This window comes from Culex pipiens, chromosome 2 (genome assembly GCF_016801865.2).
Source record: "Culex pipiens pallens isolate TS chromosome 2, TS_CPP_V2, whole genome shotgun sequence".
NCBI classification, from domain to species: domain Eukaryota; kingdom Metazoa; phylum Arthropoda; class Insecta; order Diptera; family Culicidae; genus Culex; species Culex pipiens.
This window is the reverse complement of record NC_068938.1, coordinates 124,930,705-125,002,793: the sequence shown is the minus strand read 5'-3', so window position 1 is coordinate 125,002,793 and position 72,089 is coordinate 124,930,705. Positions and strand designations below refer to the sequence as shown.

General features: G+C 37.5%; 1 protein-coding gene across 1 annotated transcript; it reads left to right on the top strand.

Annotated features, from left to right (window-relative positions):
• Nucleotides 1–13,515: 13,515 nt before the first annotated feature.
• On the top strand, nt 13,516–71,132 carry LOC120414986 (hormone receptor 4). Its single transcript, XM_039576339.2, has 8 exons — nt 13,516–13,659; nt 46,233–48,439; nt 51,445–51,624; nt 51,692–51,947; nt 55,540–56,306; nt 56,372–56,564; nt 56,643–56,758; nt 61,391–71,132. Exons 1-8 carry the CDS (start codon nt 13,611–13,613, stop codon nt 61,469–61,471), a joined length of 3,849 nt encoding a protein of 1,282 aa, XP_039432273.2. The 5' UTR covers nt 13,516–13,610; the 3' UTR covers nt 61,472–71,132.
• Nucleotides 71,133–72,089: the final 957 nt, after the last annotated feature.

Sequence of the window (72,089 nt, the reverse complement as noted above, 5' to 3'; positions counted from 1 at the left end):
ATTTCACAAAACATTTTTGTATTGTAGTTTTTGTCAGCTATATTTTTAAAACACCTGCAAAGATGAAATCTAAGGAAATAAATACTTTTGTATCTTATCAAAAAATACACATATATTCAAATATATTGTGAGCTTTTATTGTTCAAAAAAGTATATACAACCATTCCACGTATTTTTTTTTTGTTGGGCGATTAGGGTGTTCCTATCCAAAATAGGGTGGTCCAAAAAATTGCATTTTTCGTCGATTTTCGCAAAAAGCACATTTTTCAAAAAATCCGGACCGGCTGAACCAATTTTAAAGCGCCACGTTTCAAAAGAAAGTTGAATAATTGGGCCTTTTAAGGATTAATATGAGGAGATTCGAATAACCTAGCTGAATATTTGAAAAGGTCCTATGAAAATTTCATTTGCTAATTTGAAGGACTCGGCACCAAAGAGCTCATAAAATAATATTCCCTGATTCCTTGTAATGTTTAACATAACATATCCAAAAAATTTAAATATCCATTACCACGATTCAGAGATATGATTTTTTGAGCCTGGGTTTTTCAACGCGCCGCGCGCAGAAACGGGAAAATTTCGAAAACGAGTAAAAATCAACTTTTTTCACTAAAACTGCAATGACTTGAAAATTTTAGCGATGACCTATACATGTTAGGGTATCAAAAGTTGCATCTCTTAATTACGAAAAAAAAACCAACTAATAACCTTTCTTTTGAAACGTGGCGCTCTAAAATTGGTTCAGCCGTTCCGGATTTTTTGAAAAATCGACGAAAAATGCCAATTTTTGGACCAACCAATTTTTTATAGGAACAACCTAATCGCCTAACAGAAAAATACGGGTCAAATTATTTGGGTCAAAGAACTCACATTCCACATTTGAGCCAAATCGAAGCACTTTTGTTTTTGGAGACTTCCTGTTTGACGTGGAATGGCTGAATATAAATATTTATATTTTTAACAAACACGCATTGGATCTCTATTGCATCCCTTTATTGCATACGGCATACATGGACGAAGTTGCATTCACATAAAAATAAATTGCAACGAGAATTCGATTGGTGAAAACGTAGAGAATGTATTCTGAAGAGTTTACAATCGATTTAAAAGTTTATTCATAGAAATTTGAATTTTCTGTCAATATTTTTTTTGCTCCCACATTTTTGGGAAAATTTTAGAGGAGTGGGAAGGCGGGAGGGCAAACTTGATACAAAATTTGCAATTGTCTGTTTAAAAAAATCCACAATCTTTTTATTTCGTAATTTATGACTTCAAAAAAGACCTTCAACTTGCATGTTAAGATTTATTGCAAAATTTATCAACATGTTGAATACAGATGTCTAAAGTCTCATCAAAACTCTCAACTTTTTCCTCACACTCAATCCGGAAAAGTTTGTCTAACCTAGCACATAATAAACATCGCAAGTCTCAGCTTTCGACAGACCCATCTTCTTCATTCACACAACTCAGCGACTGCAACTTCATTTATTTATGCAATAAAGCAGATCAGTTTATGTTGTGTTCTACTTTTCCTCGGCTCTCCACTCTGCCCTTCTTCAACTTCTTCTTCTTCTGCTTCTACTTGTCATCTTTTTGACAATGATGGCGCTGCCGTTTGACGACGCGATGGTGGATTCCCGTCAAACGCCATTTCTATCTGTGGGCTGGGTGGGTGTCAACATGTGCGATGAAAGTGAGTGCGTGTGTGTGTGTGCATTTGTTATGCCGAGAATTTTTGTGTCGATATGTGTCGAGCTGCCAACATTTCTACTAGAAACGCAATATAAACGCACTCACTTGTGGAAAATGGCACTGTAAAAATATTTTTCTCAATTTGAAACATTTTTTTTTTTGGTTTCTAAACTATTTTATTATTTAACACAAAAGCTAACCACATTTTTATTTGAGTGATTTTATCAAAGTGTCAAACGCACCTAGATTAGGGGCGGGAGGAAACGGATACGGCAACTAGTGAGAAATGTTTTCGTTGCTCCTCTACGCTAGCAAGCACACACTCACTCGCGAGCAAAACGCACAAAAAAAAGTCAGTGTGTGTGGCAGAGCGTTTTCTGGGTCACACAACACGAACGAAACTGAAAACGAAAAACGCATCGCGGGCGTGTGTTCGTTTGTTGTTCGTCACACTCGCGAGGAGGAAGAAGCAGAGGAAGAATAAAAACAACAAAGCACCGTACACGCGAGTTAGACGGAATACGGAAAAAGAACATTTCTCTGCTAGTTAGAGTTAGCAAAACAACTGCTGGGGCAGGGAGAAAGAGAGACAATGATTTATTTTTTTCGCTCAGATTTTTTTGTCTGCACAAATTGTGTCTGGTGATAATAATAAATGTTGATACAATGTAGATCACGAGATTTTAGATAGAACACTTCCGTAATTTTGACAACTCATTTGATTTGAGGTTTTTTTGTGCAGTAAACTTATCCATCCTCACTTAACCTAAATTTCCTTTAAAATTACGTTTAGTTTGAAGTAAAACTTCAATAACGGCCCAACACCGAAAAGAATCTAATGCAAATAATGTTATGAAAAAAAAACTTATCCATCTTTTCGTAAGTTATATGTGATATTTTGATCACAATGATTTTACATGTTATTTTAGACACTATTTACGAAAAGTGTTTGCTCACATACTAAAGCGTAACAACAAATATTTTACTTATTGTTATGACGATTCTTTTTCTTCAATTTTTTCAAAAACGCTGCTCTTGTTCAATTTACAATCTAGATCAAATATCCTCAATCTTTCGATTTTTTTTCTAACAAAAGTTGATAAAAAAAATTGTGCATTAACAATTTTAAAGTAAGACCAATACAAATATTTTTCAAAGTTTTTGTCCCACGGCTCTGGGAAAAAATAAATAAAAAATGTATAAATATTGAAATTACAAGCTATAGTATCAATAAAGTTGTTTTAAAATACATTTTTTACAAAAAATATAAGATTTTACAAAAACAAAAAATTTAAGCGAAACACAACTTTTTGCGAAAACAAACATCGATAATTTTCAAAAATTGTTTTAAAAAGGAATGCATTTTAATTTGATTTCAGCTGATTGCATTTCGATTTTCATTGAAACCGGCTCCGTGGTTTAATGGTTGAGCAGTTCTCTACGGAATCGGTCTTTTTTCTTTAATTTTCATTTTTGTATTTTTTAATCCGGCTGAATTTTTTTGGTGCCTTCGGTATGCCCAAAGAAGCCACTTTGCATCATAAGTTTGTCCATATAATTTACCATACAAATTTAGCAGCTGTCCATACAAAAATGATGTATGAAAATTCAAAAATCTGTATCTTTTGATGGAATTTTCTGATCGATTTGGTGTCTTCGGCAAAGTTGTAGGTATGGATATAGACTACACTGAAAAAAATGATACACGGTAAAAAAATTTTTGGTGATTTTTAATTTCACTTTTTGTCACTAAAACTTGATTTGCAAAAAAAACAATATTTTTAATTTTTTTTATTTTTTGATATGTTTTAGAGGACATAAAATGCCAACTTTTCAGAAATTTCCAGAATGGGCAAAAAATCTTTGACCGAGTTATGATTTTTTGAATCAATACAGATTTTTTCAAAAAATCGAAATACTGGTCGTAAAAATTTTTCAACTTCATTTTTCGATGCAAAATGGAATTTGCAATCAAAAAGTATTTCAGTGAATTTTTGATAAAGTGCACCGTTTTCAAGTTATAGCCATTTTAAGGTAACTTTTTTGAAAATAGTCGCAGATTTTCATTTTTTTAAATTGGTGCCCATGTTTGCCCACCTTTGAAAAAAATATTTTTGAAAAGCTGAGAAATTTCTCTATATGTTGCTTTTCCGGACTTTGTTGATACGACCCATAGTTGCTGAGATATTGCTATGCAAAGGTTAACAAACAGGAAAATTGATGTTTTCTAAGTCTCGCCCAAACAACCCACCATTTTCTAATGTCGATATCTCAGCAACTAATGGTCCGATTTACAATGTTAAAACATGAAACATTCGTGAAATTTTCCGATCTTTTCGAAAAAAATATTTTCAATTTTTAAATCAAGACTAACATTTTAAACGAGCCAAACATTCAATATTACGCTTATTTGAAATGTTAGTCTTGATTTTAAATTTTTTAAAGTGATTTTTTCGAAAAGATCGGAAAATTTCACGAATGTTTCATATTTTAACATTGTAAATCGGATCTATAGTTGCTGAGATATCGACATTAGAAAATGGTGGGTTGTTTGGGTGAAACTTAGAAAACATCAATTTTCTTGTTTTTTAACCTTTGCATGGCAATATCTCAGCAACTATGGGTCGTATCAACAAAGTCCGGGAAAGCAAAATATAGAGAAATTTTCCAGCTTTTCAAAAATATTTTTTTCAAAGGTGGGCAAACATGGGCACCAATTTAAAAAAATGAAAAACTACGACTATTTTCAAAAAAGTCACCTAAAAATGGATTTAATTTCAAAACGATGCACTCTTCAAAATTTGCAAATTTGATTTTACCTCGAAAAATGAAGTGGAAACATTTTTGCGATCAATATTTCGATTTTTTGAAAAAATTCAGTATTGATTCAAAAATTCATAACTCGATCAAAGATTTTTTGCACAACCTGAAAATTTCGGAAAAGTTGGCATTTATTGTCCTCTAAAACGTATCAAATTATGATATTATAAAAAAAAATGAAAAACTGCGACTATTTTCAAAAAAGTCACCTAAAAATGAATTTAACTTAAAAACGGTGCACTATTTTGATTTTTTGAAACATCAATATTTATTTTAAAAAATCATAACTCGGTTAAAGATTTTTTGCACAACCTGGAAATTTTTGAAAAGTTGGCATTTAATGTCCTCTAAAACATATCAAAAAAATTGAAAAAAAGTGTTTTTTTGCAAATCAAGTTTTAGTGACAAAAAGTTAAATAAAAAATCGCCAATTTTTTACAGTGTTTCTTTTCTTTCAGTGTAGTCCATATCCATACCTACAATTTTGCCGAAGACACCAAATCGATCAAAAAATTCCTTCAAAAGATACAGATTTTTGAATTTTCATACATCATTTTTGTATGGACAGCTGCCAAATTTGTATGGAATATTATATGGACAGCCGGATTAAAAAATACAAAAAAAAACGAATGACCAAAATTTGAGAGAACTGCTCAAATAAGTTTGCAAACTTCGTAACAGCTCTTCAATGAAAAAAAAGTGCAGATGCACAATCCAAATATTTTTTTTAATTTTTAAATTCGTCAATTGATCGAGAACCAACATAAAAACAGCTATGTTAACAACCAGTGCTAAAGACCTTTTGGAAACTCACCAGAATTTTAATCTACACAGAAAAAAAGGTTACCGTCAGTGGGGGTGACTATGGGTCAAAAAACGATAAACCTCTCATATTTTCTTAATAACAAAAACAATTTAAATAACATCGAAAATCTTTCAACGTTGATTTGTTCTTAGATAGTTTACTAACATTTTCCCAAAATATGGTGGATTTTGATGAACACTACCTTAAATGCCAATTGTTTGAAAATTGACCCAATCTCACCCCTTAGTGGGGGTGACATTGGGTCAAATGAAACTAAAATGATGCTCAAATACAACGATATGGTAAAAACAAGTCATCCAACAGTGTTTCTTGTTCGAGGGAATCGTATTGACATGCTACAATGTTTGAAGTGGAGATTTTCAAACTGTCCAGTTTCGATTCGAGCGGACTGTAATTTCTCGAGCAAACACAACAATTCTTCCGGCGGACTGGGGGAACCGGGAATTTCACTGGGAGGGTCGGATGTATCACAAGCAAGCCACTAAAACACTCAAGTTTCTCTTAACTACATCTATTTATCGACTAATTAAACTTAAGGTTTCCTTCGAGTAGATTCGCGACGACGTAACTTCCGTCCGATCACTTCGGCTGCTTGCGGCGAACTTGCTTGGTCCTCGACTCGACGCTTCCACGAACGATCGCGCAACTCGTCCGTTTTCGCGCCAAAAAAACTCTCCACACACGGGTGCGTTCGTTGCGTCGTTCTCTCCTTCTCTCTCGTTCGCTCTTCGTCGCTAACGACGCCGTGTTGCCACCTTCGTCGTTATCGATCGCAGTAGTCGGGGGGTGCGACACTGCTCAAACGAAAAATCTTCTTCGGACTGACAGGTTTCAGCCCGAACATCCTCCCCACCGGAAGCGGCGTTGTACAGGATCGGCCGCTTCAAAACCTTGCGACGTGTCCGCTGGTCAACGACTCGGACTATGTTGCCCAGATCCAGGTTAGTGTGCGTTATTATCTCAAGTCTTCGGCTGGCCACCTTGGCGGCAAGCCTCCAGTGTTGCTCTGCCCGCCCTTTCTTGACCTTCTTCTTGCAGGTGAGGCCGAACCGTACGACGGAGGCGTAGATGCACCGCAGTTTTCGGGAAGACACCAAGACGTTCTTGACCAGCATGTGTGAAAAGCGCGCGGCTAGCAGCTCACTCCGTGCAATCGTGTTGACCGTCTTTGGCACCAGCTTCAAATTCAGTTCTGCTCCGTACGTGTGCTTTGACGCGTCAGCGTACTTGTGCAGCTCGTCAGCAGCTGCGTTCGTAGCCACTACCCTACGCGGCTCTCGGATCATCTTGAGGTCAAGGTTTGAATCCACAAAGGATGAAAAGCTCGCGCCGAGTGAGAACACTTGAGATGTCTTTGGCCGCCCAGCTCGCACAGATGGCAGCGGCGGGAAAGGTTGTTTGTCTGCGGTGGGGTTCCACAACAGATCCAGAGCCTTGATCACCTCGTTGACTTCAGTTCCTCCAACGCTGACCAGCTCCTCGCGTTCGGCTTCCGGACTATCCGACGACCCCTTGTGCAACTCGAATCCACCTGTCTTGCACAGTTGGATTAGCTGCGATTCCTTGAACGCTTGCGGGATGCCGTCGGAGGCGAACACCGCCTTGTCGACTTTCAAGTTCTCTGCGATGATCTTGGCTTCGCTTGCTTCCAGGTTCAAGTTTTCCAGTATGGCCATGTGCGAGTGAACCACTGCTGCTGTTTCTTCTTCTTCATCGCACACGCCACCGACGACCCAGCCTAACTGAGTCTCGCGTAGCATTGGCAGGTGCTCCGACAACTGGACCTCTCCGGGCAACAGCAGCTTCAGGAACAACTGATTACCCAGCAGTAGATCCACCTTTCCTGGCTGATGGAAAGACGGGTCCGCAAGTTGTACTCCAGGCGGCAGCTCCCAGTTGCGGACGTTCACTGCGGATGTGGGAAGGTCGGCCGTGACCCTCTCCGTTACCAAGCACTTGACGTTGGCGCTGAAGCTGGAGTACCTCGAACGTAGTTGGACCACGCTGCCAGTTGAAGCGTGGGTTTTCGTGTTGTCGATGCCTGCCACGGTGACGTTGGACGGAAACTGCTTCAAACCCAGCGACTCCACCATGGACTTCGAGATCAGGTTGGCTTGTGACGCACTGTCCAATAAAACTCTGCAGGGGTGGGCCTTGTTGTTTCTGTCCATTATGTCCACCACAGCCGTGAGAAGCAGCACTTGTTGGGTTGGCGTCACGTTGTGGCAACTGGCGGTTGTCAGTTGAGCTGCTTCTTCAGGTTGGACCTCCGGAGCTTGTTCCGGGGGCACTTGAGAAATTACCTTCCGTTCCGGCCTTGGACTTCCTTCCGAGTGGAGCAGACTGTGGTGGCGTAGTTTGCACTTCGAGCAGGTTCCAGGTGAAGTGCACTTCTTGCTGGGGTGTCCCCTCTTGAGACAGTTGAAGCACAGGTTGTGCTCCCGAACCTTGACCAGCTTCTGCGGCATCGGAAGTTCCTTGAACACTGGGCAAGCGTGGTTCTTGTGGCCGTTGCCACAGATGTCGCACCTGTCTTCCGACGTGATCTCGAACTCTGACGTTGACATGGCGTACGACTTCTGGGTCGACTTGACGACCGGCTTCGACTGGACCGTTGGCTGCTTCTGGTTCAGGTCTTCGCAGCGTTCCAAGACGAAGCATTGGGCCTTCAGGAACTGCAGCATCTTGTCGTACTTGGGCAGGTCACAGTTCTTGACTTCTGACTCCCAGAGTCTCCGAGTGTCCTTGTCCAGCGCTGCGCCGAGCAGATGGACCACGATCAGCTCCGATACTCCCGTGAACTCTTGTCCCAGGAACTTCAAACTCTCGACGTGCCTTGTGCACTCATCCACCAGGCCTCTCAGCTCGACGTGGTCCTCGTTGGTCATCTTCGACAGGTTTAGCAAACCGTGGATGTGCCGATCGATCGTGTGACGCTTGTTGCCGTACTTTTCCTCCAGAATCTCCCAGGCATGAGCGTAGTTGCCCTCGCTGATGGTCTTCGCGTCGATCGACCCAACTGCACCCCCCACCAGCGCGTGTTCCAGATGGTAGAGCTTCACCGCTGGCGGATCGGGTGCCTTGTCGACCACTTCCTTGAACAGAACCTTGAACTTCGGCCAACTCTCGTAGCGGCCGTCGAACGAGGGGATTGGCATTCTCAAGGGCTGGTGAACAATGACAGGGGGTTGAGGGGCTTGCGGGGGTGCAGTTGCGTTCAGCGTTCCGTTTGCCCTTGTGGCATTGAACCCGAGCAACTGCTCTTCGAGCATGAGGGCTACTTTGTCATGGAGGTCGTCAAATTCTTCGTAGTGCTTGTCAGCTTGCTTACGACCCTCCATGTCGACCATGGCCAGGATGCTTTCGTGGTTGGACATGTACTCCTTTTGAGCAGTTTCCAACTTCTTGAGGTAGACGTGGACTTGCGGCTCGCTTAGCTGGCGGACTTCCGCAGTCTCCGTAGGGCGAACAGCTTTCAAGATTTTTGTCACCTTACCTTTGGCCAGGCCTCGGCGGTGGACGAGCGTCTCGATCTCCATCTTGATCTTGTCCTGCAACTTCCGCTTCTTCTTCTCCTTCTTCACTACTGGCGTCGACGTTGTGGCTGAATCTCCAAATTCAGCGCTGCTTCCGGGGGATGTTGCAGGAGCTTTTGAAGCACTTTTCGGCATTAGAGGGAAACCAACAATCGAGCCTTGTGCCCGAACCAAACACGGAAATCGGCCAAGTCCGAAATCGCGATGCTTGGGGGAAAATTGTGTCCTCTAATCCGAATCGTCACTTCACTTGCGGTTCCGCTTCTGGAACCTTCCACTTTTTCTTCTTTCCGGAATCTTTTTCCGCATTAGATCATTTTGAGCGCATCCAAAATGGCGTCGCCTTTCACTTTACACTCGTTTTTTCGCCAAGATGGCGTCTTTTTCCACTTGTTCGCAGCGTTTTCTTGTTTTCCCACTGTTTGGGCACTTTTTCGCACTTTTGCGATTGTCACTTGCCGCGATACATGCGATCCTCCGCCTTGCACTGTCCCCACACTTCCGGTTCACCAGATCCGGCTCGTTTGGACCATGTCCAGTTTCGATTCGAGCGGACTGTAATTTCTCGAGCAAACACAACTGGGGACTGGACTGGGGGAACCGGGAATTTCACTGGGAGGGTCGGATGTATCACAAGCAAGCCACTAAAACACTCAAGTTTCTCTTAACTACATCTATTTATCGACTAATTAAACTTAAGGTTTCCTTCGAGTAGATTCGCGACGACGTAACTTCCGTCCGATCACTTCGGCTGCTTGCGGCGAACTTGCTTGGTCCTCGACTCGACGCTTCCACGAACGATCGCGCAACTCGTCCGTTTTCGCGCCAAAAAACTCTCCACACGCGGGTGCGTTCGTTGCGTCGTTCTCTCCTTCTCTCTCGTTCGCGCTTCGTCGCTAACGACGCCGTGTTGCCACCTTCGTCGTTATCGATCGCAGTAGTCGGGGGGTGCGACACTGCTCAAACGAAAAATCTTCTTCGGACTGACAGGTTTCAGCCCGAACACAAACATTTGGGTAGTTTTCGAGCAATTCTAACAAAAATATTAGAAAAATGTTTTTTCGAGAGGTCATTTTTGGCCAAAAACGTATCTCAACTTTAGACAGCTGCCAAAATAATAGAATTTGTTCTAGGAACGAGATTTTTTCAGCGAATTCATCTTAAAATGTCCCCTACACAACCCTTTTAACAGAATTCAGTTTCATTGAGAAGAACCTGAGAAATGGTAAAATCCGTAAAAAATCACTTTGACCCAATCTCACCCTCCAGACCCAATGTCACCCCCACTGACGGTACAAACAAATTTCATGGTTAACAATGAAAAAAAAATCTAGACCAACTTTCGAGAATGTTGAGCAAAAAGTATCACTAGCTGTTTTTTTACCTTATTACAACATCCATTATTTGTAAAAAAAATGAAAAATATTTGCTACGTCCTTATTTTTATCACCGAAATCACCCCAAATGAGCAAATTTAATCCTCTACAGTCTAATTTTTTTTCGAAAATTTTTATTTTTCCCATATTCAGAAGGTCATTTTGAGCAACTTTTGTTCTACGAAAAATTTTACTTTTCTTGTTTTATGTTTTTCTTGTTTAACGTTTAGTATTTTAATTTGTATTTATCTCGTTTATCTGGATTCTTTTTTTTTTTTTTTTTGAAAAGGTCCAATAAACCAAATTTTTAGTTATTGCTTTTTGGGTGTTTTTGAAACCGCCTTGATCAGGGGTATTTTGTTACACCCAAAAAGCAAAAACTAAAAATTTGGTTCATTGGACCTTTTAAAAAAAACTCTAGTTATGTTAGTTTTTGGTAGTATTTCATGTTTTTACAGTCACTTTTTTAATTGTTTGCTTGTTTTTTACATTTTCTGCTATAAAATGACACCATTATCATTTTAAAAAACGCGTAGAGGCATAGTCTGGGACACTAGAAAAATTACTGCATACTTCTTTTTACTTAAAATAGAGGAAATGTTAGTAAAAAACACAGCCAAAGTTGACCCCTACAAAAATTACATTTTTAAAAACATTGGCAAAGTCACATAAAACAAGTCAAACTTCCAACCCACAAATTATTTAAAATTTTTAGAGTACTTCTTTCCAATGCTTTTTAAAAATCAAAAGCAGCCAGCAATGGACGGCTGTTGCTGCGTTGAATTGTTGTACTACAGGTGGAGTTGGGTTTCTTCCATATTTATCAATTTCTAAGTAAACTGAACCTATTCTGACTGATGATATCCAATATGTAACCCGCTTAAATCACCGTCTTCAAGCAAATCGGAGAAAAATAAATATCTAAAGTTTTTTCAATAGATCCTATAAACATATGAAACACAATAGCTTATTGGACATTTTCAAAAAAAACTCTGGAAATATTAAGTACAGTGGACTCTCTCGTTGTCGATATTGAATGGAACGTCGAGAGCGGGAGGTATCAAATTATAAAACGAAAAATCAAAGCATGCTATTTGAAGGGACTGAACAATTTTTTGACAGATGGAGCAATATCGAGAAGATCGACAGCTGACTGTAATATTAATTAAACGACATACATTTAAGTGTAACGTAAAAAAAAATTAACAAAATTTATAAAATAACCAAAATTAAAGCTTTACTCGGAAAACCCACCTCTCCCCAGCAGTGCAGAACATTTTTTTCTCTCTCCTTCCTTCCCACCGCCATTCGCTTCCTGATTTTTCCTCACTCACGTTCACGAGAGCAGCATAACTCTCGCAGCAACAACCGGCATTTTCTCACTCTCTCTCGCTTACCATTTCCCGCGCACGCCACCACGCGAGGAAAAGCTCTCTCCCCAACAAAAGCAAAAAAAAAAGCTCTCCGTCACTCTCACCGCATGCAACCCCACGACCGCGTGCCGCTGCATGTGCAGCAGCAACCTCCACGACCGACGACGATGCAGTTAGGGGATGCTCTCTCACTCCCGAGCATAGCGCAAACATAGCAGGCGACGGTCGTCGCGAGAGAAAGAGCATTCCGTCGTCGGCGTCGGGGGGTTCGTTCGTGGCCGGCCTGCTGCGCTTCGTTCAGTTGGTAACCTACTTTGCTTCGATTCGTACACGTTTTTTTCCGACTCCGACGTCGCGTAGCGCGCCCCGCGTCGAAAGTGTTTTTTCGCACCGAGCGTCGTCGTCGCCGTCGTCGTGCACACATACAAGTTCTTCTACACACACACATACATACATAAACGCACGCACGTACAAAGTTCCGACGAAGGAGTTTTCCGGGGTGTTTTCCGGCTGGAGATGAAGATGAATCCACGGTGCTGGCGATTTTCGGAAAATTCGACAATTTCTCGATCTGTGCTTCCTTTGTATCTTACCTAGTGATTTTACTTCTGAGTTGGGAAAAGTGAGTGTTGAAGAGTCCTAAAAGTACTAAAAGTTGGGATAAGTGAGCTTGCGAGAGCGGATCCGGAAGTGGTCGGAAAACGAGAGTGCGAAGATCATCAGTTGAACGCGTAGCAGGCGAGGCCGTTATCCTTGAAGGATCGTCGCAGCATCTTCAGCGTCGTCGCAGACTACTTCGATCTCGGCATTGACCTTAAACCAACTCGGTGTGGTGAATAAATTGGGTTGCTTTCCTTACTGTTAAGTTGTTTGTTCTCGTTAGTGTGATGTGTTTGTTGTTTACAAGGTTGGGAGAGTGTTTTAAACAGCAAAAAGGAAAAAGCAACGACACTTATTTACGGCGAAAAGTGACAGCATCCTCGACCCGGCAGTGTAAGTGTCGAGAAGCGGAATATTTTCAAAATATGGATTAAAAAGTACGTTGGCGAAGAACTCGCCGATGTGTTCCGGCAGATCTGCAGCGCGCATTCTTCAGTAGCAGTTCAACCGACCAGGAGGTTTCCGGAAGATCTCACCGCAAAGACTGACCCCAAGTGTGATACTAAAAAGTGTGTGTTCGTGCGAAACAACCTGAGTTACTATCATCGCATCATCAGCACTGCCAGCAGCTTGTTTCATACAGAAAAATAGAAGAGTTATACCTATCAATGTTTACAAGAGCAAAAGTCTTTATACTAAATGTGTGTTCAAAGTGATCTAGTGCGAACCAACCAACACGTGTCTTGTGCTAACTAGATGAACCGTCCAGCCGTACTCAACAAACAGCACTGCCAGCATTTTTATCTCAACGTAGTAGGCGGGAGGCAAGTGGACCCTTAACCTTAAGGTACCACTGCAGCCACCAAGGATACCACAACAAGTGATTCAACTCTACCATTAAAAAAAATAAAAATAAATATACTTAGTGAGATCCCTCTCTCTCTCCCAAGGAGGAGAGAAATGTATTTTTATCAGTTGTTGAACCTTGAAGACCAGCAAGAAGTCCTGGTGCAGTGAAGCAATCGCGGCAGCAGAAAGTTTACAAGAACAAACTAGTAGTGCGTGTTTACTAGTGACCTTTCATCGTCTGTCATCGGGGAGAAGAGCGCGCGATAAGTGCGCCAGATTACAGTGTTTCAAGTTTATCAAAATATTTACAAAGTGAGCGCGCGGACCCAATGGCGAAGAAAGCTTCCTGATTCCCTGACGAGCGCAGTAGAAGAAGAAGAGGAAGAATCGGCGGGTTGACGTCGCAACAATGAAGACGCAAAGTGCGGTGCGAAAAGCCACAATTACGAGCGACACTGTACTGGGAAGTGAACGCGGAGTTGGCGTTGGAGCGTGGCACTGAAGAGTGTGAAACTTCTTCGTTATCTTTTTTATCTGTATGAACCTCGTGAGAAATCCAGAACTCCTTACGAAAATGACGTCATTAGGTAACCAAATTTCAAATTGTCCCCAATTTTCAACCCCCTTTTATCGTTCCCCTTATTTTTATGATTTCTGTACATATGAAAATTTCCCAAACCCACCCCCAACCCCCCCAAATTGGCTTCCAACGTTTCGGCAGTGCTTTTCCCCGGTTTTGTTTTCTGTTCCTAATCATTTCTGTTAAGTTGGTGCTTTTAAGTTGGTAATGGGTGTCTGGTTTTCTTACAACTGGTACGACGATCCTTTCTCTAGCTAAATATCGTTAAAATTGCGCACACACACACAATACAGCAAAAAAATAGCGTTGCCTAACCAGTGAGTTTTTGTTTTGGAAGTACAAGAGTATAACGTTGAGCACTAGCAATCCGCGGGCTAACATGTAAGTGGTGTTTACCTTTACTTTACACGTGGAAATTCGAAGCTGGTTTGTTATCGCTCAAATTGTTGCCAAACATTTTTGGAAATATGCTCAAAATTCAAAATTTGAACAAGTTAACTGTTGTGGTAACAAACTTGCTGCTTTAGGATTACTATTTACTAATTGTTAGCAAGTATTAATACTAATTAAAATTACTATGGGTACATAAGTAATAATTGTCATATTGAGAAACAAACGATATGAATGTAAACGTATCTAGAAAAAAAGGATGACAGTAAAATATAAATACAGTACACTCTCCACTAGGGTGCCTAGAAAAAGCGACCCCTTGCTCCACAAGCGAAAAACGGTTTATTGGGTTGTATTAGGCATCTGTGTCAATTTTGAAGGAAATTGGTTGAGATTAACTCATTGATACTCGAGCCTGAATTTATTGAAAATAATGTTTTTCATACAAAATGACTTTTTTAAATCGCTAATTGCTTTTCAGGATCAAGTTCTACAGCTTTGGTATGTTCTACAAAGTTGTAGAGCATTAAATTTCCAATGAGAATCTTACTTTCGGGAAACTTTGTATTGAAGTGGACATAAACTTTGAAAAATAATTACAACGGCCTTAGTCGATTCTGTTATTTTTGGTAGAGAAACTGTTTAGTCGTTCAAGAATGACAGGAAAAGTAAATAGTTAATAAAAGAATGGCATTTTTATATAGTTCCCTTGATAAGACGTTCTGTGAAGTAATACTTATCTTTCTCTTTTCGATCTCACATGTGAACAGTCCACTGCCATGAATTGTATCCTTGAATTGTTTGATTCATGTTGCTGAACTGTACCATTTGGTCATAGTCAAGCAGAGTAGGTAGGCATTGTTTTAATTCCAACATTGCTATTGATTGAAATTCAATTTTATTGATTTCTACACCATGGCAGTTGGCCAGGACACGAGTAAACCATTTTTGAAAGTTTATTGATAGTAGTTAGAGGGTGACAAGCGGGAATCGACCATTTTTGGACCTCTCGATTCTCGGGAAATTCGGTCGAGACTCCCGGGAATTTTTTTACATATAAACATCGAAGCTAAATCATATAAACTAATCAGAAAAAAAATGTAAAGTTCAAAATTGTTTAGAACATTGAATAATCAATCTTCGATGTTCAAGTTCGAATAAATCAATGCTTCTCTAATCTTCTTATTCAGAAAGTTTAAATTTTAACTTGTCAAAAATTCCAATAACTATTATTGTGAGAAGCCAAAAAAAATGTGTACCCCAAAATTTACCTTAAAAATATTAAGCAGTTCACGCAGCATGCAGAAATGAAATCAAATGTTTTATTTTCAAATGTTATTTTTTTAAATTATTTCTAAGAGGGAAAAGCTTTTTCAAGTTAAGTTCAATTTCCATATCATCTTTCGAGCATATCAATCCTCATAATCTATTTTTTAATGAAAATTTGGGGTTTCCTGATAACTGAAATATTTCTTCAACCTTAAAAATAAAACGCATGGAAGATTCAGTCAATATTTCTATCACAATATTTGAAATCCGGCCTCCAAAATGTGTATGAATAACACATAAGTGCTAATAACTTTTGATTTGGTTGTCAGATCTGCGATGTTTTAAACTCATTTGAAAGGTATTTCAATTATCTAACTAACAACGGGTTGCATAAGAGATCCGGACATCATTTTCAATGAAATATGTGAGATCCGGCTTCCAAAAAGTGTATAAATAAAACTTAAGTGCTGATAACTTTGGATAGGGTTGTCAGATCCACGATGTTTCATTGGAAAGGTCTTTTTAATACCTTTCTGAAAATGTATAACATGATAGGTTTTCTTTCAAAAACCACCCTTTTTACAATCTTCCGGACATACGCCAAAATGTTTTTTTTTTAGCATAACTTTTGAAGTACTTAACTAAACTTGCTGATTTTAAATAGAAACCTATGGGACGCCAAGACGAATCGAATGAGACTAATACGGTCAAAATCCGTTTATCCAATCCGAAGATAATCGAGTGACCCACTTACACACATCCACACAAACATTTGCTCAGGACATGATTCTGAGTCGATATGTATACGTGAAGGTGGGTCTACGAGGTCAAATTAATAAGTTCATTTTTCGAGTGATTTTATAGCCTTTCCTCAGTAAGGTGTTAAATTTATTGTTTTCAGTCGTTGTTTATCATATTGCCGAATTCTCGATACTGGGGTATCATATATAAGCTGTATTAGTTATTTTTTACAAAAATCTAATAACAAGCTTGTGCAAATTTTGAAAAACCACTAGGTGCGAATTAACATTCTAAAATATTTTAAACTTCAATTTCGAGCCTTAAAATGCTCAAGAAACGATTTTTCATTTGCAGATCCAGAAAAAAAAAATCAAAAGGTTTTGTATAGTTCCTCAACTTAACGATGCTACTTAAATTAACGTTTCATAGAATTAGTATGAATTAATTGTAACTGAATTCATTGAAAACAATCAAATTTATTACTTTTCATTTTAAATTTTGGGCACTATTGGCATAGTCAAAAAATAATCCCGGGAAATGTCCAAATTTGATTCCCGATTCTTCGATTCCCGGGAAATTGAAAATATTGAGAATCGTCACCCTCTAATAGTAGTTTATACAACAAGTTGCAAAAAGAAGCACAAGTCGTACATTTATCCAACGAGGGTGTTGGATAAATATGTCGAGAGCTGAAAAAATCAAGTTTTGCAAAGAGTTGCTTACAACATTTTTTGCAATTCCGAACGAAGTTTTATGTGAAACATCCATGAGTTGAGTAAATTCACCGTTTAAAACAAAAAAAAAGTGAAAATGTTACTTTTCGATACTAGTGCTGAAAAGTTCAAGTCACTGGAGTTTTTAATAACAAATTTCAAAGAAACGTTTTTAAAGCTTTATTTAGAGGAAATTCTTATATGTTTGGCAGGTTAAGGATTCGGTCCTATTACTGTCTTATTTGGTGATTTGCACTATTTAAACCAATCATATTGCAACAATTTTGATAGAAACTTGCTTGCTCACTTCTTTTTGAGCTATTTATTTATCTTACACTCATTCTCACATATTTTGTTTGAGAAACTGTAGCTCAGATAATCCAAATTGAAAGTCTTGTAATACTATTTCTGTCATTACTAAACATTATTCAAAACAAGATATTCAAACTACAAGTTTAAAAAGTTGAAAAACATAAACAATTGTGTACCCAGTAGCGAACAATCAACGAAAATCAACTTTTTTTTTATTTCTCTTTAAATGTTTCCTAAATTGATAACATTGTTCCCAACTCCCGGGATTACTCCATTCTATTTTTAGATTGGTTTTTGATTTTTTTTTTCAAGAATCCAACTTCAAACAATATCTAGATTCACTCAAACTCAGTTGAGTTTTGTTTTGTTTTAAAGAACAATACAATTCTAGCAAAACAATGTAATTAGCTCACTTCTAATCTAAACATCCTCTGACGTAACACCTTTTGTTTACAAACTCACATTGGACAATTTACATAGTTTTGCTAAAAATTTATGTAGGATTTCACGATGGCCTAAGTTTTTCTGAAAACTGAACTGAAATTTTAATAGTTAGGTTGAGATGTTCATATGGACTTCCTTGCCTTTTTTTTTATTTTTTTTTTTGTCATCATTTAACATGAGAAAGTTTAAACTATTTTGCTGGTTCTCATACTTAAGGTAACTTTTTCACAAAACTTAAGGTGTAAAACAATAGCTAGCCTCGCTACCTTTCAATAATGCGAATATTGTTAAATTTTTACCGGCTGTCTCGGAAGTTGCTAAATATTTCAAGCTGTCAAAAGTTCGATCCCAGAAGGTCCCGGTGGCATTTTTCGAGACGAGATTTGTCTGATAATGCCTTCCGTCGGACGGGGAAGTAAATGTTGGCCCCGGTCTAATCTAAAGATAAGGTCGTTAGCTCAGTCCAGGTGCAGGGGTCGTCTCACGGTGGAGTTGCTGGTGGACTAACAATCCAAAGGTCGTCATTTCGAATCCAGGGCACTATGCATGATTTTCAATATCGATCCGATCCGCCCTACTGAAAGGAAAATGAAAAAAAAAGGTAAACATTATGTCAATTTCAAAAATTCATTTTATGACCTTTCCAAAATCATGGTAAAATCAAAACAAACTTTGCCAATTACGGATATTTTCTAGAAAAATAACCCTTTTCACACTCATTTTTGACTTTGATATCGTGTATTGTAGTTGAAATGTTTACTATCAACTAACATCAATGAAAAAAATATTTAAAAATTTAACACTTTCTGTTTAGGCCACCTGCTATGGTGCTATGGTTTTAAAAGACGTTTGCAATTGCCTCAACGATCAAGCCTTCGAACACCTTGTTTCGAGTAGGAATCTATCAATCGAGAATGCCAAGGCAATGCTGTAGAGCTAATAATTTGATTTAGATTTTTAATCTATTCAGCTTCATTTTTTACTACCCAACTCATTGACCCTTCTTATTTCCGGAAACGCCACTCTCACCGGTGGAATCCCATTCACTTGCTGCTGGCGCAGCATCATCCCCCAGATGATCTCACAACTGTTGCAGCATCCAGCCCCGTTCGGCAATCCTCGTGCGGCATGGCATGCTTCGCGCCACGTTCGTAAACCCGAACATGCGAAAGCACGCGCAAAAAAGCTCCGATCCGAAGCCGAACAACTCTTTCACTCTCTCGCGCGATGCTCTCTCAAGCCGGCTTTTTCCCCGTTCGGATCCAAGTCGGCTGCGAACATCGCCATCAGCTGGCTTTTATGTTGTACACTTACACACACAACAACAACAACGCCAGCCGAACCACCCCCACCCCTAAAGCACGTGCACGAGCGAGAAAAACTTGACAGCATTAGAGTTCGTTGAACCCCGTCGTCGTCGTCGTCGCCAACTACGACTACGAGCGTTGGCGTTGCTCCATTCAAGCTTTTTTTTTGCTTGCTTCTCTATTGCGTTTGGCGTGGCGAGGGGTGGTTTACCAATACACGTTTAAATGAAACCAACACATTGATTGAGCGCTGAAGGGGGTTGAACGGGGAAAAACAAACTCAACTCTCGCTCCAATGACGAAATCTGGTCGCGTTTTTTTTTTTCTTCTGAGAGTGTATTTGTGCGGAAGACTTTAGTAGTTGAATTATGAGAAGGAAAGAGGAAAAAAAGAGTGAATGTACGAGGAATCGGTGATAAATGGATGAAGAAAAGTTGCTGGTAGTAGTAGTATTATGTACACTATACGAGGTGGATGATGTTGGAGCAGCCAGAAGAGGAGCGCAGATTGCATCGCGCCGAGCGCATGTTATCGATTGCGTAATTCTGGGGCTCTGCGCGGGGTCTGGGTTGGAGTGGCCTGGCCGCCGTCGCCGCTGGGCCGCCACACTGGGGCGAACTTGGTCGTTGCACCCGGGTTTTCGGTGTTATTTTTGGGGTGGGTTTTTCCTGGTGTGGAGTTTTACATATGTTTTTATGCTGGTTTTTATTTTTTGTTGTATATGTGCAGCAGCAATGTTCGTGTTGGACTTGAACGTCGATTTGGTTTAACACGGCGATCGATCGATTCGGATTTTGAAGTTTACAATGTGAAGTGCAGATTGTGGAAGCGATAGGAACATTTTATTACATTTAACATTCTGTTGCACTTAGCTCACAGATGTTTTTCGCATTCATTGTTTAAAGCTTTTCTGCATCTGTGTTTAAATAGGTTCAATTGAATATTATTTCTTCTTTCGTCTATTGAAATATCTAAGTTTAAGGAGTACGGTCTAGACATGAATATCCGTTCGGTTATCCAAAGGGTCTTCTTGGATAAACGAATCGTGTTTAATGTTTTCATATTTTTGATTTTGTTATTCTTCAAATCAAATTTTGAGTTCAACGAACCCAAATCAGTCCAGCAAAATTAAGATTTTTATTTCATTTTTAATGACATTCAGATTACTTTTGCGCATTTTAAGCTCATATTTGAGCTAATGACCCAACAGCAATTGGCAAAAAAAAAATTGTGATTCGTTTATACGAAGCGATTTTTTATTAAATATTTTTTAATGTAAGCTTTCCGTTTTGGAACATGGGAACGCACAATTCAAATTGTTTTATGTTAAGTTCAGGTTTAGTTAAATTAAGATTTGTCCAAAGATTCTGTAATTGTAAATCAAGCATAAAGCTTTTGGAAAATAAGAAGCTTTTTACCAGATTAAATTGAAGGCTTATAAACTTATTTGCGTTAAGTGTGATCGTTTCAGAGTATTCGATGCTTCGGGAATATTGTTGGGGTTTTATTACCTAAAAAAAGTTCACCAACATACTAATTCAAATAACATTTTTGCAGTTATCAAATCAAGCTTACCCACGAAAATTCGTTTACCTAATCGAGAATTCATGTTTGAAAGAAAAATAAAAATCTAAAAAAAGCCTTTTTTATTTTTTCAACATTTTGTCTGCCTGTGTGGATCAATCGGACCGCGCACTGGAATCACAATCCAGAGGTCGACGGTTCGAATCCCGAGGCAGACGCAAAAATTCTGAGTGTAAATATAGGTATTCGGTACCCTCTCCCCGTGCCATACCTTCACACTTAGGAGATCCGGGAGGCGGAGTCTTGTCACAAAAAGACTGATACACGCCTGTGGATCCGTTGACGAAACCGCAAGATTTAAGAGGGCCACATTATAAGGTGTTACGTCGTTTCCATTTTTTTCCGATCAACATTTTGAAAGATTTTCATGTTAAAAAATTGCAATACCTATTATTCCAATAAGTTTTATTCGGAAAAATAAAAAATCATGCAAATACAAAAAAGTGAGAGATGTTTTCTTTGAAGTAAGTTTGTTTGTTTTTTTTTTTCGATAAACCCAACCTTAGAAAAAGCCAAGAAATATTTTTGTGATATTGAAAGTTTGAAACGTCAATATTGCAAAAACAAAAAAAAAGAATATCTTTGACATTTTTTACAAAATCTCAATCTTAATGAATTAAAAAAAAATTCAATAAACAGTTTTCCAAGCACTTAAGGGGTTACATACATGTAGAAAATAACAAATTTCATATTACAATATTAAATCCACTAAAAATGATGATTTCAAACACTCCTGGAAGTTTCATGATGATATTTCATGATTAAACTGAGTAAGATCCGATTTAAGCTCAACATTTTGCCGTGCGCAAAGCGGACTGTCAAACCTTCTGATCGTTTTTCTCTAAACACCGAGTTGATTTACGGGTGCCACGATATCTCGAGATGGGATGGACCAAATTGGCTGAAATTTCGGGCGAAAACTCGCAAGACATACAGTATGTAAAAAAAGTATATACACCCCTTGGGCACTATGCACATTTTGTGATGAAACATGTAAAAAATTTAAAGTTTGACAGGAACCTAGTACTACGTTTTGTTCAGAAACTCATGCCAAACATTTTGCTACAAAAAGCTCATGAAAAGATGATTTCTATAAAAAGTTATATAACAAATACTATTACGAAAATAAAAAAGGTGCAAAAAAAGTGTGTACACCTTTCGAAAAATTAACATAAATAATGTTATTTGTTGACAAATCACCATAAATCCAGTCTCCCAACTCCAAATAGGCATCCTTGACTGATTAAAAAAATAATTTGGATTGAATATAAAGTTTACTAACTACTTAGTATAAAAGTTTATATAACTCTGGAAATTCTACATAAAACTTATCTAAACTTAATTTTGCAAACTTTTAATTCAACTAAATGTCAATATATTACCATAGAATTGCTAAATAAACATTTTGGAGTGGGTATAACACCGTTTTGAGGGTTTTTGTATCGATAGAATAGATTTTTCGTTGGAATTTCGTACCAACCCGGAATTACGTCGTAGGAAAATCCGCCGGCATCCGAACCGATCCACGATTCACAAGTCAACCTATGTGGAATCGGAAAGGGCATAAAATTTCCGATCTTTTGATACCCATACATCTAGGTTTTCTTTAAAACCTACGTTTTTAAATACCTGGGCAAAAAGTAAGTTTGATCCACGAGAACAAAAATTACGAAATTCCATACATTTTTGGCAGGTTGCTCAAACGAAACCATAACAACGTTTTTGCTTAGGTATTTAAAAACGTGGGTTTTATAGAAAACCTGGATGTATGGGTATCAAAAGATCGGAAATTTTATGCCCTTTCTGATGCCACATAGGTTGACTTGTGAATTGAGGACCGGTTCAGATGCTGGCGGATTTTCCGACGACGTAATTCCGGGTTGGTACGAAATTCCAACGAAAAATCTATTCTATCGACACAAATACCCCCAAAACGGTGTTATACCCACTCCAAAATGTTTATTTAGCAATTCTATGGTAATATATTGACATTTATTTGAATTAAATGTTTGCAAAATTAAGTTTAGATAAGTTTTATATAGAATTTCCAGAGTTATATAAACTTTTATACTAAGTAGTTAGTAAACTTTAAATTCAATCCAAATTCTTTTTTTAATCAGTCAAGGATGCCTATTTGGAGTTGGGAGACTGGATTTATGGTGATTTGTCAACAAATAACATTATTTATGTTAATTTTTCGAAAGGTGTACACACTTTTTTTGCACCTTTTTTATTTTCGTAATAGTATTTGTTATATAACTTTTTATAGAAATCATCTTTTCATGAGCTTTTTGTAGCAAAATGTTTGGCATGAGTTTCTGAACAAAACGTAGTACTAGGTTCCTGTCAAACTTTAAATTTTTTACATGTTTCATCACAAAATGTGCATAGTGCCCAAGGGGTGTAAATACTTTTTTTACATACTGTATCCCGTGTGCATGACGAAGCCCGATTTTGAAATTTTGCTAATTTTGCGATACGATTTTTTATATGAAAACCATAAAAATATTTTTATCTTTTTTGAAAATAAACTTTTTGAAAATCGGCCTACGTCATGCACACGGAACCAGTTTAACAAGTCTTCACCTTAATTTTGAGCCGATTTGGTCAAAGCAGTGTTGAGATATCGTGGCACCCCTTTCTTTAAAGTGCAAATTTCAAATAGTTATGTCTCGGCGAAGACACAGCCAAATGTGTTCAAATTAATTTCATTAATAGATGAAAATGTATATTTAAATGCCCTGAAAACAGATTTGAACAAAAGTGTAAGCGTGTGCTCAATCCAACCTCTGAAATGTATGCCGATTAACATGTAGGTAACCCCTTAAAGTTCATGTCGAATGCAATGAAAAGAGTTAAGTAATAAATATTTAGAAAAACTGTCTTGTTAAAGATTTTTTTTTAAATATAGGCCTCATAGGTAGCGGCAAAAATTTAAAAAAAATGTTGCATTATACACTAGTACGTTTGAGTTGCAATCATCAGTTTAAAAAAAAAATTGGCGAAAACATATTTTTTGCGAAAAAAACTTTTTTTTGCGGTTATCGTAAACGCAGAAAAATGTATTTTTTTATCGTTTTCAGTTGATTACATTGAATTCATAAGTATTCTGAAATAATATGCCCCTACTTTTTGGGTGTAGACAAAAACTTTGAAAAATATTTGCAATAGCAACACTAACATAATAAAAAACATTTAAAATCAAACCTAACTCTGTTAAAAAATTTTATATAGTATACAAAAGCTTGACTTTTAGACAATAAATCTAACCAAAATGAGTAACAATTGAGGGTAGGTAATGTTCCAACAATTATGACGAAAATTTAGTAAAAAATTGAAATTAAATTAAATTTAATTCAAAAAAATCAGAACCCATTATCAGCTAAATAAAAGGAGCTTTTTCAATTGCTATTCAAAACCGGAAATTTTTATATTTTGAATTGGCACCACTTTTTTGGGGGCCTTCCTTATGACCAAAGAAGACATTGGTTCACCCATACAAGGCTCCATACAATATTTGCAGCACAATCATTAGTATTCAAAAATGTAAGATTTGATGAAAACAAAAATTAAAGCGTAACAAACTTTTGCGGTACTGTGCATTGGAAATTTTCCAAAATTCAAAAGATTTTTGAATACAGTCCAGGCTCGATTGTCCAAAACTTCGATTATACGAAGGTTTTATGGGACTTCGGATCATCGAATCACATACTCAAAAATATTTTTTTCCTTTTTTTTTGTTTTTAACATCAAATTCGAGTTCTGCGACCCCATTTTAGTCAAATTTGAATACTAAAATACATTTTTCCAATATTTCATCGCCACATATTGGCCGCCATCTTGGATTTAAATCACTATAGCGCAGTTTGGGGGTCATATCAATCAAAATCTACAATCAAAAATTAAACAACGTTTTTTTACCTGATTAGTTTATCCAAAGTTTCTATTATCTTAAGAGAAATTTCCCAAGGCCTTCGGTAAAGTGAGTCTAGACTGTACACCCAAACATACTTGAAATGATTCTAAACGCATGAAAATGCATTTTATATTGTAAATCTTGCTGATTGTACTTCAATTTCCTGAAATTTTGAAGTGAATTGATTTATTTTTATCTTTTGATATTTTTTTTTATTTTGGGTGGGGGAAGGTGACAAACTTTTAAAAATATTTCTACCAGCCTTATGATGTTATGAAAAAAAAGTTTTTTTTGCAAAACGAAGATTTAAGTCGAAAAATTATGTTGATTTCAGTTTTGGCTTCCTCTCCGAGGTATGCCATATAAAATCACTTTTTTTTATGTAAAATCAAATTTGCAATCGAATCGAAAGTTATGATTGTTTAATGAAATGCACCGTTTTAACCACTTAACGTTAAATTTTCACGGAAACATTACTGTTTTTTTTTCTTCAAATAGTGTCCATAATTGTCCATTCCTGAACAAATATTTTTTTGAAAAATAGAAAAAATACCAATTAAATTGCCTAAGAGACATTCAATATTGGGCTTGAGGGATATTCAATCACTATGCGACGCCATACAATTTGTTTTATGCAAACCAAAAAGTCCTGAAATCAGTAGTATTTTAAATAAGCTCAACCCCGTTTCTTAGAACATCCTTATCGTTCCGCAAAAGCACACCATCACACTCAACCGACCATCACCACATCTGAACTTCACTTTGAACTACACCGCGAAACAAGCTGGCAAGCAAAACTAGGTTAAGCAGCTCAGCACTCTCGCTTCAAGCCCACGTCATCGTCAGCGAAAAAAAAAACCCACCCCTCGGAAAGTCAACGACCCCAGCCTGATCGTGTGGCGCGCACGTTCAGCTCGATGTTTTGATGTAAGAGCCTTCATCATCAAACCAACAAACCAACCCCAAACCCACCACCATGCTGGAAAAGCTCTCCGCCGGTCATTGACCGTTGCTGTGCCGGGGTGTGCAAATTGGTTACATCACCCAGCTTGTGGAGCTTAAATTCAGCCATAAACTTCGCACAACTTCAACTTCAGCAAAACCAGCAGCAGCGATGTGGCCGCGATTTCACCTTTTTTTTACTTTTCGGTTACATAATGCTTACATTCACCTCACGCCAGCCAGCGCGCTAAACTGGTGGCGGCAGGCCAGCATCGACAACACACAGCATAAGCTGAGCTGGGAGGAGAGCCACGTGGCCAGAAGGGGTGTGCAGATTCACACGTTTTACCCGTTCAACCATCAAATTGAACTTTTCCAGCAAAAAGCTCGATTCGATTAAAAACGTCACTTTTGCGATGACTTTTACCAACAAGCTGGTGAAGAGTCTGTGGAAATCCCAGCAGGCGGGGGGTTCGAACGAGGAAGTGAGTGTGAAACGTAATTGCTTCACCCCTCTTTACCAGCCCACCACCACCCCTTTTTGAAAACGCGTGGTGCATGCGAATGTTCAATCACTTCCTGATTGGCTCTCTGAACGTCGGTACAAATCGTTGCAATTGCACTACTGTGTGCCGAGGGGCTTTGGAAAGAAGGTGCAACTTTGTTTGCTTTCGCCATTCCGTTGCACGGACACGGACACACGCACGCACACAAACGCTTGTGGGGAGGCATGAACAGGTGAATGGAATTGAAGAACATTAGGGCAAGTCAACTAGCTTTTTGAAGATTTGGAAAATTGAATTATTATAATAATGTTACTCGATGGAGACGCATGGTGGATCAAGTTACGGGCACATAATATGGATAACGTTGTTTGGTTTGAATTCTTATGAATTGAAGTATCATTTATCTTTTTTTCAAATCTTAATCAATTCTAATTAGTCTGTTATGATTTTCATAAACGTTACACATTTTCCGCGATGTAATCAAAATATGAGTTTTTCAGCTGCAATAAATCGCTTTAGCCATAGCCTAATTTTATTAAAAAATGTGCTAAGTGTAATGTCACATCGATAAAAAAAAATGTTAACGCATAAAAAACAAGATTTACAATTAATTATTTGGTGAAAATTTTGTACTGATGATTTTGTTTATTTAGTTATATTAATGTAGTGCTCAATCCAGCAACCACTACCAACCTGGGAAATTCTTGAAAGATCTTATAAATGGCAGCATTTTTCCCGAAAGATTGAAAACATTTGCGTCTTTATACCTACTTACTATGATTTTTTTAAATCTCAGTAATAGAGCGTCCAACTTCCCGGGGTTACAAAATTCCCGGGAAACGGAAAAATTTTCAACAAATTTCCCGGGAATTCCTGGAAAATTTGACATTTAACGAAAATTATTCTATTCCCGTTTCTGATTAATCTTTTGCAACGAAATTGTATAGAACAGCAACAACCGTGACCGTGGTGTAGGGGTAAGCGTGATTGCCTCTCACCCAGTCAGCCTGGGTTCGATCCCAGACGGTCCCGGTGGCATTTTTCGAGACGAGATTTATCTGATCACGCCTTCCGTCGGACGGGAAGTAAATGTTGGCCCCGGACTAACCTAAAGGGTTAGGTCGTTAGCTCAGTCCAGGTGTAGGAATCGTCTCCCTGGGTCCTGCCTCGATGGAGTCGCTGGTAGGCAGTTGAACTAACAATCCAAAGGTCGTCAGTTCGAATCCCGGGGTAGATGGAAGCTTAGGTGTAAAAAGAGGTTTGCAATTACCTCAACAATCAAGCCTTCGAACAGCTAGTTTCGAGTAGGAATCTCGCAATCGAGAACGCCAAGGCAATGCTGTACAGCGAAAAATTTGATTTGATTTTTTGAGCAACAATAATGGTCAAAATAAGTGTGAGGATCAATTAATGGCTTAGCTGTTTGTAAAAAATCATGCAACTTTGAGAAAATATGTAACCTTTCTAATTTCTAAATCTATCAAATCGTCCCAAATGAAAAAATATTATTAGTATTTTTGTTGAGTAGGATTTTTAAATCAAAGTGTTTGGATAGTGAAAATCTATGCTCCACAACCATAAAATTGCTTTTAAATTTGTCTCAGTGACCATAAAGTTAAAATAAAAAAACCAAAAAAAATCAACTTGTGAACAAATGAATAATTAATGAATGAATAATGAATATTGGCCAAAACTGTGCAAAAACTTCAAAATTTTGAAGTTTTTTGCTCTTAATGCGAAGTGAACACACTATAGCATGAAACAATCCATACAAACTAAAAAAATGTTGGTCCCAGCATGTTTGTAGGTGTTTAATTGAAAAGGTGGCCATTGAGAACCGGTTCCGGTCAATCCGGATCCGGAAACTCCGGAAAAAATTAAGAAATATTTTCACAATTCCAATGTGTCAGACAGATATAAATAAAAGTGTTGTTGAAGCATTCTTTGCTACTTCATATTCATATTACCACAAAAACATGGCCAAGTGGCCAACGGGAACCTGCTCTGAATGTTCCGGATCAGGGAACCTGTGGAAATTATATTTTTTTTAAATTAATTTTATGAAGCAGTTTTTATTAAGACATTTTCAATGTATCATTCAAATGTATCAAAATCAGAAATGTGGCCAAGTGGCCAACGGTAACCTGTTCTGATTGTTCCGGATCATGGAACCAGTGGACACTTGACATTTTTTTTTAATTTTAAAGGCGGTTTATTATCAAGAAATTTTCAAGGTTTCTGGAAAAAATATGAATTAATTCGAAATCAGCATCAGAAATGTGGCCAAGTGGCCAACGGGAACCCATTCTGAATTTTTGGGTCAGGGAACCAGTGGTCACTTGAAATGTTTATTAATTTAAAATAGCATAATTTAATAAGGAAATTTTCTACTTTTCTAGAAAAATCAGAATTAATTAAAATCAGAATCAGAAATGTGGCCAGGTAACCAAAATGAACCCGTTTTAAATGTTCTGGATTAGGGAACCAGTGAACATTTGAAGTTTTTATCAAGCTTAAAAAAAATATTTTGATTAATGAAATTAAAAATTCCTGTAAAAATTCAGAACACATTCGAAATTAGAATTAGAAATATTGCCAAGTTGCCTTCGTGAACTCGTTCTGAATGTTTCGGATCATGTTACCAGAGGACACTTGAATCTTTTAATTAATTTTAAAAATGCATATTTTAATTAATGATTTTTTTAAATTCCTGGAAAAATCTGAATGTATTTAAAACAAGAAACAAAAATATTGCCAAGTGGCCGACAGTTCCGGATCAGGGAGCCAGTGTTCACTTGACTTTTTTTTGTTTATTTTAGGCCGATGCAAATATTTAAAAAAGTTTTTGTCCCTCGGCCCTAGCCGAGGTCAAGGGAGGGGGCAAAAAAATAAAAAAATATAAAAATTTAAATAACAAGCCATAGTCTACACATTTAAATGAAAAATGTGTTTTAAAATGCATTTTACACTTGTTCAGTTGTTTTGCAATCATTAGTTTTCAAAAAATCTAAGATCTGACAAAAACAAAAATTGTATCGAAAAAAAAGATTTTGCATCGAAAATTTTCAAAAAATCTTAAGATTTTTTAATAAACCCAAACATGCTAAAAATGATTTAAAACGCAGAAGAATGTATTTTAATTTGATTTCAGCTGGTTGCACTTGAATTTTCATTGAAATTTTGAAGTTTATTGTAAAAATATTTTTTTTGCCCCCTGATTTTTCGGGCCAATTTTGAAGGGGGGGGGGGGGGTGACAAAAACTTTTAAAAATATTTGTACCAGCCTTATAAAACATATTTTAATTAAGAAATTTTCTAGATTTCTAGAAAAATCTAAATTTATTTGAAATCAGCATTAGAAATGTTGCCAATTACACAAGGTTAATTGTGTGAGGTTACCTTGGCAGCATGCTTCGATCGGGTTGGTATGCGAACATTTTGTTGGACTATGCAGGAAATGTTCACGACGAAAACGAAGTTGACTTTAAAGCTGTCGGCCACCATTGCTAGTACCAACCACTAGTGTCTTCCTTTTATCTACAAGGACATCGCCGCCCTGGGCTCTGTTCAAATCAGAAGCGAAAAATCGAGGCAACTATCGATACAAACTTATCAGAAGCATAAAGGATTGATTGAATTTACAGTACAGTGGTTGTATATTTGAAAATCATCATAAATTATTTTTCAAACTTTGAAGCTCTTTTTCTCAACTTGCTCAAAATGCATATGGGACATTTATGCGAACATGGGCAGTGCACCGTTTTCAAATATAGCCAATCAAAGTTTAATTTTTCCGATAAATTCCGGTTTTTTGACTTTTTAAAATAGTGTTCATGATGTCCATTCCATGACTTAAAAAACAATTTTCCAGTTTCTTTTTCTTTAATCCATTGTATCTCAGCAACCAGTGGTCCAATCTTCAATATTCTTCCCGGGCAGACGGTAATAACAAAATTCATGGCATTTCAATAACAAATAATGTTTAAATAACAGAAAGTGTTATGGAATCTTCTTGAAAAATACAGCCAATACAACTTTGGAATAACACTTTTAGTTATGGAAAAATAACTGATAGGATTAGTTGTTAAAATAACAAAAAATAATAACAAAGATTTGTTCGAAGAATAACCAAAAATATTATTAGTCTGTTATTATAATTACAATCCAATAACAAAAAAATCATAACGACAAATAACAAATCTTGTTATAAATTACATAAAATGTTATTGGCCTAGTATTTTCAATTATCAAAAAATGTTATTCCGAAGTTATTTCCGTCTTTTCGGGTTAGATGAAATTGTAGGAAATTTTCTAAATATTTTCAGCAGTTGAAAATAAATCTTGTTCATACATTTACACCTCATTTTTTATGTAAAATAGAATTTGCAAATAAAGCCATTCAAAGATAAATTTGTTCAAGAAATTCGGGTTTCTTGATTTTTGAAGAAACTGGAATTTTTGGACAAAATTTATTTTTGAATGGCTTTATTTGCAAATTGCAAATTAGATTTTACATAAAATAGAGGTAAAAATGTATGAACAAGATTTATTTTTTTATAAAAATCACTATTTTGACAAAAAAAACATAACTCGTCGGCAAAAATGTTGGTCCATACTTCTGAATGGTTTCAAAGATGTGGGGTTTTGTCCCCTAAAACAAAGAAAACAAATTAAAAAATTCATACTTTTGGAAATTATTTTTTTTTTTCTCCCCTATTTTTTCCCTGTACCTATTTTTTCTGAATAGCCCTCATCAATAGCTAAAACTTTGCCGATCACGCCAAATCAATCAAAATATTCGAATATTTACGTACCATTTTTGTATAAACAGCTGCCAAAATTATATGGAGATTTCCATGGTTGGTTTGAGTCAAATAAAAAAATACAGAAATAAAAAAGGGTCGAAATCGGCCGATTTCGTAGCAATTTTCAATTCATAAGCGAAGCCTATTCTGATATAAATAAAATTGCTAAATATCCAAATTCGAATTTTCTGACCAAACAAGGCTTTTTTTGACAAAATATAAAAATTCTATGAGTCCGAAGTTTTTGGAAAAATCACGGGAAGTTGCACTATTCCGAGAAATGGTAAGAATTGGATAACTATACCGCCCTCCACAGGTGAAAACTGAGATATGCTATGTCGCATTACTCCATACATTTTGATGATTTTTCCATACAAACTTCACCAGTTTTAAGGGAGGGATTCTTGTGGTAAAAATTAACCTTAATATTAAATTTATATTTCTTAAAAGATCATTTTTTGGACCACAGATTAGCTAAAACGTTGAGCTTAAAAGATTTTTTTTATATTTTGCAAGCTTCTGACAGTTGCATAGCTATTATCTTGCCTTAATCATTTAGTGATACCTTTCCCCGAAAAAAAAAATTGAAAAAGTTTCATTGTCAATAGAGAAGGTCGTTTACATAAATATTTTTAAAAAATACTAAAATTAGAGTTGCATTTTAATGCAATCCTTTTGGTCAAAATGGCTGCCATTCTGAAACCTAGAAGACTACTTTTACCAAGTATTTTCTAGCCGACGAGAATTGTTGTCTTGCTTAGTTCATCACCATCGTCTGGCAGTGCAGTGCAGTTGAGCAGTGTTTGTCAGTGATGGTGATGGTGAAGCACAGCACAGTCAGTCGGTGTGTTATAATAGTAATAGAAAAATTTAAACCCACTTAACTATTTCAAGGCAACGCGTCGGTCGTTCGGTCGTCGGTCGCCCGTCGATTGAGCAATAAACGTGTGTACGAGAATGTGCAGTTTGGTGAGCGACGGACTGCATGTGTGTGAATAAAATTCACCCCGCCAAACCAGCTTTTTGAATGAGGAGCGAGACAGAGAGGGAGAGGAGCAGTTATGGGGGGATGCACTGACTGCAGTCGGGTGTTAGATTCGATGCACTTTGCACTGCACATTCACACACAACTTTATGCAAATATGACGGCACGACAGCGGCGATGATGATGAGGGCAGTTTTTGAAGTTGTGTGCGTATTCCTGATTATTTTTAGTTTGCTGCTGGTGAGCTAGACGTGGTAGCATTGTATAATAGTGTGAATTTAAAAATTACAGTGGTTTCTAAAAACTGGTGCGCGAAGTCAGTAGAATAAAACATTACGAATCCTAGGTTACTATAAAATGTTTTGCATAGAAAAAGTACAGCATAGATAATAAGCATATTTGGCAATTGTATACTAAGAAATTGGCACCACATTCATTTGACAAAAATAAATAATAATTATTTGACAATTGTTGACACCACAACTATCAGACTGACACACCAGCCAGTTAGTTTCAATGTGACTATGACAGCAAAAATGCCAACGTTCTAACGGTTAATACGTCTTATCTGATGCATCCTAATGGCTCATTCCGGTCGGCTAATTAACAATGTGTCTGGGAAAGTTCACGGCGGTCGCGCGAAACGCGGAAAAACAACGTTTCCAAAGGGGGTTGGTGAGCTCGGCTGTTGTTGTTGTTTGGGAGGAGACGCAAGGTATTTTGTAAAAAATGTCCATCCCACAACGTTCAGCTGACTGAAATTGCTTGCTGTTTACATTCAACTAGTAATTTCATTCACAAATCAACCCCCCGTAGAGAGTCACGCCACACCCTTCACCGGCGAGAGAGGTGACACGATGTCACTCAACAACGATGCAAATCACCCTAGGGAGGGGGGGGGGGGAGTTCTGTAGCTTTTCGCAGATTTAATCTTTTTATTTTTATTGATCATTTTGAAACATGACGGGTTTCGCTCTAATGTATCTATTTAAAAAAAATATATTTTTAATGGATTTTCTTATTGGTTATGTGTCTGTGGTCCTTGGTTGTGAACAAGATCATACAAAAATTACAATCTTTAAAAAATACCTATTTTGACTCATTAGGTGTTTTCAGCAAAACAAAGAATTGAAATTAAGAAATCAATTTTTTTTCTTATTTTTTTGTTTTCTATAAGGCCGATGCAGATATTTTTCAAAGTTTTTGTCCCTCGGCTCTGGCTGAGGAAAAAACAAGCCATTGTTTCAACATTTCCTTGGAAAAAGTGTTTCAAAATGCATTTTACACTAGTAAAGTTGTTTTGCAATTATTATATTTCAAAAATTTTAGCGAAAAAAAACATTTTGCGATAATTAACAACGAAAATTTTCAAAAATTGAAAAAAATGATTCTAAACGCATTGTAATGTATTTTAAATTGATTTCAGCTGATTGCAGTTCAAATTTCATAGAAATTTTGAAGTTTTTGAAAAAAAAAATATTATTTTTGCCCCCTGATTTCTCGAACAATTTGGGAGGTGGGGTAAAAATTTTATCTTTCATATTTTAAATGATTAAAATTGATGACAATAACAATTTTTATGCATGTTTCTATTGTGAAATTGTCTCAGGAACACGATTATGATAGAAATATCACCAGAAAATGGGATCTAAGGGGTCTCCCGAGCAAAAATTTACAACCGAAAATTTTACTAAAGGTAAAAGTATCTATTTAATATGTTAAACTGCCTTACCCAAAGCGTTCTCAGTCTCACATGGCAGTCCCAGATGTCCTCTACAAGCTGCAGGTCGAAGCGAGTTGATATCTGGATGGAACACTTTTTTATTTGAGTTTAAAAATTATGCTATTTTTTCCCTAAAATGCCAATAACTCCCTTTAGATTAAACCAATTGGAATGCTTCTCCCTGCATTTTGTTGCATTTTTAAGCCCTTTCAGATGCATTTTGAATTTTGAAATTAAATTGAATTTTGCGTAAGTTATTTAAGATTTTTGACGTTTTTGAACCTTCAAATTTTCTGTCCCGATTTGCCCCACTTCTCGTTGACCTACAGTGCTCATATTTTGGTCAGATGTTAGTTTTCTATGTACAAACAACCCCTGAAAATTTCAGGCAGATTGGTGAGGTCCAAACGACGTCCCATACAAAGGGGTATGCCCTGTTCGTGGACTCGCTCTTAAACAAAATTTGTACATAAGCCTACTTATAAAAAAAAGTAAAAAAAAAACTTATTTTCAAAATAGCAAGATTTAGCCCAGCATTTCAGATGGGCCAATTTGATTTGGTTTTCCTGATTTAGAAATTTGTAAAAAAAGAGAAATTAAAAAAATCCATTTTAACATTCAAAATTGTATTGAGCTGTCGTGAGTTGAAATATGATGGCTTGTTGAAATCCAATTCAATTGAATTTTAGAGAATTCAAAATCCTGAAAAGAAAAAGAAATATATGGACACTATTTAAAATACGTTACACAACAAAATCGCATTAAAAAGCATGCACATCGCCTTCGTCAAAAAAACACTTAATATTCAACACTGCATGTACAAATTTTGTAAACACAAAGAAAAGTTGCAGGTGCGGGAATCGAATCCCGCACCAACCGTGAGGACTAGTGCCTTAGCTCGCTCGGCCATCAGTCCGGTTAAGTATGGGCATTATTAACGCCTATATGAGCTTGACATTTCGGTCTAGTCAAAATCAAATTATTCGCTCTACAGCATTGCCTTGGCGTTCTCGATTGCAAGATTCCTACTCGAAACTAAGTGTCCGAAGGCTTGATTGTTGAGGCAATTGCAAACCTCTTTTTACACCTTAGCTTCCATCCACCCCGGGATTCGAACTGACGACCTTTGGAAGGCGTGGTCAGACAAATCTCGTCTCGAAAAATGCCACCGGGACCGTCTGGGATCGAACCCAAGCCGACTGGGTGAGAGGCAACCACGCTAACCCCTACACCACGGTTCCCATTCGAAAACAATATTTTTCCATTTTTTTAAATCAAGATTAACATTTCAAAAGGGCTAAAAATTCAATATTACGTCCTTTTGAAATGTTAGGCTTGATTTAATTTTTTTGAAAATATTGTTGAAAATAAAGTTTCAGCCGGATTAAAAAATACAAAAATTAAAATTAATAAAAAAAAAGACCGATTTCGTAGAGAACTGCTCAGCTGCCTTTTTAGTGGTGGTAGTAGTGACAACCGAGACATACAACTCATCGCTCTATAGTAGCATCTCGGTGATAGATCTAGGCTCTGTCAATCAGCAATCGTCTGATGTGGCGAGACACTTCCGCAATCAGTCATTGTTAAAGTGCGTTTTTTTTCTAGAAAAATTGCACTAGTGTAGATTTTAAAACATACACTATTACAAAGTAATATCATAAAACGACCAAGGATTCCAAATTTAAAACCATTTGGGGAGGAGAAGGTTCCCAGAACTAATTGAAAAATAAAGTGCACGTGATATAGGGTTTGCATCAGCTCTAAATCTTTTAGCATCTCAAACATTCAATATGGAATTGCTTTACTTTCTTAGGAATGTTACAATAATTACCATCAGCTCGATGTGTCCAATTTTAGCTTATTTTTTTGTTTGCAATGCAATCTCATGGTCAAACCAATTGCGATGGCCCATAAAAATTGCCCACTCAGTCCTAGTTGTATTATTACGTTTACTTCCTCGTTTTTTTCGCCGAACCAACCAAGTTTCACAATCATGGCAAATTTTCCATGCCAACCAACACACACAAACAAATTTGCATGTAAAGGTATGAATTTCATACTGCACAGTTTAAAAACAAGCAAAAAGTAAAACAAAAATATTTTCGTCGCAAAAACATCACCACTCCTCGGACTCACAGAGGTGGAAATGTTTTAAGCTGGTGAAATATGCAGGAAGGAGAGTCGAGCCGAGCCGTCGAGACGCGATCAAATTTCAACCTTCCGGTAATGACCAACCTCAATTTAGTACGTCGTCGTCGTCGTCGCTGGGCGGTGGCGGCTCAAGTTTGTACATAAACGTGCACCACAAACATCAACAAAAGTTACCTCGGCGGTGGAGCAGTCTATGTGGCGGGCCACCCCACTTTGCCTCACCCCTTTCGGTACAGGATTTTTCACCACTTGCGAAGCAGCAGTTTTGTGCAATTTTGTAACCATCATCACCGTCATCATCAACGTGGTTGTCGTCATTTTGGGCAGGTTTTGTACAGCTGGGAGTTGATTTTTTTTCACTTGTAAGACAAATTTATTTTGTATTTGAGATGAATTTTATAACATTAAATGACAATTGAACAAAAACAAATGAGCTAGAATAACATCAAACTCAATTTTACCTTTTAAGTATAAAACTCAGGCTAAGACTTTGTATCATGTTTTCAAAATCATCCTTTTTGAAAAGATGACATATAAATATTGTAAAACTTTAGTCAAGTGCACCAGTTTCAATTGTAAATATCTCACATTTTTCAATTATTTGGTCAAATCTTCCCACGGAGAATTTTTGCTCGAGCCTCGACTCGATTCAGGCTCGATCTCGAGCCAGATCGACTCTAGGCTCGAGCCAAAATTCTTACTAAGATTTTTTTTCTTTAAGTCACTCTAGTTGACTTTATTTATCTTTGGCGAATATCAAATACATTTTTAAATCAATAATATTTTTTTTTTTTTTGAAAATCATGCCCTACATTTATATATAATTAAAATTTTCATATCTTCAAACCTCAGGTTGATTCAAGCTTAAGAAAAAATAATACGATAAGAAGATTAATTAATTTAACAAAAAATATTTTATTTTAAATTGTGAATCGGATCAACAATTGCTAAGAAATTGTTTGTTAATAAATAAGGGGAACGTTATGATGTTCGAAAATCATTCTCATTTTTTCATGTTTTTCAAAACACAATCATAGCAGATCAACACAGTCTTAAAATTAAATTTGTAGCATTGTTACTTGGATTCTCTTTATTAATTATTTTAGAGAAAAAATGACTGAAACAAAAATAAATAAATCAGAATCATTTAAATCACTCAAGTTTTTGAAAAAAATAGTTCAAACCAATATCAACAAATTAGCTAAAGACTTGGTGTCTTGATCATAAACTCGATTTAAGCGACGTTTGTTGAAGTGAACGAATTACATGATCTCTTCAATTTTCAATCTTTCCATCTTCAATCTTTTGAACATATTTAATCGTTAAAAATATTGTTGGATTCAATTTGAAAAGGGATTTTTGAACACTGTAATTTGAAAGAATTTTCCAATTTTGCAAAGAAAATTTATTCCTATGACATTTTTCAGAATCTAATTCTTTACAAAACCTGATTTTGAATTACATTTTATTTTATCTTCTCTTAGTGAAAAAATGTCTAAAGAATCCGAAAATGCATTCCGTTTTCTGATTTGCAATAATGTTCATTGAAAAAAACCATGAGAGTATTTAAAAAGCTATTCATATTTTTTTAATTTAGGTTAAATAAATCATTAAACTTTTCAAACTTTTATGAAAACTTTTTCTAGAAGTGCTTTGAACACTTCTTTGCCACGGTCAGTATGATTCCATATTAACCAGAGCTTTTGCGCCCAGATTTTTGTTACAGACAGAGATACTAAAATCTTCAAAATTTGTACTCTTCATCACCCCGTTTTACGGTATCTGAATTCAAAACGTGTTGATCATATTGATTTTAATGTAAAAATAATAAAAATAATAAAACAAAAGTAAAGTTATCTTATCTTTCGAATTAAGAGTATTTCCGTTTTTTTATTTAAAGAAATTTTTCAAAATTGGGTTTGCTTGAATTGGCAAACAATAACTTTCAGGTTGATAAAAGTTAAAACGAAAATGAAGTTCTTGTTGGTTTTAAATTAGAAACTTCTTCTGATAATTTTGCAAAAAAAAACTATGTTTGCAATTAGCAAAAAAAAAAGATCGTAGCATTGTTTTTTTTACGATCTCGTATTACAACTCAAAATATGACATTCTCATGATCAAAAACATTTTTAACATTCCATTTCCGTGTCGTAAAAAAATACAAAACGGAATTCTTTTCATGCTTTAACTTTTTTTTCTAGAATTCCCCTAAATTTTGCCGAAGGAACAAAATCGAGTAGAAAAAACCTTTTCTGTGTACATGTCAGAAAAAATGTGTAATTTTACCTCTGGAAATGTGTAATTTTATCTCTTGCCGGTGTAATGTCACTTTTTCAGTCTAAATTGAGGTAAATTTACAACATAAAAGAGGTAATATTCAACCAAAATTAAAGCTTCAAAATTTCCATTAATTCTGCTTCACAGGTATAATCTAAATTATTTTTAAAACCAAACAAGGTATTAATGATTTTGCGTTTGGAAAATATTAAGGGCATTATTCCGGGTCAAAAAAAAATAAAAATGCTCAAATCATAAATTATATGAGATTACCCAAAAGAGTACTCAAAATGGGGCCTCCAGCCCAAATTTCAGCCCATTTGGTTGAAAACTGGCTTGCCTTGAGCAGGAACAAGTTTAAATGGGAATTAACCCGTAAAACTTGAGCATTTAGGTAAATTGCTCTGTACAAGTCAGCCGCTAATAAATGACGATTTTTGCATACCATGGGCAAGACGATCCAAGGCCTCTGGTCTTGCCGTGATGGAGTTCAGGCAGTGTTAAAAGTATTTTGATAATCAGGTAATATTCAAAAACATTGTTATTTCATGTAAAAAACTTTCCCGAAAAAAACCTGTTGATTTCGGAAGAAAATCTGAAAAAACGAGAATTTCATAACCAATATCGATTGGCCACACTGCTGTAAATCCAATTTTTCTTAAAAACTTTTAATTATCCCGCTTGAAAATTGTAAAATTGTTTTCAATAATTTATGTTTTGTATTCTGCTGCCTACATATTTTTGGAGAAAATTTTGTTAGGGGAAGGAGGAGAAAAATTCTTCATGCAAGACTTGAATAAACCTTACAAAAAAGAGAGAATAAATAAAAAAAACCTGTTTAATGTTTGTTGTTTTTTATAAAATTCTTGGAAAAATAATAACCAATCTTAAAATTGTTTTCAAACCCGTCTGAATTAATGATCCAAATATCAAATTATTGCTTAACCTAATTCTGTCTACAATATTAGTACATGTCAAACCTAGTCGGAAGACACTTAATCCAAACATTTCTTCCTCCTTCCCCCGTCATCATTTTTCTTTTGTCATATTTGCATCAAACAACCAAACAAACAAACACTGGCTGTGCAAAAAAAAACGAATTTAAAAATAAACAAACCACTCTTTCGGCCCTTCTCGACTCCAACCAGTCAATCCTTTTTTGCTTTCAACCGACAGAGACAACCGAGCAAAATCATCGTGTCTCGTCATAGCCTACTACTACAAAACATACTCTCACACATGTATAAATTCTGAGTGGAGCTCCTCACATGAAAAGCAATAAACAAACAACCCCCTTCTGTGCGCTGTTCTACTTCTTCTTTCTCCTCTTCCTTTTTCTTCTTCTACTTGTGTTGTGAGTATTATTGCCGCTTTATATAGGGCAAACGTTGTGGTAGGTTAGTTGCATTTTTCGCACAAATAGCTCGGTCGCCGGGTTCGGGTTCTATTATCGCCTCAACCGACCGACACCAGCACCACCACCGACCGTGTGTCGAGACTTGTTGGTGTAGTAAACACCGGGAATAATAATAATAATAACTGGTAGAATATATGGCAAAAATAAAGTAGCAAATCAGCACACGACTAAAGGAGGAAGGAACTTGGAGTGGAACCAACACCAACAATAGCATCAGACACTAGAATAAACACATACTTTTACTGAAGTCGCAATATTTTTATCACTTTTTTCAAGCTAATGTTTGATAAAAGTACGTTAAAAATTAAATGGATTCAAACTATATTTTTCAAATTATTATTAAAACAGTACAAAATTAAGGATCACTGTACTCAAACAAGTACAATTTACAACCCATGTCAAGTAAAGTCAACTCAACTCAACTTGGTAGCACCGCGGTGAGCAATATTTGCATTGAGTACTTACTGCTCGCACTACATGTGTTTGTGTGCGAACATTTAATCCCGACTTTTTTTCCACACACATGACCTTCCCCGTGTTAAACAGGGAAAATTCTTGTTGAGGTAGGATGGCCCGGTCTGGTACTTACATGCATTGTACGGAAGGTGTTATCAGTCTTTGCAAAGTTTGCTGTACTCTGCTTTTATTGCGCCCCTTGTTGCGATTATTTTTTTTTTTTACTTTACGAGAAATGGTTCACAGACGATTGCATCCGAGTTCATGGTTGGTAATTCACTGAAATATGAGATTGAATACCTATTTTTATTGCAGTTTATGTTGTTTTATTTCTATTTCTTGTGATATCTTATTTGGTTCCAGATGGTTTTTCAAAAAATAGTGTTTTTTAAAGACAAAATTGCGGACAAAAAATAAAACATTTCTAATACACAAATTTAATTTGCAATCGAAAAATATTGTGTTCTTCAAATTTAAGCGGACTGTATTTTTTTCGGTTCGGCGACAACTTGGCAGCTCTATTTCAAGAAAGTGTATACATGTAGGTAAAAACAAATCAGAAAATCAAGGCAATTTACATTAGAGGTGAAAACAATCCCGCCGAACAAATATATTGTTTTTTTTTTTTTTGAAATATTGATAAAGTGTGTACCGTTCTTAAGAGCGAGTCCACGAACAGGGCATACCCCTTTGTATGGGACGACGTTTGGACCTCACCAATCAGCCTGAAATTTTCAGGGGTTGTTTGTACATAGAAAACAAGCATCTGGCCAAAATATGAGCACTCTAGGTCAACGGGAAGTGGGGCAAATCGGGACACAAAGTTTAAAGGTTCAAAAACGTCAAAAATCTTAAAAAGGCTATAACTTCGGCAAAATTCAATTTAATTTCAAAATTTAAAATGCATCTGAAAGTTCTTAAGAAATGCAACAAAATGCAGGGTAGAGCATCCCAATTGGTTAAATCTAAAGGGAGTTATTGGCATTTTAGTGAAAAAATAGCATAATTTTCAAACTCAAATAAAAAAGTGTTCCATCCAGATATCAACTGTGTTTGACCTGCAGCTTATAGAGGACATCTGGGACTACCATCTGAGACTGATAACAGTTTGGGTAAGGCAGTTTAACATATTAATTAAACACTTTTACTTTTAGTAAGTTTTTCAGTTGTAAATTTTTGCCGGGGGACCCCTTAGATCCCATTTTCTGGTGATAATTTTATCATATTCATGTTCCTGAGACAATTTCACAATAGAAACATGCATAAAAGTTGTTATTTTCATCAATTTCAATCATTTAAAAAATTAAAGTTAGAAAAAAATCTTCGATTCACATTTATTGAAAATCAAGTTCGTTTCCAAAGATACTAGATGACACCAGAAAAAGCAGCTTCTTAATTTTTTTTATCTTCCTTTTTTAAAGGGTTAAAATTGATGAAAATAACAACTTTTATGCATGTTTCTTATGTGAAATTGTCTCAGGAACATGAATATGATAAAATTATCACCAGAAAATGGGATCCAAAGGGTCCCCCGAGCAAAAATTTACAACTGAAAAACTTACTAAAAGTAAAAGTGTTTATTTAATATGTTAAACTGCCTTACCCAAAGCGTTATCAGTCTCAGATGGTATTCCTAGATGTCCTCTACAAGCTGCAAAATTTCAATGGAAATTTAAGTGTTATCAGCTTAAATTGATTTAAGATGCATTCCCCTGCATTTTAAATCAGTTCTAGTTAGTTTGAATTGATTTAAATATCTCTTGAATTTTTGAAAATTTTCGATGTTTAGTATCGCAAAAAGTTCTTTTTTTCGCTATTTTTTTGTTTTCGTCAAATGAGCAACTATTTTTTTCAAAAAACTGTATCTTTTGAAGGAATTTTTTGATCGATTTGGTGTCTTCGGCAAAGTTGTAGGTATGGATATGGACTACACTGAAAAAAATGATACACGGTAAAAAAATTTGGTGATTTTTAATTTCACTTTTTGTCACTATAACTTGATTTGCAAAAAAACACTATTTTTATTTTTTTATATTTTTTTATTTGTTTTAGAGGACATCAAATGCCAATTTTCAGAAATTTCCAGAATGGGCGAAAAAACTTTGACCGATTTATGATTTTTTAAATCAAAACTTTTTTTCAAAAAATCGAAATATTGGTCGCATTTTTTTTCAATTTTATTTTTCGATGTAAAATTGAATTTGCAATCAAAAAGTACTTCAGTGAAATTTTGATAAAGTGCACCGTTTTCAAGTTATAGCCATTTTTATGTATTTTGTTTTCAAAATAGTCGCAGTTATTGATTTTTTAAAAATAGTGCCCATGTTTGCCCACTTTAAAAAAATATATTTTTGAAAAGCTGAGAACATTCTCTATATTTTGCTTATTCGGACATTATTGATACGACCCTTAGTTGCTGAGATATTGCCATGCAAATGGTTAAAAACAACAAAATTGATGTTTTCAAGCCTCACCCAAACAACCCACCATTTTCTAATGTCGATATCTCAGCAACTTATGGTCCGATTTACAATGTCAAAATATAAAACATTCGGCCAATTCTTCAATATTACGCCCTTTTCATATGCTAGTCTTGATTTAAAAATTTTGAAAATATTTTTTTCGAAAGGATCGGAAAATTTCACGAATGTTTTATGTTTTGACATTGTAAATCGGACCATAAGTTGCTGAGATATCGACATTAGAAAATGGTGGGTTGTTTGGTTGAGACTTAGAAAACATCAATTTTCTTGTTTTTAATCCTTTGCGTAGCAATATCTCAGCAACTAAGGGTCATATCAACAAAGTCCAATTAAGCAAAATATAGAGAATTTTCTCAGCTTTTCAAAAATATTTTTTTCAAAAGTGAGTAAACATGGGCACTACTTTTTAAAAATCAATAACTGCGACTATCGAAAAAAGTTACATATAAATGGCTATAACTTGAAAACGATGAACTATATCTAAATTTCACTTAAGTACTTTTTGATTGCAAATTCAATTTTACATCGAAAAATTAAGTTGAAAAATTTTTACGACCGATATTTCGATTTTTTGAAAAAAAAATATTGATTAAAAAAATCATAACTCGGTCAAAGATTTTTTGCTCATTCTGGAAATTTCTGAAAAGTTGGCTTTTGATGTCCTCTAAATCATATCAAACAATAAAAAAATAGTGTTTTTTTTGCAAATCAAGTTTTAGTGAATAAAAATCACCAATTTATTTACCGTGTATTATTTTTTTCCAGTGTAGTCCATATACATTAGGGTGGGTACGTTTTTCAAAAAGTTCTCCGATCAAGTTTTAGTATGGTTCCCCTTGTAGGGCATGCCCATAAGAAATCTCATGCCAAATATCAGCTCATTTGGTTGAAAACTGGCTGCGCGCATCAGGGTTAAAGTTTATATGGGAATTACTATGGGAAATTTGGACTTTTTGTTCAAACGCTCCTACAGGTCTGGGAAAATCACGTGTCAACTTCTGGTATGGTCAGGCCTAAGGAGAACGGTCTGGCGAACACTTTTCCCGAAGAGAGCATATGGATTCGTTGTCCCTAAACCTGGCGCATTGGAAAACAATCCGATGTCTCCGGTATCAACGGTTTTCCCTGAAATAGCATCAAATTTTCCTTAGCATGCTATGAAAGCTTGATGAACACCGCGACGCCATATGTCAGGTAGCTACCTCGTGGGTGAGAAACTGCTGGAATATTCAATTTCAACCCTCTTTTAAACTACAAAATGATCATTTTGAGCAATCCTGATATTATTTAGTCGAATTCAGAATCTTTGCATACCAAATTTGAGTTATGTTGCTGATATTTCAACCATTTGGTAGCTATGGCGTTTAAATCCTTGGATGGCCCACCTCTTACCCATACACAGTTTTTGTAGCATGGAAGGATTACGAGCAGATATCTTTCGATAATTCTATCGTCTATTATTGAGAGTGTCCTTTAATCTAACTCTACTTCCGTGTATGCCCATCCGTTCCTCTCTTACTTCATCTCAAGGCGCTCTTACAAAATCCTGTGTAGAGTCCTTTTGTCTTTCACTCAGATTGCAGCTTCCATTTAGGGTATTGAGATCATTTGCTATCCCACACACATATGAGCACATAGGGTTAAAACCGCGCCCAGATTCGCGTTACTTTTGATCAAGCTTACATCATATGAGGCCCAAAGTGATCCCATGCGACATGTACCGATAATGAAGATGGCCGGCCGTCATAACATGCTCTTCCTCACAGTACAGTCGTGGTTCACTTTTACTCCATCGGTCGTTGACGCACGAAATTCTTACACAAGTTTTTGAACTCGTTGATGTTCCTTGTGTTCTTTGCTGCTTCCGGTAGCTGGTTGTACATGCTGTATCCTTTGTAGAACAGTGAATTCTGCGTACACGCCTTCCTGCACATCTGCAATCTGAGATTGTCAGCTCCTCTGGTGTCGTGCTGATGGATATCCCTCCCGTATACCACCGTACCTGTCAAGTATTTGGGCGCCATCCCTTTAGTTACACGAAACACAAAAATTAACGTATTGTACTCGATCCTTTGACGAACAGACATCCATTGTAAACAATCCAGCATGTTTTGCCTTGGTGTTAAACGATCACATTGTAAAATTAGTCGCATCACTTTGCTCTGCAGGACCTGCATTCTTTTCAGTTGTTGACGAGTTGCTAAAAACAGGATAGAGGCACAGTAGTCGAAGTGAGGAGCAATCAGGGATTTGTACACGTCTATTTTGGCTTCAGTCGTCAGGTAACGGTTAATTCTGCAGAGTACTCCAAATTTTCGGGCTGCTTTCCGTATTGTGTAGTCAATGTGGTCATTAAAGTTCAATTTTTCGTCCAGCATCACTCCGAGGTATTTGATCGTCTCGTGGCGTTGCGGTGTTCATCAAGCTTTCATAGCATGCTTAGGAAAATTTGATGCTATTTCAGGGAAAACCGTTGATTCCGGAGACATCGGATTGTTTTCCAATGCGCCAGGTCTAGGGACAACGAATCCATATGCTCTCTTCGGGAAAAGTGTTCTCCAAACCATTCTCCTTAGGCCTGACCATACCAGAAGTTGGCGCGTGATTTTTCCAGACCTGTAGGAGCGTTTGAACAAAAAGTCCAAATTTCCCATAGTAATTCCCATATAAACTTTAACCCTGATGCGCGCAGCCAGTTTTCAACCAAATGAGCTGATATTTGGCATGAGAGTCCCTATGGGCATGCCCTACAAGGGGAACCATACTAAAACTTGAAGTGAGCACTAAGATTTAGTTGGCATGACCTCGAATTAAAAAAAAATGACAAGAAATCAATTTACAATGGATCAACTATGGTTTCCTTGAAACAAACTTTCTGTCAAGAAGGGTTAAAGTACTTTGGGTCATTGCACTCAGAAAATTAAGCTTTATCGTTGTGCACAGTAAAATCACCAATTTAAACCTAACTTTTGGATCCAATTAAGTGAATGAACAAAAATTTAAAAAAATGGGAGTTTCGGGAATGCTTCGAAATATTGTGAGCCATGTTTTGTTGTAACCAGCAAAAGAATAATTCTTAAACCAATTTCATTACACACATGCGGAAGTTCAACATAAAGCCAACTTGGCCGTACAGCTCGATTTGTCGATTTGTGCTCTCATGTCTGACGGCCGGCGGCTACCCTCTATCTCTATTTAACATTTGATAAGACATGCACGATTAATCTCAATGCCAAGTGGTGTGGATGCATATTATAACGTCTGTCACAACACAATGCACTCTGCCTGCCCTGCACCGGTTAGGGTACAAGCCTCAGCTTAGTTTCATGCCACTAAACCCCTTGCGGCAGATGCATTGATTGCCGCCGTTGTCGGAAGTGAACTTAAGCTGATCAACTTGTGCAGAGTCCCAGGGCTAATTGTAACAATCAGGAATTTTCCAGAGTTAAAATTTAAGATTTAAAAAATCATTCACGTGACGACTCAAACAGAGCAAGGATCCCTTGACTCGTACTCTGCACAGGTCAGTCAGCCGATGCGAATGTAATTCACCTCAAAAGTGACTTGAACTTGAATAAGTTCAAAAGCGTTGAAGTTGCTGTTGTTGTTGCCAGACGCCGAACGGTTTATTGTTATTGCACGTCGTGCACTTTTCCTTGACTGAGCGCGCGAGTTATAATAATTGCCACTGCTGCTCGGCGGTCGTTGGCGGTTTTCTTCCGTGCGATATTGCTCTGCGAGATGAAACGACCGATCTTGTTGGGGGAAAGTTATATTTGATAGGGACAATTAAAATGAGATTATTGGGCTTCTGAGTCATTTCTGAATATTTAAATTTACTTATATTAGCATCAGCTTTAAGTTTTTATTTACAAATTGTCAAAAAAGGATGAAGTTTTATCAGCATAAGCCAAGTCAGATGCAAATTATACTTTCTCATAATTTCGCTGCCAGCCAATTGGTACACAAGCTAGCGTTTATATTAAAATAATTTATTAAATCAAGCTGTACAAAATAGACAATGATTAAAGAACACAGTAATATAATTATTTTAAGGTTATAGTTACTAATGAAAGAATTCATAGTTGATAAAGATTCCTAACATCTCACCACATCTTCATGTCTAACCCGCTGTCTTTTCTCTCTCCTTCTTCAACAGGAATTATGACACTGAGCCGTGGACCCTACAGCGAGCTCGATAAGATGAGCCTCTTCCAGGATTTGAAGCTGAAACGAAGAAAAGTCGACTCACGATGTAGCAGCGATGGCGAGTCTATAGCGGACACCAGCACTTCGTCTCCGGATCTACTGCAACCGTTGTCGCCCAAGATGTGTGACGGTCCGACCGGGCAGCAGCAGCAGAACCAGCAGAATCAGCAGCAACAGCAGCTGGAGGAGCAGTACTCGGAGCAGGAGGATGGTGGTGGCGGTGGAGGGTCTTCGGGACAGTACGGCCACCAACATCATGTCGAGAACAACAACAACAACAACTGCTTGAGCGCGTCGTCCAAATTGCACGAAAATGGCGCGTTGAAGGACGACGGAGGGGAAGACGAGGACGAGGAGGAGGACGGGGTGAGTGATCGGGCATCGCCGGATTCACCGGGGTTGTTGATCGACGAGCGGCCACCGTCGAGGAAGGCGCAGGAGGGTGGTGCGCCGGGAACCAGTGTGATACGATCCGTTGGGCGGGATGAACGGCCCAGGTCGCCGGGTTGTTCGCCGCCGCCGAGCGGGTTGGCGTTGATGAACTCGATACAGCTGCTGCAGCAGCACTACAACAACGGGAATGGGACGAGGAACGGGACGACGGTGGAGCAGAATGGTGGGACGCCGCAGCAGCAGCACGTGACCGTACTAGTCACGCCGTCCCGGGCCAAGCTGGACCAGCAGCAGCATCCGGCGACGACGTTGGTCACGCTCGGGATGCGCAAGCAAGCACCGCCGTCAATTAACAACAGCAGCAGCAGTAGTAGTAGTAGTAACTGTAACGGTAGTAATAATAACGAAGAGCCCAACAGACTTACATCAACACCGCAGAGTTCAACGTCATCATCTTCATCAAACTCGTCGTCGTCGACGTCATCTGGCGGTGGCGGAGGCGTTCAGATCCAAATGTTTCAGCAGCCTCCGCTGGGAGGAGTGTCCAAATTTTCATCTAGTCAAATTCAGCAGCAGCAGCAGCATCTCGCCCAGCAGCAAATGCTGCAAGCCATGCAGCAGCAGATCCGCATCAAGAAGGAACGCGGCCTGCCGCCGCAGCAACAGCATCAGCAGTACGCGATCATCAACCAAGGTGGTCACCTGCTGGCGTCCCGCGGTCCCGGCGGCCAACCAAACCAGATCCAGATGATCCCGAACCCGCAGCAGCAGCTGTACGTGAAGCGGGAACGATCCGGCGGTGCCGGCGCGACGCAGACCTTCGTGAACCATCACCACCACAACCCGCGGCAATCGCCGACGAGTCCGCAGCACTGCAACAGCACCTCGCCCATGCAACCACCGATGTCACCGAGTCAGCAGCAACAGCATCAGCAAAACGCCCGCCAGCAGAGTCCGGTCCACCTGGTCGGTTCCACCAACCCCCCGCCCCATGTCATCATCAAACGGGAACGCCAGCAGCAACCCCCGACCAGCCAAGCCCTGATCAACCAGGCCATGCAACAGCTGTCCCCAAACAACCAGCGACTACCCAGTCCAAGCCCCTCAACCTCACCCGCCCTCCAACTCCGCAACCCGATGCGGGACGCCGCCATACTGTTCCGCGTCAAAAACGAAGCCCAAATACCAAATCTCATGGCCCACCAGCAGCAACAGCAGCAGCAGGGACCGCCCCACCGGATGGTGTGGCCACCGCTCGTGAATCAGCACCAACAGCAGCAGCAGCAGCGCATCAACGGCGTCAAGCCGGAAGTGATCGGCGGCCCGCTACCACCGCTACGAAACCAAATATCCCCCAACCAGCAGCAATCCCCGCAACACCACCCCGGCGGCACTCCGCAAACACCCCCGCGCAACACCCCGACCGTCATCATGGGGGAATCGTGCGGCGTGCGGACCATGGTGTGGAGTTACGATTCGCCACCGCAAGTACAAACGCCAACGCCGCCGATGAGGGCCGAAGGCCCTGCAGGACCCGGCGGAGGAATCCCACAATCCCCCGGAGGAGGCGGAGGGAACCACCATCAGCACCACCACCAAAACAGCAACAGCAGTAGCAGTAGCAGTAGTACGAACAGTGCGAGCAACGCCAGTGCTAACGCTAGCGCTAATGCCAACGCGGGCGGTAACAACACCCCGAGCAACAACGAGGAAGCGGCGCATCTGCTGCTCAGCCTCGGACAGACGGTGGTGCGGCAGAATGAGGTAAAAAGGGGGGTTTTCAAGGGTGGGCGACTTGGAGAGAGAGGATGGAGGGATCATCGACTTGGGTGGGAAGACGGATTATGGAGACGGTTGTACTTTATTATTTCTGGAAAGTACTAAGATTATGGAGACGGTGGTACTTTGTTTCTTAGGGAGCGTTTTTCTTATTACGTTACGCAGTAGGGTGGAGGGAGGTATGTATGGAGATTTTGTTACGAGGGGAGAGGGGGTCCAAAAATCCATTTTTTTTTTCGCTGCGTAATAAAAGAACTCTCCCTTACAGAAACGATTGAACAGTACCTCTCGTCTCGTCTATTGGTATTTAGAGTCAAATTAGAAAAATCCATGCAATGGAATCAGATCTTCTACAATACTTAATTACGTAAATACGTAAACATTTAAGATGTGTAAGACATGTGTAAAGTTTAAATTATTTTGAAATATACGCAAAGTTAAAGTAAAGTAAACCCACAAAAACATGGCGCACATAAATTTTAAAGCATTGATCGAAAACAATGGTATTTAAAAAAAATTCTTTGAGTTTTTTCCTTCTTTTAAACATGAGCTGTTCTTTGAATTATTTATTTTTGAGTATTTTTGCATTCTTTTGAGCATTAGTTGTTCCTTAAAAAATAGCAGTTTACAAAACATGCTTGAAATATATTTTTTTAGTTTTTGCATTCTTCTAAACATGAGCAGTTCTTGAAAACAATCCATTACCGTCATCAGGGGTGACATTGGGTTTGGGGGTGAGATTGGGTCATACAAATTTCATCATTCCCATTTTCTGAATAGTCTTCATCCATACCTACAACTTTTCCAAAAATACCAAATCAATCAGAAAATTCCTTCAAAAGATACTGATTTTTAAATATTTACGTACAATTTTTTTAAGTGGGTAGCTGCCAAAATTGTACGCAGACTTGTACGAAAGATGGCTTTTTTTGGTCACAAGGAAGACCACCATAAAGATTGGCCAAATAAAAAAAATACAAACAAAATCCATTTCTGAAATTCGGGGGAACTGCTCACAAAAACAATATTTTTGATAGTGATATTCACTTTTTTGTTTTGTCTTGAACATGGCAGTTTCTACCTCTTTTAAGTGTTATTTTCATTTAATTCTGTGAGCTTTTGATTGATTCAAACATGATCAGTTCCTTGAAATCAAAGTTAAAGAGCTTTCAGAAATAAATAGTGCGTTCTTCTTGAAATTTTGAAGTTTATTGTAAAAATATTTTTTTTACCCCCTGATTTTTCGGGCCAATTTTGAAGGGGGGGGGGGGGTGACAAAAACTTTTAAAAATATTTGTACCAGCCTAAGTCTTGACAAAAAAAATTGTAAATAAAAAGTACTATGCCACCAATAAAAAATACCCCATATTTTTTCTATTGTTTCGAGATAAATTAGATCCCATCTCTTGAAAATGTTAATCTTGACGAGGGAATATTTAATATCATTCAAAAATAGATATTTTTAGTGATAAAGTTTTAGGATACATTTTTCAACCAGATTCCCTTTTGAATAAAAAGTGGCACTTTTAAGCATTTTGAATGTATTGACTTAGATGCCAAAGATAAAAAAATAAGAAATATAAATTTTAATGATAATGCTCCTTTCAAAACAAATTCTAAATATCTTTGTATACAGCAATTCCATTTGAAAAGAGCCTAAACCGAAAAAAAAGTTCTCCGATCAGGCTCAAAATTTTTCTGGGAGTTCCTTGGCCAAAATAATTGGACCCGTATTTTTTTGTTTGGCCATAAGGGTGACCTACATCGTGCTAGGGTGGTTCAAAAATTGGCAATTTTCGTAATTTTTCGAAAAAAAAAAACACTTTTTTCAAAAACTCATATTTTCGTAATTAAAAGACGCAACTTTTGGTACCATAACATCTATAGGTCATCGCTGAAATTTTTAAGTTATCGCAGTTTTAGAGAAAAAAGTTGATTTTTTGCCGATTTCGTCATTTTAAAATCATATCTCGGGAACGTACAGTTCGACATCGCCAATTTTGTAATATGTTATGTGAAATTTTCCAAGGAATACGATAAAAATATTTTCAGACATAGGCTCTTTGGTCCAGACACGGTCAAATTGCCATTTTAAGTTTTCATACGACTTTTTCAAATATTAAGCTAGATTTTTGAAACTTCTTACTATGGTTCCCAAATAGCCAAACTCATCACCTTTCTTTTGCGTCTAAGACAGCTAAAATCGGGGGAAATTACGCGGAGATATGATTTTTTGAAAAAAGTAGTTTTTGAGAAAAATTACGCAAATTGGCATTTTTTGAACCACCCTAGCACGATATAGGTCACCCTTATGGCCAAACAAAAAAATACGGGTCTTATTATTTTGGCCAAGGAACTTTTTCTGTTCCACGGAAAATTCTAAACCCGAGAAAATTGAACGCCCTAGAAATAAATAATTCAGCGAGTTTTTGCATTTTTCGATCCCAGAAGGACCCGGTGGCAAATTTTGACACGAGATTTGTCTGATCACGCCTTCCGTCGGACCAGGTGTAGGAGTCGTCTCCCGGGGTCCTGTCTCGGTAGAGTCGCTGGTAGGCAGTTGGACTTAAAATCCAAAGGTCGTCGGTGCGAATCCCGGGGTGGATGGAAGCTAAGGTGTAAAAAGAGGTTTGCAATTGCCTCAACAATCAAGCCTTCGGACACCTAGTTTCGAGTAGGAATCTCGTAATCGAGAACGCCAATGCTGTAGAGCAAATAATTTAGATTTTTTTTATGCTTTTAATTTGAAAATTTATGTACTAATGTTGTTTTTCTGTACCTGTTTGAATCGAAACTAATCTAAAATATCAAGAAGAGGCAAAAACAGCTGTACCAATTCGCCCCACGTGTCTAGATTCGCCCCAGATGACGGTACACTCTAAAAACAGCGTCTTCAACTCACCGTTAATCCCCTCGAACAGCTTTTAGTGATTAATTTTTTTCTCTATTTTCATTCCCACCCATCCCAACACTTTACGCTCATCCCCGAGGCTCAACCATGGACTCCGAGTCGGACGGGACTGCCGCTGAACATGGAGCGGCTATGGGCGGGCGATTACAGCCAGTTCCCGCAGACGACGACGCCGACCGGCCAGCAAATGCACGCCCTTAATCTCACCGCGCAGCAGCAGGCCGCCGCCGCGTGGAACATGGCACCGGGGCCAAAGAAGGTAATTTTTGTGTCCTTGAAGAGAGGAATGGGATGGGACTATAGGTTTAAATTTTATTCTTCCAAAGGAGTTGCTGGACGACATGCCCCCGGACGAGGACGAGCAGCCGCTGGTCTGTATGATCTGCGAGGACAAGGCAACTGGGCTGCACTACGGCATCATCACGTGCGAGGGCTGCAAGGGCTTCTTCAAGCGGACCGTGCAGAACCGGAGGGTTTACACGTGCGTCGCGGACGGTACCTGCGAAATCACCAAGGCCCAACGCAATCGCTGCCAGTATTGTAGGTTTAAGAAGTGCATCGAGCAGGGAATGGTGCTCCAAGGTGGGTGAATTTTTGAATCTTAATTGAATGATTGACAAATCTCTGAATTCAACTGTTCCTAGAATATTTTACACTTTTCTATACGAGATTTACTAAACAGCATCCGACCGAAAACTCTAATATTGAAAGATTGTAGAATTGTAAAAAAAATTGAATTCATCTGATTATTTTTTAAGTTTAAGCAGTCTCGTTGCTAGCAAATTTTTTTTCAAGACCTTATACAACTCACGAAAAATCGGAAAAAGTTGCCTCCAAGGTCCATTTTCCGGTATCTCGTGACAGTGGTGCGGTACAACCCCTTTCATTTTTCTGGATTTTTACCAAGACTCGTTTTACAATTATGTGTCCGATTAGATGGCGCACTCAAAATTACGAAAATAACGTATTTTGCTAAAAAGAAACCTAACTGTCAAATATCGAGAACCATATCATTTTATGGGAAATTTAATGTATTAAACGAATCTGCAATAACTTAATGATGTCATTTATTTCTTAGATTTTTTTCGTATTAAAATTAAAGTGAAATAGTGACAATGTTTTGAATTTTTGACCTCTTTTTCAATGTTTTATCCCCTAAATCTCGGGCATGTTCTTTTGAAAGATTTTTTTTGAAAATTTCAACAAATTTTGCACAAAAATGACTTATTGGACGTTTGTTGTGGCTTGTGCATGGCTAGAATGAGATGATTTTTTCGGTAGAAAAAAACACATGAGACATTTGGCGGTCGATTATGCATGCAAAAATAGGCCGAACCCATCAGCCTATGCGTTTTAAGTTTTAGATATTTTGGAGACTAGAGACAGTGGGCAAAAACTTGTGAAAAACGGAACTTTTGATGCCGTCAGTTTCTGCCTATCAAAAGTATTGTTTGAGATGTAAAAAATTACGAGGAATCAATTGGTAATACTCTCATTAGCAGAAAATGGCGGGAATTGGTCCATTTTACACCATTTAGCCTTTTTTAGGATGTTTTTCACGAATATCTTCAACTGCCGTAGTTTGCCGCACTTTTAAAGTATCTTATTTTATATAAAAAAAAATCACGAGAAATCGAAATCTACTGCTTTTTTATGTGTTTTTAATTAATAACTTGAAATGCCGTAGTTTCATACAGTTTTAAAGTATGTAATTTTGTGTAGAAAATCACGAGGAATCAATTTTTGACGACAAGGGCACATTTTGCCCCATTAACCCCTTCTTTATTTGTTTTCTTCAATATCATGAATTGCCGTGGTTTCCTAAAATAAAAAAATATAAAAATATATATTTTAAATATAAAAATTTATATTTTTTATTCCTTCTTTAGGTTTTTTTTTCGTCAATATCTTGTCTTTTATGCCTTCCTCACCTTACTGAGGAAAAGCTATAAAATCACTCGAAAAATTAACTTATTAATTTGACCTCGTAGACCCACCTTCACGTATACATATCGTGGTGGGTGGACATAAAAATTGTCACTCGATTATCTCCAGACTTGATGAACGGATTTTGACCGTATTAGTCTCATTCGATTTGTCTTGGGGTCCCATAGGTCTCTATTTAAAATCAGCAAGTTTAGTTAAGTACTTCAAAAGTTATGCAAAAAAACAATTTTGGCGTATGTCCGGAAGATTGTAAAAAGGGTGGTTTTTGCAAGAAACCTGCAAGACCTTTCCAATGAGCCCAAAACATCGAGGATCTGACAACCCTATCAAAAGTTGTTAGCACTTAAGTGTTATTTATACACTTTTCGAGGTCGGATCTCAGATATTCCAATGAAAATGATGTCCGGGTTCATCATGCGACCTGTCGTTTGTTAGATAATCGGAAGACCTTTCAAATGAGCCTAATACAAAAAGCTTTTTTTATTTGGGGAAACCGCGGCAATTCATGATATTGAAGAAAACACATAAAGATGGGGTAAATGGAGCCCTTGACGTCATTTGCCGTTTATGAGAACGCCACCAATCGATTCCTTATGATTTTTTACATAAAATAATATACTTTTAAATTGTAGAAAGTTATGGCATTTTAAGATATTGACGAAAACACATTAAATGGGTTGACTGGGGCAAAATAGGCCCTTGATGTAATTTGCCGCCATTGAGAGTGTCACCAATCGATTTCTCGTGATTTTTTACATAAAATAAGATACTTTAAAAGTGCCCCAAACGCATTTTTTACATTTAAAATGATACTTTTGACAGTCAAAAACTGACAGCATCCGTTTTTTCACCCGTTTTTGTCCACTGTGAATGGTATGAAAATCGACAAAAAAAATCTTGGTGTCTTGTGTAAGACATCTTTGGGGGTCGTAACTTAGTCCTGGTGGATTTTTTTGCATTTTTTTTTTTTTTTTTTTTGCAAAAAGAATCACGCTCCAATGACAGCCGTTCTTTGCCGGCCGCTCCCATCTTCATCGCACACCAGGAGACAACGTAGGATAGTTGGAAGACGGAAAATGGCGAGGCTCCACTTTTTTAAGGGGATAAGGGAAATTCTCCACGATATCCCCAAGTAATTTGCGCGGTTTTTGGGAAGGAAAATGGTTTAAGGTTTTGTTTTTTCATCACGCAGTCCGTCGCTGTTACATACAAGTAAAAATTACATGCAATATGTGGGACCGCGCACTGGACTCACAATCCAGAGGTCGCCGGTTCGAATCCCGGGGCGGACGCAAAAAATTCTAAGTGTAAATATAGGTATTCGGTGCCCTCTCCCCGTGCCCATACCTTCACACTTAGGAGACCCGGGAGGCGGAGTCTTGTCGCAAAAAGAACGATACACGCCTGTGGATCCGTTGACGAAACCGCAAGGTTTAAGAGGGCCACATTATAAGGTGTTACGTCGATTCCGTTTTTGTGGGAGTAGTGAACAGCACTAATTCTCCATGCAAACTTTGGAGAAAAACCATTCGGCTCTGCCTAAATATTTTTGAAAAATTTAAAGTACACGTTTTTCTGGGGACCCCAAATTTTATGCTTCCCCTCGAGTTGAGTCTGCACATATAAAAATTCATGATTGTATTACATCTGGGAAGGGGTACTTCTTTTATGTCAGAAAAAATGTGCAATTTCACCTCTGAAAATGTGTAATTTTACCTGGTGTAATGTCGCTTTTCATTCTAAATAGAGGTAAAATTATATCATAAATAAGGTAATATTCACTCTTCTAACATTACACCTTCCAAATTTACACATTTTTTTGCTGTGTGCGCAGAAATTTTGTTGGTCGGTGTTATAGATTATAAACACTTAAACTACAACCCGCGCGGAAAACTAGTGTGGTTCCATATTTAAAAAAAAAACGAGTTGTTTACGCGCTTGTTAGTTAAAGGTGAAGCCGTTGATTTTTTTTTTTTCAAAAAATCAAGGCAATGATGGAAGTGAAGACTTAAGTGAAGACTTAAGTGTAAATGTATATATGGCCTAACGACCTAGACATAGACCCTAGGGAACAATATTCATGCTCTGTACACACAAAAAAAAACATATTTCCTTTTGCTGAACATTTATTTTACTTTGTGGCAGGAGTTCTGAGATTTATTTGGTAAATTGTTACTTTTTATGATTGCTTTCACTGAAATATCTTGCTTGTGTTTTCTTCCCCCAGCTGTTCGAGAGGACCGCATGCCGGGTGGGCGGAACAGCGGTGCGGTCTACAATCTGTACAAAGTAAAGTATAAGAAACACAAGAAGAACAACCAGAAGCCAAACAGCAACAACCACCACAACAACCACCACCACCACCACCAAAAACTGGGCGGCCTGTCCGGGAGCAACGGCGGAATCCTCGGCAGTGCCCTCAGCGGTGGCCTCGAGGCTTCGAACCCCAAGTCGGCGCTGTATCTGACCTCGTCGACGACGCCGCCGATCAAGTCGGAAAGTATTAGCCTGCCATCGCATCTGGTCAACGGGACGATCCTGAAGACGGCCCTCACGAACCCGAGCGAAATCGTGCATTTACGCCATAGACTGGACAACGCCGTCAGCTCGTCCAAGGATCGGTCGATCTCGTACGAGCAAGCCTTGAACATGATACATACCCTTATAGACTGTGATGCTATGGAGGACATAGCGACCCTGCCGCATTTTAGTGAGTTCCTCGCCGACAAGTCGGAGATCGGGGACAAGCTCTGCAACATCGGTGATTCCATCGTGCACAAGCTGGTCTCGTGGACGCGCAAGTTGCCCTTCTACATGGACATCCCGGTGGAGATCCACACGAAGCTCCTCACGGACAAGTGGCACGAGATTCTGGTGCTGACGACGGCCGCCTACCAGGCGATGCACGGCAAGAAGAACATTAGCAACTCGATGCAGTCGCACGACGGCAACGTGTACTCGCCCGACAAGCAGGATCCGGAGTTTATCGAGGAGGTAAGATCACTACCCATCAGTAACCTAAAACAGCCTTCCTTAACCTAATTTCTTCCACTCTTCAGATAACGGCCCACTTGCACACGCTCCAGTCCTGCCTGACGACGCTGATGGGCCATCCGATCTCGATCGAGCAGCTCAAGATCGACGTCGGCCAGATGGTGGAGAAGATGACCCAGATTACGATCATGTTCCGGCGGAGTAAGCTCCGGATGGAGGAGTACGTCTGCCTGAAGGTTTACATCCTGCTGAACAAAGGTAAGTATCGCACGTCCAGTTCAGATGATAAATGAGAATGTTAACTAAACCAAACCATTTTTTTTCTTCTTTCCGCAGAAGTCGAGTTGGAGAGCATACAGGAACGGTACATCCAAGTACTTAGGACCTATCTACAGCATACCGTGCCGCACAGTCCCAACCGATTGGCCGACCTCCTGTCGCATATACCAGAGGTAGGTGGAATTTTAATCATGAATCAAGGTTGCAAAAATCACTTCCAGCGAATAACGTTTGCCTGAAGGAAGACCCTCTGAGTATGCTTTGATCTCTTCTTTCCTAACTGCCTCTTGATCACTGCGTGTGGCAGAGACGAATACAAATTTGAATGATTGGGTTTAGTCGTCAACTTGCTGCGATCTGATTGTAATTTTCCCCATTTAACACCAGCAGTCATGGGTTGTTATAATCAACAATTGTGCACTTGACGAATGGCAGCTAGTCGTGGCAATTTGAAAATAAAGATAATTCTCAGCGGTCTCATTCGTGAGATGTAACAGGCAGCGTTTAATCGCAAAATTAATCATTGTCGTCAGATTTTCAACACTGATCATGATCATTATTAGAGCAATTCTCTACGATTTTTTCTTTAATTTTAATTTTTGTATTTTTGAATCCGTCTGAAACTTTTCTTGGTGCATTCGGTATCCCAAGCAGGGGTAAATTACACGGGAATACAAAATTTTGGTATTACTTGGGCAAATAACAGCGACCAAAATGTGCCCTTGGTTGCCCAGTAATAGATGGTAAAATACCATGAAATCATACCAAAATCTTGTATGTGGAAGGGCACAACAATACCAAACCATGTTATTCCAAAGGTAAAATAATACCTCAAAATAAAACCATTTCAATACCAAGTTGAGGTCTTCTGGATTTTTGAACAATGCTTGAATAGCAAAACTTGGTATTGCCATGGTTTTATATTTAGGTATTCCCGCGCCCTTTTAAAATCAGATTATGGTATTCCTGTGGTCTTCCACATACATGATTTTGGTATGATTTGATGGTATTTTACCATCTATTACTGGGCAACCAAGAGCACATTTTGGTCGCTGGTATTTGCACAAGTAATACCAAAATTTGGTATTTTCTTACCATTTTTAGTGCAGCTGTTGCAGTTAGTGAAAAAACGAAAATGATCCATATGCAACAGCCAAATCTACTCACCTGATGATTCCAACGATATTCTTCACCACATCGAATGCATTTGTCATTGATAAATGGCCTGTGCTTGAAGTTCTTGAAGATTCTGAAAAATAACAAGATTGAAAAATAAGTGTTATTAAAATGAAACTGGATTGAAATTCACCAAAATTCAATAATCTGTCGATTAACTCGTTTTTCGAAGTATTTGGTTATCCCGACTTAGAGAAATTTCAACATTTAAAAAAAAATGTTAGTGGGTATATAAAAAAAAATTAAAAATCAGCTTTAACATTTTTGGGTTTCAAGTCATTTTAGCGCAAAATTAATTATCTCGTCAAAATTTATTTTTAAAAAATCCCATAGTTTCAGAGGAATTTTAAGAAAACCTTTCAATACCAACATGTGGCATTCCACAATTTCAAGTAATTTCTTTAGGGGGTATATCAAAAATGTTTAAAATCAAGTTTGAAATTTCCGGTTTTCGATCAAGGCATTCGCTTTGAGACATCATTTTAGCGCAAAATTAATTATTTTGTCAAAATTGGTCAAAATTTTCCCACAGTTTCAGAGGAATTTGATAAAATACTGTAATATCAAAAGAATACCAATATGTGGTGTTCGACCATTGACAAATTCTGCAATTTTGCAATATCAAAACAATACCTTAAATTGGTATGATACGACGTTTTGCTCTTTTATAATCCTTAAGACAAATTTTAAAGGGTCCAGGAATACCAAAATTTGGTATTGATACCAGAGAAAGGTATTATTACGCATTTCCCTTGTTATTTACCCATGCTCGGGATGCCCAAAGAAGCCATTTTGCATTAAAAATTGATGATTTTTAATTTCACTTTTTGTCACTAAATCTTGATTTGCAAAAAACACTATTTTTCTAAAAAAAAATCCAGAATAAGCAAAAAATATTTGATTGAGTTATGAATTTTTGAATCAATGATTTTTTTCTTCCAAAAATCGAAATATCGGTCGAAAAAAAAAATTCAACTTCTTTTTTCGTTCCAAAATTGCATTTGCAATCAAAAGAACTAACTGATTCGGAGCGTTTGGTACGGTATGTCCACGCATCCTTCCTCCCCTGATTATTCTGTGAAATGTGATCCGTTCACAGAATCTGTCTCTGCGGGTAATGCAACGCAGTAGGCCTGGCCGCTTTAGTTTTTACTATGCATTTTCGGGGGTAACTCGGATGTATTGCAATTATTAATATTGACAAGAAAGGACTTGGGGCGTAATCTAACCGCAAGTTCTTCCAGGATGCTTTCTTCGGACTGGCTGCGCTTGTGTTCAATAAGATTAGATTAGATTAGAAAATTGCATTTGCAATCAAAAAGTTCTTTGGTGAAATTTTGATAAAGTGCACCGTATTTAAGTTAGAACCATTTTTAGGAAGCTTTGGAAGTCGCAGTTATTCATTTTTTTTTAAATTAGTGCCCATTTTTGCCCACTATTAAAAAAAATATTTGAGAACAGAAAAACGACGAAAAAAAAGAAAAAAAAACAACTTTTTTCACTAAAACTTTAAAATTTCAGCGATCACCTAATTTTGGTGATTGAAATATGCAACTTTTGGTTAAAAAAAAATGTATGAGTCATCGCTGAATTTTTGAAGTTTTCGCAGTTTTAGTGAAAAAAGTTGATGTTTTGCCGATTTCGTTGTTTTCCTGTTTTGCGCGTGCCGCGTCGTAAAACTCATTTTTTATTTTTTTTAACTCATATCTCGGAAACGTACGGTTCGACGTCGCAAATTTTTTGATATGTTATGTGAAATTATCCGAGGAATCCGATAAAAATATTTTCAGACAGAGGCTCTTTGGTCCAGACGCGGACACGGTTTTCATACGACTTTTTCAAATGTTAGGCTAGATTTTTGAAACTTCTTACTATTTTTTCACATTCATTTTTTTGCGAAAAAAAGTGATTTTTTGCGAAAAATGTCGTCTTTGCCATTTTTTGAACCACCCTAATGGTCAAACCAAAAAATACGGGTCTAATTATTTTGTCCCAAAGAACCCCAAGAAAAATGTTTAACCTGATTGGAGAATTTTTTTTCCGGCTTAGATTTTTTTTTCAAGTGGAATTGCTGTATTTTGCTTTTTTAGACTTTGCTGAAACGACCCTTAGTTCGTCGCCGTCGTGCTAACTTGTCGTACGTGCATTTTGGACCAAGTTGGGTTAAGAACGCCATTTTGTGCAGCACACTTTGCCTCATCTTTTGACCTTCACAGATCCCCAAAATCCCCCTTATTGAGATATCTCTCTTTTATTTTCTCTGTTGTTGGATTTTCTTGTAAAAAGTGCTCTGTTATTATGTTGTGTTATTATAACAGCTAAGGGAGCGTTCTTTTATTACGTAACGCAGTAGGGGGGAGGGGGGGGGGGTTGGAGGCCGTGTTACGCTCCATACAAAATTTTTAAAATTTGTATGGAAATTTTGTCACGAGGGGGGGGGGGTTTAAAAGTCCGATTTTTCGCGTTACGAAATAAAAGAACGCTCTCTAATATGGGTATTGAACTAACAAATCATGACCACCTGACAATACCAGAACATGAGTTTTCAAATTATTTCCACCTGCTCGACTATGGCGTGTTAAAATATTGAGTAAATGCATTTGATAATGTTACAGACAATCGACCAATCAAATTTGTATCATTTGTTTTTGCCTGCTTATCAACATTGTAGAATATTTTTAGATATTGAAATCACCCTTTTCACATTTGAGTAAAAAACGGTGTTCAAAAAAGACTCTCGAGATAAAACCACGAATATCGAAGCAAAGAATGGTTTTTGATACATTGTGAGACTTATTATGAATGCTTGACTAGTCACTTGAATAGTTTGACTCTTTCATAATAGTACCTCTTTTGAGACCATAATTAAATTTACCAGAAGTGGCCAATGTGAAAGCTTACTAGCCACACAGCAAATAAAGTAGTAATCCAGCTGCGTGTAAAAGGCCTGGGTGTAAAATAAATTTTGCATTATTTTATGAAATTCTGTGTAATATTACACCTTGAAATATGTAGCCCATCAGTATGGGAAACCAACTTGACCGAAATGTCAAGCTCACATATACGTTTATCCTTCCTATATTTCATCGGTCTGATGGCCGAGCGGGCTAAGGCGCCAGTCCTTACTGTAGGTGCTGGGTTTGAGTCCCGTGGGTTGCAACTTTTTTTTGTGTTTGCAAAAAATGTACATGCAGTGTGTAATATTAAGTGTTTATTTTGACGAAGGTGATGTGCATGCTTTTGCATGCGATTTTACCATCGGATTTTTTGCTGTGCATTCTACAGCTTCACAATTGAACAAAATTTGAAGTTTTGTTCATACTACATAAATGTTATCTCTTTAGTGAATCAAACTTCGGATCTTGAATCGACCAGATTTATTTGCCAAAACAAGATGGCAAAAATTCAATTCTAGTATGTAACTGTTCTGAAAAAAGAATGATAAAGTAGGCGTAAAACATTACGATGGAGCAGCTGCATGTTTTATTGCTATTCTAGTACTGCACTTCTCTGACGCAATCAGTTCCATGGAGACGACAGTACTGTACCACAATCTCCTCCATCGTGACAAAGTACCATCCGCCTCCACCAAATTAAAAATCACTTATTTTCAATTCCTTTCTTTCCAGATCCAAACCGCCGCCAGCTTGCTGCTCGAGAGCAAGATGTTCTACGTGCCGTTCGTGCTCAACTCAGCCAACATTAGGTAGCAGATGATCGAACGCGGCATGATCGAACCCCTCGAGCACGAACTCGCACTGGACCGGCAGCAGCAGGAGGAACAGCCGGAATCGGTTCCGCAATTTCAACCGCCAAGTCGTTGCTCATCAACGGCAACGACGGCGGCGCCGCCAACCGTTCCGATGCAACTGCAGCTGCAACCGATTCAGCAACAACAACAACAACAACCGGGCAATTCGGCGAGCAGCAGCACCAACGCCAGCAGCCAGGGTGGCTCCGTGACGATTTTTGTCATCAAAACGGTGCTACCCGACGAGTGATGATGATTTCCTACTTGAATTTAGTTTTTTTACTCTTTTTTTGAATTGTTTTTGTGATTTTTTTAACACTTACACAAATTACACAAACACACACACACACTCATAGTAGGCTGAGATCGAGTTGAGTCTCGATTTTGGGAATTTGTTTTTGTTTTCACAATTTTTTTTATTTAATCGTAATGAACTATTTTACAATTTTTCTTTTTTCCTTTGCGTCAATTGCCGATTTCTCGTTGAACGTTGAAAGCGTCGTGTAATTGTCGCCTCGAGGAGCAAGAGAAGAAAACAATTTTTAATGTGGTTTAGAATAGTAAAATGTATTGCATTATACAAAGAAAAAAAACTCACACACACAATTGCATAATTGGTCACACAACACTGCCTGTAATATAAAGAGAAAGAGAGAGAGAGATCGAGAATGCAAAGAACAAAAAAAACGTTTTCACTCCCCCCCTTAATCTAAATGTAATTTGCATTTTGCTCTGAAAGAAGAAAGAAAAACACAAACAAACAAGAATGAAAACAACGCTCATCGGAGGGCTGAAAGTGCTTGCGTCATCGTCGTCATCGTCGTCGCCTACTTGGTCGAGACCCACAAAACAATAGCATGGATTCACATTCGAGGAAAAATGTTTATATTTTTCCACTACTAGGAAGTCTGAAATTAAATGCCTTCTATATTATAAATAGAAAAAAAAACAAGAAAACAAGCGAAAAATATAGGTGTAATTGAGAGTAAGCAAGAGAGTAATTGAATACACAAATTTCGCAGCGTTTCAAAGGAAAACAAAAAAGTGTGAGAGATAATTAGAGAAAAAAAACAGCAAAACTAAAATTATTCGCGTATTTAAAGCGTAAAAACACACAAACAAATTGGAAGCGAAAACAAAAGTACCGCGAAAATGAATTCGTAAAATAATAACAAAAAAAAAACACATATATTTTTATATATTTAATTGATCGATTAATTGTTGTTCTTCTTATTAATATTTTTATTAGCTAATTTTACACACGAATCGTAAAATGAAGAGAGAAAAAAAATCGTAAAACAAACATAACCATCATCAGCGAGACAAAAAACAACAACAAAACAAACAAATGAAGCACTTTACAAGTAGATCTCTCGGAGCAATTGGCGCGCCATCGGGAACTCTTTAAACTGTGTAAATATAGGACAAATTTCTCACACTCGAAACGGAAGACACACACACACACGCATACGCATACACCCTCGCCAACAACCACACCCGTTTGCTTTTGCAAAAAAAAAATGAAACTTGTTTTGCGTTTTAACACCAACTCGGCATCAAACACGAGCGATAAAGGAAATCAGAAAGGAAGCTACTTTTTGGTTGGTTAGGAAACTGGATGCTTTTATGGAAAAAATTGGAACGGTTCGGGGATTTTGTGCGGACATCGTTTGACGATTTCAGTTGAAATTTTGCGCGTGGTTTCTTTTTGGCGACGTGCCTTCCCAGCGGCGTCGCTGTGTAAAGAATTTGTGAAATCGCATTTAACAATTTTTGTTATTTAACCATCATCATTAAATGCTAATTTGCACGACAATATCTCGTAGCTAGATTTGTTTTAAACACTTTTATATTGCTTAATTTATTTAAGATTTTTTTGATATTACAGACCAACGCTTCTAGTTCTCAATTTGAGCTAAAATTAAACACCTTTTTTAGGAGTTTCAATTGAACTCTCTTTCCAAATAAAATGTAATTTACTTGTACCACTATAATGCCTTCCGAGGGGTGGTGTTAAGATATAGGCTATTTTGCTTAGTAATTTTGTTAACATCTTGAAATGAGCTGCTCAGACCATGATTCGCGAATGCACTATCACAAAAACCAATTCTTGAGGATATCGTGATGCTTTTGCATCACGATGGTAAAAAATAGACTTAAAGATTAACAACAAGAAGATTTTGTTAAGTTTTGCCAAAAGCATAATTTTTTTAAACAATTGTTTTTTTTTCAGTGAAACATTCGTTTCCCCGCTTGGATGTTATTCGCCGTCAAAATAAGTGTCAAACTCCAAAACAGTATCGAAAATTATTACCTTTCCACACAAGTGCTGAAAAGTTGAACTTTTCAGCACTACAATGGATGCTGAACGTGCTTTTCGGCAGTGTTAATTTTGGGTGCTGAAGAGTAAGCCGTTTCGTCCGTTTTAGGCCTGATGTTGATCTTAAAATCAAAATTTTATAAACGAGTCAATATTTTTCGCATGGTAAAAATACGCTTTCTCACCATTACATTTTTTTTTTCTTCAAAATTTAGGCCTGAAGGGTTAAGACAACTGGTGTTTGACAAAAGGAAGTTCTTCTAAACTTTATAAATATCCGCTGAGTTGCTGGTTTTTAGATATTTTTTCAATTATGAAGAGTACTTTCTCACCACATTCTTGAAACAAATATGCATGCATTTTCCACAAGCATTTTTGAAAAATCAACAGTTCTGCGAAAAAAGAGAAAATTTTTATTTGATTGACAATTAAAAAGTATTTGAAATTATATTAAGGTCGTTGAAGGTGTCTTTCACTTTGGGGAGATTGACTACCAATGATGGTTCTCAATTCAGGGTCCAGAAATAGTAAATTGAAATGAAACAAATAATCACTATATGTAAAATGCTTCTACAAACAACACAAAGAAAACCATTTTTTGATTGAAACATTCTGAATCAAGATTTGAATGTTTTTCTAAAACAAACATGGCCGCCAAATGGCCGAATGGTGATTTTTTTTTAAATCATAACTCCTGGTCTTTGCCACAATTTTTAGCCAAGTTGGAATAAAATGACTGATTATTAGTCAATTGAAAAAAAATAGTTTGAGTAAGAAGAAAACTAGTACAATATTTAAAAATCGCATGATACTTTAAAATGCTGTTTTTTCGAGTCTGCCCCAAAAAGCAAAGCAATCCAATTTAACGACCCCCGGGTCTTTTGTGGGCTCTGTTGCAAGTTTCTGCTCATTTCTAGGCGTCCGAAGGTTATGTGTGGTGAGTCACTCAAAACCTCTTTTACGCAAATGGACCGACGTTTTACTTCCCCATCCGATAGAAGCCCAGGAGGATAAGGCGGGAATCGAACCCGCGCCCCACAGCAACTTAGGGATCGGCAGCCGAAGCCGCTAACCACCGCGCCACGAGGCTCTCCAAAAACTCTTAAAATTCTGAAAAAATAACCTCCCAAATAAAAGCAATTCTTAGGTACCTACCGTAATTAAGGGGTTACATACATGTAAATTGGCAAACATGTCCGAGGTTGGTATGAGCACAAACTTAAACCTTTTTTCAATCTGTTTTCACTGCCGTTCTACGCATAATTGTCCCATGTTCAAAAAAGAGTAACTGAGAAAAACACGATTGAAATTTTTCGACCGATTTCTGTGTTTCTACGCATAATTGTCCCGTGGGTTCCTATTCGCCCTATGTGTCCCTAATCGCCCTAGTTAGCAGTTTATCACCATTATTTGTGATTCTCTTGCTATACAACAGGTAAACAAGACATAATGCTTAGTAAAACTAATGATTCTGTGTAAGAAAATACTTGGTGGGACAATTATGCGTAGAAGTTCAACGATGGGACAAACAGACTTGGTGTTGTTTTTGATGAGTTTCCGAACAAAGTACCAGATTTTATGTGTTTTTCTTAAAGTACACATCAGACTGAACTTAAAAATGGCATAAAGTCAAAATCGTCCAAAACTGACATGGGACAATTATGCGTAGAACGGCAGTTCAGGACATTGAAATATACATTTTCAACTGTTTACAAAATAAATTTGAAGACATTTGGTTGTATCATTGCCGAGATACAGCTATATGAAGCTAGGCTCGTTAAACTGGTCCCGTGTGCATGACAAAGATCGATTTTTAAAAAGTTTATTTTAAAAATTTTGAGCAATTCTCTGAGATTTCGGTCACTTGATTTTTTCTGTATTTTTTAATTCGGCTGAAACTTTTTTGGTGCCTTCGGTATGCCCAAAGAAACCATTTTGCATCATTAGTTTGTCCATATAATTTTCCATGCAAATTTGGCAGCTGTCCATACAAAAATAATATGTGAAATTACAAAAATCAGTATCTTTTGAAGGAATTTTTTGATCAATTTGGTGTCTTCGGCCAAGTTGTAGGTATGGATATGGACTACACTGAAAAAAATTATACACGGTAAAAAAAAATTTTGGTTATTTTTAATTTCACTTTTTGTCACTAAAACTTGATTTACAAAAAAACACTATTTTTAATTTTTTTTTATATGTTTTAGAGGACATCAAATGCCAACTTTTCAGAAATTTCCAGGATGGGCAAAAAATCTTTGACCGAGTTATGATTTTTTGAATCATTACATTTTTTTTCAAAAAATCGAAATATTGGTCGCAAAAATTTTTCAACTTCATTTTTCGATGTAAAACTGAATTTGCAATCAAAAAGTACTTAAGTGAAATTTTGATAAAGTGCACTGTTTTCAAGTTATAACCATTTTTAGGTAACTTTTTTTCAAAATAGTCGCAGTTTTTTTTTTTGAATAGTGCCCATGTTTGCCCACCTTTGGAAAAAATATTTTTGAAAAGCTGAGAAAATTCTCTATATTTTGCTTTTCGGACTTTGTTGATACGACCCTTAGTTGCTGAGATATTGCCATGCAAGTGTTTAAAACAGGAAAATTGATGTTTTCTAAGTCTCACCCAAACAATCCACCATTTTCTAATGTCGATATCTCAGCAACTGATGGTCCGATTTTCAATATTAAAATATGAAACATTCGTAAAATTTTCCGGTCTTTTCGAAAAAAATATTTTCAAAAAATTTAAATCAAGACTTACATTTCAAAAGAGCGTTATATTAAATGTTTGGACTTTTTAAAAAGTTAGTCTCGATTTGAAATTTTTTTAAATATTTTTTTCAAAGAGATCGGATAATTTCATGAATGTTTCATAACATTGTAAATTGGACCATTAGTTGCTGAGATATCGACATTAGAAAATTGTGGGTTGTTTGGGTGAGGCTTGAAAACATCAATTTTCTTGTTTTTAAACCTTTGCATAGCAATATCTCTGCAACTAAGGGTCGTATCAACAAAGTCCGAAAAAGCAAAATATAGAGAATTTTCTCAGCTTTTCAAAAATATTTTTTTCAAAAGTGGGCAGAAATGCAAAATTTCAAAATCGAACTTCGTCGTGCACACGGGATATGTCTTGAGATACTTCACCTCAAATTTCAGCCAATTTGGTACATCCCATCTCAAGATATCGTGGCACCCGTAAATCAACTCGGTGTTCAGAGAAAAACGCTCGCAAAGTTTGACAGTTCGCCTTGGGCATGGCAAAATATTCAGCTTAAATCGTCTGTAACTTACTTTAATCATAAAATTTCTTCATGAAACTTTCAGGAGTGATTGAAAATCATCTTTTAAGTTGATTTGATAAATTGTCTGTAATATTTAATTTTTCGATTTGCTACATGTATGTAACCCCATAAAAGAAAAAAAAGTCATACAAAATTATAAACACGGACAAAAACTTTAAATTTTGTGGAAATCCAAGACAGAATTAGCTATTTTCTTTTTTTTTTTTTTTTTTGCTAACGTCAATTTGAACAATTTTTGGTTCAAAAAACAAGGCTCTGTTTAGTATTTTTCCGATTTTCAGTAAAATACAACGTATTTTTTAGATTTGTTGTTGTTTCTCCAATTTTCTATTGTATTATGTTTATTTCCAATTTGACAATTAAATATTATATTGCAGGCTTATTTAGATTTGAACGCTTGGAAATGCAGTCAGATTCGTAAATATCGTATTATATGAAAACTTAGAATTGAAACATTATTTTTTTTATTACTATGCATTGGAATTTGTACACACAAGCAGAAGCAAGATTGAAAGTCAAAAGCCACTCTGCTTCGCACAAAATCCCCGAACCTGACCTTCCAAAATATCTAGGCTTACAAAACGCGCCCACGCGTTCGTCCCCCCACCCAAGTTCGTGTAGGGTTTAGTGAGCTTTTTGAGTAGTAGTTTGTAAAGAAGCAGAAGAAGTGTTAAAACCCCGCAGCTTAGTTAAATGCCAATTTAGTTAGAACGAGCAAGAGAGACAGAGAAAGTAAGAGTAACGCGTGAGAAGAGAGAAAGAGAGACGACGCATCACGTTTGTTTTTATGTGACTAACGTAAACAAAAACTTTACCCTAGATTAGGCGAAAGAATTAAAAATGACCAAAACTGATAAATTGATCCTCCTGAATTATTACTTTTTGTTTTGTTTTTAATTTAACGGTAGAATATTTTAGCGAGAGCAAACCCCCGAGCGCGTTTATTTTTAGGCACACGCAACACTATTTATCCGCAAGCGAGAGCGAGTTTTTGTTTTTATCGTAGAGGAGAAACTTACTAACAAAAGAAAACCTACTATTTCGAAAAATAACTCAACATGTGTTTAGCGCGAGAGAGACTCAATTTTTAACCCCCCCACGTAACTTAAATGTGTCTGATAAGTATTTATGCAAAGAAAAACAAAAACAAAAATAAGCAACTAAAACCGGAAAGCAAAAAAAAAGTTTACGATTTTGTTGAACCTTTTTTTTCGACGTGGATTTTTTCCAATATGCCAGAAGCTACATTTTTTCTAGCTTGTACGTGCGTTTACGGAACGATATAAAACCAAAAATTTAGGAAATGTAATGTTGTATTTGTATAGGAAAAAAGAAAAGGGAATCCCAATTCTCATCGCCGCCCTGCGCCCAGCCTCCCTCATCAAAACAAAGGTATTTTTTTATTTCAGTCATCCCCCCACAAAAATCAACTTTTTCAAAAAAAAACACCCTCATCAAAGCAAGCCACGCAAACTCACAAACACACAGACAGAGAAAGAGGAATGGAATACGAAATAGTCACAACACATTCGAGATGAATCCAAGTAGCCCGTGTAAAATACTGTGTCTGAACGTAAACAAAAAAGAATGCATAAACACAAACAAGAACGAAAATCAAAGTAAAATCCCCTTATTATGGAACCGTTGTTACCAGTGAAACCATATTACTTATTAATTATTGTATAAAATGAACGCAAAACGCAAAACCTGAAAGGCTATTCTAATACTACTGCATTCATTCGAAAACAAAACATTTATCATAATCCAGCAAACACACACATTCACACAGAGAACAGAAAAAAAAACCGCTGAACGAAAGAAACACAAACACACACAATTATAAAGAAGAAGAAAAAAAAATAATGAAAAGACTAATGTATACAATAAAGCAAAACAAAAACAAACACACATAGAAGCAAACAAAAGTTACCCTCAAGTCATGCAAAACAGCAAAAGTTTAGCGCGAAACCGAACACTGCCACACGCTATTGTTTGTTGTTGCAAACATAGCAAAACCAGACAAACAAACAAAAAAACGGAGAATGACAGATGAAATAGATGTTTAAAAAAAAGCAACGCCTGCTGAGCACCCCGCAAAAACAGACAGACACACACACTTGTAAGAAATAGATTCAAACAAGATGAAGAAAAAAATGGGAGAAGATGTAATTGCCGTTAATTGTTTATCACACACACACACACAACTTATTACCAACACTGGAACAGTAAATAAGCAAGAAAAGGGGAAAAGGAGGGAAGGAAACTAAAATGGGAAGCCGGTTTAAACAATTAAAGTGGGCTTTAGAAGCCGCAGATTCCTTATTATTTTGTTGTTTTTAAGTTACAGAAGCGAGCAAAGATTTTTTTTTAATTTCAACCAAGTTTTTAGTTACGCTTTTCGTTGTGATTTTTGTTTTAGAATTGTTTTGTGATAGAGTCCACCTCTTGCAAATATTTTGCTGCTAGACTTTCTGCCCTAACCCTTGAAAAAACCTGGCTCCGCGGAGAGAATCGTCGGAACAACCCCTCGGGGAAATTCGAGCCCCGCGTGACACATTTCGAAAGCCTAAATTTAAGCCCCGAAATTTTTCGTGTAATGTTAATGCTACATTTTAAATACAGTGATAAGTAACGTAGGTTTAATCTATATTGCTAGAGAGAGAGAGACAGAGAGAGAGGTGGTTCAAAGTTACCAGAGCAAATGCGCGCGCATCCCCAACAAGTCCGTTTCTTTTGACTAGCGGAAGACACCGGAAGGAGATTTGTTGAACGATTTCAGTACAATTCGGAGTAGTTTTTTAATGTGTCACAGCAGGCGGCGACCTCTTTTTCCCGAGCCGCAACGCTTCCTTCGATTCTCTCTGCGCAGCAGGAAACAACTTTTACTCGAACTGTCAAACAAAAACAAACAGAAAGACTCACTGCTACTGTCAGAAACTGCCGGAAAATACTACCTTTATACTGTAGAATAAAAGCAACACTCTAAACTACTAAACGCACCTCACACACACCCGAAAACATTTTCTAAACTGCACGCTACATTATTGAAACAACAAAGCAAACATTTAAGTTCTAGTTAGAAAAAAGAAACCAAAAACAAAGTAACCAACAGTAAACAAAAACGAAAAACTGCCAGCACTGCACTGAACACACAGAAACGAAACTAGCAACTTTTCCACACAATGAAATCAACCGGCCTTCTGCGACGATTGTTACATTTCCCATCTTCCCCCCCTCGAATTTCCATTTTTAACATCGTTATCTCACACTCACTTTCACTATCGATATCAATCATCCTTGCAAGAGAAAGAAAAAAAAAACAAATGAAAAAGAAATGAAAATATTGTTGCCATTATCGATACAAAGCAAAGCTGAAAATCATGTGTTATGTTCCATTATTAAAACCAAGCAGAAATAAAAGAGGTAGACATATTCCTTCATCCCCGCACATACAGAAAAAAAACACAAACATTATATTCACAAAATCCGTTACGCGCCCCCGCCCCTCATGAATCATCATTTCACAAACAAGCGAAATCGTGTTATTAATTAATAAAAACAATTGTGTAAATCTAAAAAAACAACCACTAAAAACAGAACACTGCCGTTTCTCAAGTAATGGTGCCCCTTGCCCCCCATGCCGTGCACGCCCTTGTGCGGTGTTTCGATGGGGGAAGGGGCACACCAAACACACACACACAATAGATGTTAAAAGCGTCGCGAGCGAGGCGTGAGGGAGGAATAAAACAGAAATGATTATTCTAATGTGTAAGACCTAAATGATAATGATAAAAAACAAGTAATTGAAAATAATAAAAAAAAAAGTATAAACTATAATTACCTAATTAATTATTAAGGAGTATACATACAACCCGTAAGCAGTAAGGCAAGAAAACACAACAACAACAAGATGATGAAGAAGAAAAAACCGTTAGAAATTGTGTAAAAGGAAAAAAAAAGAATGAAATAAAAAATTGAATCAGAAATGTATGCGAAGGTGTGAGACTGATTTGTTTGAAAGAAAGCCGTCCGATTTTTTTCAGCTGATTCACCATGCGTCTCCTTCATATCCAATGCTCTGCAATGAAAATCAAGAATGAGCGCCGAGTGACTTCAACGAGGATGTAAGCGACGAACTTTTGCTTCCTTAGGAGCAGCCACGAGCAACGATGGAAGAATCATCATCCAAAGAAAATCTTTGAACGTTCATCAAGAGAAAAAAAATCCGCAGGGAACATGGCTCTCCTCTCTCGCGCACGAAAAATCGGTAAAAATCAAATTCAAATCAAATCAAATTATTCGCTTTACAGCATTGCCTTGGCGTTCCCGATTACGGGATTCCTACTCGAAACTTGATGTCCAAAGGCTTGATTGTTGAGGCAATTGCAAACCTCTTTTTACACCTAAGCTTCCATCCACCCCGGGATTCGAACTGACGACCTTTGGATTGTGAGTCCAACTGCCTATTAGCGACTCCACCGAGGCAGGACCCAGGGAGACGACTCCTACACCTGGAATGAGCTATCGACCTAACCTCTAGGTTAGACCGGGGCCAACATTTACTTCCCCATCCGACGGAAGGCGTGATCAGACAAATCTCGTCTCAAAATTTGCCACCGGGACCTTCTGGGATCGAACCCAGGCCGACTAAGTGAGAGGCAATCACGCTTGCCCCTACACCACGGTCCCGGCCCAAGTAAAAGAAATCTAAAAAAATCATCATCTTGATTATTCGGCAAAACATTTTTTTTTCACTACTACACTTGCAAGTGTAACGTCACACGTCGAAATATGACACTTTTTGTAGATGGTCAATGTGTGTGAACAAAGCGAAATAAATAATTTTAAGAAAAGCTGACAAGGAGATTAACCAAAAAATCATCAAGAGATTGCCTCCTCTCTCTTTCGTGGGTGAAGAAAGCTCGCAAGCGAAAATGATATTTTGCG

Excerpts from the sequence above, each read along its gene's own strand:
- LOC120414986 (XM_039576339.2), top strand. The coding sequence starts at position 13,611 with ATGAACCTCGTGAGAAATCCAGAACTCCTTACGAAAATGACGTCATTA. Across the intron at positions 13,660-46,232 it reads TACGAAAATGACGTCATTAG|GAATTATGACACTGAGCCGT; the intron begins GTAACCAAATTT and ends CTTCTTCAACAG. Across the intron at positions 56,307-56,371 it reads ATCCGGAGTTTATCGAGGAG|ATAACGGCCCACTTGCACAC; the intron begins GTAAGATCACTA and ends TCCACTCTTCAG.